This window comes from Oryzias latipes, chromosome 2 (assembly GCF_002234675.1).
Source record: "Oryzias latipes chromosome 2, ASM223467v1".
NCBI classification, from domain to species: Eukaryota; Metazoa; Chordata; class Actinopteri; order Beloniformes; family Adrianichthyidae; genus Oryzias; species Oryzias latipes.
Window position 1 is genome coordinate 9,663,450 of NC_019860.2, and position 72,089 is coordinate 9,735,538.

At 39.8% G+C, this 72,089-nt stretch overlaps 2 protein-coding genes, 1 long non-coding RNA gene and 2 other non-coding genes across 5 annotated transcripts in view; 3 read left to right on the forward strand and 2 right to left on the reverse strand.

The window, feature by feature from the left end:
* The first annotated feature begins 1,252 nt into the window (after window positions 1-1,252).
* Window positions 1,253-1,324, forward strand: trnah-gug. The gene has a single exon. It is a non-coding gene; the product is annotated as a tRNA-His (tRNA).
* Window positions 1,325-2,879: 1,555 nt separating this feature from the next.
* Window positions 2,880-2,951, forward strand: trnah-gug. Its single transcript has one exon. It is a non-coding gene; the product is annotated as a tRNA-His (tRNA).
* A 10,856-nt stretch (window positions 2,952-13,807) lies between these two features.
* Window positions 13,808-30,999, reverse strand: LOC101161026 (zinc finger protein 37). The gene is made up of 2 exons (XM_020700155.2): window positions 29,398-30,999; window positions 13,808-16,260 (listed from the first exon to the last, which is right to left on the reverse strand). The coding sequence occupies exons 1-2, from the start codon at window positions 30,746-30,748 to the stop codon at window positions 15,032-15,034; spliced, it is 2,580 nt and encodes an 859-aa protein (XP_020555814.1). The 5' UTR covers window positions 30,749-30,999; the 3' UTR covers window positions 13,808-15,031.
* A 10,933-nt stretch (window positions 31,000-41,932) lies between these two features.
* LOC110013685 lies at window positions 41,933-44,062 on the forward strand. The gene is made up of 3 exons (XR_002288831.2): window positions 41,933-42,086; window positions 43,528-43,634; window positions 43,716-44,062. It is a non-coding gene; the product is annotated as an uncharacterized LOC110013685 (long non-coding RNA).
* A 16,292-nt stretch (window positions 44,063-60,354) lies between these two features.
* LOC105358784 overlaps window positions 60,355-72,089 on the reverse strand; it is a 13,338-nt gene continuing 1,603 nt past the window's right edge. The window contains exons 3-6 of the mRNA XM_023961742.1: window positions 63,295-72,089; window positions 63,053-63,171; window positions 62,834-62,917; window positions 60,355-62,736 (exon numbers count right to left, since the gene is read on the reverse strand). The exon at window positions 63,295-72,089 is cut by the window's right edge and continues 226 nt beyond it. Coding sequence (XP_023817510.1) covers window positions 64,513-69,990 — 5,478 coding nt within the window. The 5' untranslated portion in view covers window positions 69,991-72,089 and the 3' untranslated portion in view covers window positions 60,355-62,736; window positions 62,834-62,917; window positions 63,053-63,171; window positions 63,295-64,512. The remainder of the gene's footprint in view (window positions 62,737-62,833; window positions 62,918-63,052; window positions 63,172-63,294) is intronic.

A 72,089-nucleotide genomic window follows, 5' to 3' on the forward strand; every position in this document is an offset into this window, starting at 1 on the left:
TCCCTGACGGCCTACGATGCTGCTGGAGTTGGACGGAAAGGCCATTGTGAGCCCTAACCCAACTGAAAAAAAGATAGTCTTAAGAGTATTTGTTTTGAAAGATGTAGGTAAGTCATACAGATTTTCAATGATTTTAATCCCTGCTATCCTGTTGACTGTTCAGGGGCTGTTCATGTGATCAGTGCATGTTCCTTGTGCTGACCGTCCAGGGTTGCGTATTTTTTTTGCTGCAAAGGCCTATGTAACTGAAGGTCAAAATTGTGCTATAATTAGAATATGGCTTAGGAGCTCCGTACAACAGCATCATCTGTACATCAACTTACAAGAGAATACTTCACAAAACACTTACCATACGCATAACAATCCTAGCTTCTGCTTTCAACAAGCCTAAAGGGAACTCTCAAACACACCTGTACTCTCCTTATGAATGCAGCCACTCCTCTCTACGACCATCCATGGGCATGGATAACCCAAAAAGCCACAGTAACCGTACAGGTGCACATGACTTTAGCTTTAAACATATATGGCCTTTAGTCACCAAGTTCCCATCCAAGTGTCACAGCAACACACAATTCTGTGCATTTGAATTGATCTCACTGTCAGATTCTTCTACCGGTGAAAATCTGAATAAATAGTTAGCAGCATATGCTACTTATGCAGTGCTTTACTACCTTCCTAGGAGGCTTGCTTTAAATTCCCAGTCCCATTCCCCAATAGACACACACATTCACACATTGCTAAATATTGGCGCCAACCTTAAACGACCAGGACAAAAACTGGATTTAATGTCTTGCCCAAGGACCCTTGGACACATGGGAAGGCATGGTGGAAATGAGCCTGTTATTTTTGTCTTCATTTTGGTGTCACTTTCAGACTCAGTAAAGACAGCTGTTGTGATAGAGTCTTCTTCTTGAAGGTTGGTTTTCTTGTCTCACACCTTGGTGTACCAAGATCTCTATGGTGTTTTCTGTATGGTTATTGAAGCCAGTTTCTACCCTTATGCCGCTGTTAGGCTGATATTAAGTAAAGAGAGAATGGAACAATGTTTTTGACTAAAAGGGGCAAAAGTATTGTGAATGAAAGACCAGAGTGGTCACCTGCTGTGATTGTGATGTGAAAATGTGTCTCTCCTACATGTGTGTACGAAGACAACAAACTTAGCATTTCTACTGTTCTTGAGGTCCAACTGTGTTCTGACAAAAAACACCTGGAGAGCAACAAAGACTAGAACTATGACCACTATCCCTTCTCAGCTGTGATCGTATAGTGGTTAGTACTCTGCGTTGTGGCCGCAGCAACCCCGGTTCGAATCCGGGTCACAGCAAGATGTTCAGAAATTCTGAATAATCCATTTCTGTAAACTTACAAGATTTTATCATGAACTCCTTCAAAGCTGTAAAACTTTACATCTTCTTAGAGCAAAAACACATCCAAGATGCCAGAACTTGGCTGTCTGGACTCCACATGCCCAACAGCTTCAGTCTGTTGGACAACACTTCCGCAACTTCAAAATGCTTTGGAACTTCAATTAAACTGTGATTATTTGGGGTTCATTCATGTACACTAAACAACGAGAATTTCAATGTCTATTACGTCACGCCTGTCCAAGGGCGGAGTGAGTCATTACTTGTCTCTGATGGCCTACGCTGCTGCTGGAGTTGGACGGAAAGGCCATTGTGAGCCCTAACCCAACTGAAAAAAAGATAGTCTTAAGAGTATTTGTTTTGAAAGATGTAGCTAAGTCATACAGATTTTCAATGGTTTTAATCCCTGCTATCCTGTTGACTGTTCAGGGGCTGTTCATGTGATCAGTGCATGTTCCTTGTGCTGACCGTCCAGGGTTGCGTATTTTTTTTGCTGCAAAGGCCTATGTAACTGAAGGTCAAAATTGTGCTATAATTAGAATATGGCTTAGGAGCTCCGTACAACAGCATCATCTGTACATCAACTTACAAGAGAATACTTCACAAAACACTTACCATACGCATAACAATCCTAGCTTCTGCTTTCAACAAGCCTAAAGGGAACTCTCAAACACACCTGTACTCTCCTTATGAATGCAGCCACTCCTCTCTATGACCATCCATGGGCATGGATAACCCAAAAAGCCACAGCAACCGTACAGGTGCACATGGCTTTAGCTTTAAACATCTATGGCCTTTAGTCACCAAGTTCCCATCCAAGTGTCGCAGCAACACATAATTCTGTGCATTTGAATTGATCTCACTGTCAGATTCTTCTACCGGTGAAAATCTGAATAAATAGTTAGCAGCATATGCTACTTATGCAGTGCTTTACTACCTTCCTAGGCTTGCTTTAAATTCACAGTCCCATTCCCCAATAGACACACACATTCACACATTGCTAAATATTGGCGCCAACCTTAAACGACCAGGACAAAAACTGGATTTAATGTCTTGCCCAAGGACCCTTGGACACATGGGAAGGCATGGTGGAAATGAGCCTGTTGTTTTTGTCTTCATTTTGGTGTCACTTTCAGACCCAGTAAAGACAGCGGCAATGATAGAGTCTTCTTCTTGAAGGTTGGTTTTCTTGTCTCACATCTTGGTGTACCAAGATCTCTATGGTGTTTTCTGTATGGTGATTAAAGCCAGTTTCTACCCTTATGCCGCTGTTAGGCTGATACTAAGTAAAGAGAGAATGGAACAATGTTTTTGACTAAAAGGGGCAAAAGTATTGTGAATGAAAGACCAGAGTGGTCACCTGCTGTGATTGTGATGTGAAAATATGTCTCTCCTACATGTGTGCACGAAGACAACAAACTTAGCATTTCTACTGTTCTTGAGGTCCAACTGTGTTCTGACAAAAAACACCTGGAGAGCAACAAAGACTAGAACTATGACCACTATCCCTTCTCAGCTGTGATCGTATAGTGGTTAGTACTCTGCGTTGTGGCCGCAGCAACCCCGGTTCGAATCCGGGTCACAGCAAGATGTTCAGAAATTCTGAATAATCCATTTCTGTAAACTTACAAGATTTTATCATGAACTCCTTCAAAGCTGTAAAACTTTACATCTTCTTGGAGCAAAAACACATCCAAGATGCCAGAACTTGGCTGTCTGGACTCCACATGCCCAACAGCTTCAGTCTGTTGGACAACACTTCCGCAACTTCAAAATGCTTTGGAACTTCAATTAAACTGTGATTATTTGGGGTTCATTCATGTACACTAAACAACGAGAATTTCAATGTCTATTACGTCACGCCTGTCCAAGGGCGGAGTGAGTTATTACTTGTCCCTGACTGCCTATGATGCTGCTGGAGTTGGACGGAAAGGCCATTGTTTCCCCTGTATTGGAATCAGCGTCAGTTCACTGCACTATACCATGGCTCCTATTAAAAACGTTCTGTGGCTCAGGATCATTTCAACTCGGTTTTTCCTAATAAAACACTACATCATGAATGCTGTGTATCAAAGAAAAAAAAACACTGCGATGAATATATGATGGCACACCGTTTTCTTGTGGTTAGAGATAGCTTAGTGGAATAGTCAATGGCATACACTTCCAGAGACTCCAGGATTAAATCTGGCAATATCCATATTGTTTTTGCGTGTATTTTGTTCTTCATGTGACATGTATTTTGCTGTGTCAAAACTTATCTTCTCATCACATGTACATTTTTCTTTTTTACGTTTTTTCATCATTATTTCCACATTGAAGTGTTACAAGGAGCTTTGTTGAAACATATTTCAATATACATCCAGTTAGCCACCAGATGCTGCTGTTCTGTGTGGTTTCGAAGCCCTGAATAGGTGGTTCATTTATCCGGCACAATTACATAAAACCCAATGAGGCTTCATGGGGCTTCTATTCCCATCCCTACCAGAACCTTTTTCTTTGCATCACGGACCTGGAAGAATGGTTAAGGTTAGATGTAAGTTTGCTGTGAGCCCTAACCCAACTGCTGTGTTTGTGATGTGAAAATGTGTCTCTCCTATATGTGTGTATAAAGACAACAAACTTAGCATTTCTGCTGTTCTTGAGCTCCAACTGTGTTCTGACAAAAAAAGCCCTAGAGAGCAACAAAGACAAGAACTGTGACCACCATCACTTCTCAGCTGTGATCGTATAGTGGTAAGTACTCTGCGTTGTGGCTGCAGCAACCCCGGTTCGAATCCGGGTCACAGCAGGATGTTCAGAAAATCTGAATGATCCCGTTCTGTAAACTTACAAGATTTTATCATGAACTCCTTCAAAGCTGTAAAACTTTACATCTTCTTGGAGCAAAAACACATCCAAGATGCCAGAACTTGGCTGTCTGGACTCCACATGCCCAACAGCTTCAGTCTGTTGGACAACACTTCCACAACTTCAAAATGCTTTGGAACTTCAATTAAACTGTGATTATTTGGGGTTTATTCATGTACACTAAACACCGAGAATTTCAATGTCTATTACGTCACGCCTGTCCAAGGGCGGAGTGAGTTATTACTTGTCCCTGACGGCCTACACAGGCTGCTGGAGCTGGACGGAAAGGCCATTGTGAGCCCTAACCCAACTGAAAAAAATATAGTCTTTGGAATATTTGTTTTGAAATATGCTTTGGTTTGTTTGTGAACAAATCCCACATAGACCAAAAGTTGGGCCTTATCTGCGACATCTGTGGACTCATCAATTTCTAATAAGATGCTTTCTACTCTCTGCAAAGCATCCTCAAGCTGTGACAACACATCAACTCCTAATATTTTTGATCTTCTGATAGTGGAGGTGGCTGACTTTGGGATTGGCTTAATTTTGTTAGTGAGTTCATATTTTTGTGTCTGCCTTCCAGGAAAATCTCTGCAGCGGCACTCAAGCACTCTTTTCTAAACGTCACATCACTGAAAGATTTTCTACATTGCCCTAAAATCCATCTAATCCGCAGTGCACACTCATGCACCCGTTGCTGCGCAGAAAAAGAGTGAAGAGTCAGGTTGATCTCTCGTATTGGACTCTTAGTTGGTTTTATTTTCTGCTCTCTCACCTCAGACTTTTGACATTTTATTTATTGGTCATCTGCCTTTGAGAAAAATCCAAAAAAAGAGAAACAAACATAAAATATATTTTTTTATTGTACAACTCTGAGGCTCCAGCTTGTCAAGATCTCCAAGATCCTTCTCACTTGATGTTCCCAATTCCCTGTAGGATAAAATCAAATATAAACAATTTCAGCAATCCAATCTGTTGAATTACCTTTAAAAAAAGTTTTATAATTGATAAAAACTGGCAAGGAAAAATATATTTGGATAACCTCACATAGTTGAAAGAACAAGTTATAACAACGTTATATTCTGTAATTGTGCAGAAATTTCTGTTTTCTCATCCAAAACAAATTTACTCCACACTTGGGTTCATGTTAAAAGTTATTTCTTTGGTTATGAATTCAGGGAGGATTTAGAAAACAACAACCAAATCTGCAGGTGATACACTGAGGAAGATTATCACGGAGAATAGATGTAACTATCATCCGGATGATTGAATGATGGATGAAACTGGCCACTTCTGGAAGAAGATAGCACTGGAAGTGGCGAATTGCCCGTCGCTCAAATCGCGATGTGGGACCTCTCATGCTCCTTGTTTTAAGGCACAGAATAGAACTCCTAATGTGTGTTATAAAGTACGATACGGTTCAATCTATTGCTTTGAGAGAAAAACCTTTATGTTGAGAAATCTTCCAATGCTCTTCAATGAATGTTTCAGAAAGCCTCAGAAATGTTCAGGAGGATTTTTGATGAGAAAGGATCAATGACGGACATTCTTCAACTGTGGCAGAGGTTTAGGTGGGTTGTGGTTCTCCGTCTTTGAAGATCCTGCATAGAAGACGGGGGGAAATTCTGAAAACAGTACTGTGATTCAGTGATGACATCATTCAGTGATGACATCATTCAATGACTACATCATCAAAGGATGACATTATATGATGTCATCCTTTGATAATATTACATCATATCATCAAATGATGACATGCAATGATGTCATTTTACATCATGGCATGATGGGATTTAAATGCATAAATACTCCCCAGAGATTAGTATTCCTTCAACTCAAGAAGACACAAAGAAAACAAATCAGCTATCAAGAATGAGAAAAATGAGGCAACAGGAAGAAAAAGTTAAAAAACTCTGGTCCGATATTGTTGAAAATGAGAGTGACATCGTCCTGGACGACGACTTTTATAACACGATTGTCTTCCCCGAGGAAAGTTCCAGAGAGGAGACCAGTCAGGACTCTCTCATCCCCCAACACAATTCATCTCAAATCTCTGATGGTGACAGGCAATGTAGTCAGAGTGACTTTGAAGCTAATCTGGAGGTCAACAATATGATGTCCCCTGACAATAGCTACACCCATGAGCACAGTCTGGACTCTCAAGACAATTCATCTCAAATCTCTGATGGCGACAGGAAATGTAGTCAGAGTGACTTTGAAGGTGATCTGGAGATTTACTACTCAATGTCCCCTGACAACAGCTACACTGATGAGCAGACCGATGAGCACAGTCTGGACTCTCCCACCCCCAGAGAATATCCATTTGGACCCTCTGATTCAGATAGTGAGGATGACAATTCAAGTGATTCTGATTCAGAAGACTCACTATCAGAGGAGTCTCAAGAAGAAACTGACGTCAACGATCTTAATGGATTGATCTCACAGCGCAATAAGCTAAAAAGCTGTTTAGCTAAGAGGGAAAGGAACATCGCAAAAAAACTGGACCTCCTCAAGAAATATGAGCAGGAGGCACTTAAGGCTGATGAAGACTGGTTGTTTTCTGAAAAAAGTATTGAGCAGGAGCGGCACATTAGACAAGAGAGGCGAAAGGAAATCAGAGAACTTGAGGAGAAGATCCAAAATGTGACAGAATTCCTCACGGTGGAAAAGAAACCAAGCTACTCAAAGGGTTACAAGACAGTTTTAGAAGAGACAGAAATGGTCACAAAACAACTGCTTGAAATCAACAATCTAAATTCACACATGGAAGATCAAATTGGAAAACAAAAGGAGAAAAGAGAAAATCTTGAAATTCAGGTGGTAGAGATGGTCTTTCTGTCCAACTTAGCGACCAATAGAATCAGCAACCAAGCAGAGACAATTGTGTGTGCACCTCAACAGAAGACCTCAATCCAGACGGAATTTGATAGACCTAAAAGTGCCTCTGGATTGAACCAAATAACAGCCTCAGCTTGTTTGGAATCACAAAAAAGTATTTTTACTATTGGAGCTGCACCTAAGAAAACGACCAATAGGAGAGGAAAAAATAAGACCATTAGCCCTAAAGCAAAGCCGGACGCGTCTTCTCAACTGCTAGACACACTGAAAGTGAATCCACCACATCAGTTCAGTTGGGTTCAGTCAGAAGAAGCAGCCGTTAAAGTCAGCAGCCAGGCTAAATCAAGTGGGTGTGCACCTCAGGAAAAGTCTTTTGAACAACAAAGTTCTTTTGCAAAGAAAGTCTCGACATCGGACAAAGTAAAAGCCTCCTTGTTGTTAGAACCTCAGAAGACTATCTTTACCATTGGAGCTGCACCTCAGAAAACCACGAAGAGAAGAAAAACTAAGAGCATTTGCCCTAAAGCAAAGCCGGACGCCTCTTCTCAACTGCTAGACACACTAAAAGTGAATCCACCACATCAGTTCAGTTGGGTTCAGTCAGAAGAAGCAGCCGTTAAAGTCAGCTCCAATGCAAGCAGCAATGCATAGGTGTAAATATTAGATAACATTAGCTAGTAGGAATATAAGTAATTTAGTAATAAAAAGGTGTGACAGGTTTTCTACATGTATTTATATTATTTTATTTAATATTACAAATTGTTAGTGTTTTTACTAAGATAAATATAAGTTGTCATATATTCATTTTAAGATTTATTTTTTATTTGGAAGTAGAGAAACATGTCTGAAGTTGATAAATATTTATAAGTCTTTGTTTTTATATATTATTCATATATTCATTTAGTTCGTTTATCTATGTTTGACCTGAAGTTTCTCTTGATCTTTGTTTTAAAAAGTATAAATATAACACTAACAAAATTAATTTATATACAAATATGCAAATATGTTAGGATATATTGTCGTAGACAACATAGATAGAAAGATAGACTTATGAATGTGCACTAATTGTGCATTAGTGGGTTCTCTCCGGGTGCTCCGGCTTTCCCTAGATTCTAAAAAAGACTTTTAAAAGTGAATTAGAGGCTAAGAGTGCCATCTGCCCTCGCTGTCTGCATCTACGCCTTCTCTCTCTGTTCTGTTCTCTCTGTTCAATTAGTAAGTAATTGATAACGAATAAATAAAAAAATACAAAATAAAATATAATAAAAAACAAATGAGTAAATAAATATATAAATAAATACATTCACACATGCACACATACACACATACACACATACACACATACACACATACATACATACATACATACATACATACATACATACATACATACATACATACATACATACATACATACATACATATATAAATAAATCAGTCACCAAGATATTTAGATTATGAACCAAATTAAAGCCGGGCAGTCTTGTGGGTTTTCTCCCAGCATTTCAGTTTCCCCACAGTAATTGTTAGTGATTGGCTAGCGACTGATAAATATCCCCTCCCTGAATCGCCACCTTATCGTGGTGGAGTGGTTTGCGAGCCCGAATGATCCAAGGAGCCGGTACCTGGGTGGTGTTCCACCTCAAACTGGTCCTGGGAGACGGGCCAAACTAAGGGCGATTCAAACAAGAACCTTTTCATTACTAGATCCACCTACTCCCCCCAATAAGAGTTACCAGTGCCCCCACCCTGGAGCCAGACTAGTCAGTAGTTAGCTTTTAATTGCTCTGAAGCAGTGGCCAGTGGGGCAGTGGACAGTGGGGCAGTGGATAGCAAGCATGTTGTCCTGAAGGCCCCCCAAAGCAAAGGAATTTTCCTGCACTTTTCTTGTTGGTGATAGATTTTGGGGCAGGACGAGCCACGGTGGGACACTGGCTTTATCCCCCTTTGGTTAGACACTTCACAGTGGGTCATTCAATCATCTATCTCCAATGAGTCCCCAATCCCCCCAAAACACAAACAAAAAAATCCTTCCCCGTGTCTTCGTGGCAGATGAGACATTCCCACTGCAGAGAAACCCGATGCAGTCATTCCCTGGGCGCCTCCTTTTTCAATAGAGGTCCATATTTAACTACGTCCTCTCACCAGCCCGGCTGCTAGTGAAGAAATCCTTCTGGATGCTCTCTCCACAGTGGGGTCTGTATTGACGCCTGACTGAAGATCCACAGCAGAGTGGGAAGTTATCGTGTTCTGCACAGCTTCATTTATCACAGGATAAATGAAAACGAGCCGCTGCACGAGATAAAAATAGGTTGGTGCCAACAGAGAGGCTACTTCATGATCCACTTTCCTGCAGAGGGAGCAGACCCATGGCACCTCCAGAATGGGGTTTTCTGTCCTCCAAGGACGGACAAACAACGGCTCTTTTGAGAGCCACCCACAAAAACTTTAAGAGTTTAATTCTCTCTTTTTCACAGTTCATATTCCAAACTTTTAAAGTACTACATTAGTTGACAAGGTAAGAGAGTAAAATAGGTTAAATAGTACATATGGACTGGAGCAGACCTGCCCCCTTCATAAAATCACAATACCATAGGTAAAAAATGCTGCTCAGTAACATGAAAGCAGTCACCATTGATGTATATTACTGGGTTGACGGTCACGTGACATACAACACGACACACATGTGCCATTACTATGCATTGAGTCTTTCCCGTCCTGCTGACTGAAGTAATGACAAGGTCCAAACAGGCATGAAAAGAATCACAAAAGGTGACACGATGTTTTACAAACAACTGCAAAAATTATGACAGCAAAATTTTACGATCAAGAGGAATTGTCTTGCGCAGGTTGGTAATAACATTTTCATAGAAAGAAATCAGGCTGGGAAGTGTGAAGTGGATGCTAGCATAACAGTTTGGGTCATCGATGTGGATTTTTATTAAGAAAGTGACTATTCGCAGATAATTTGTAAATACGAGAGGCCAGTGCTGAACCTTTTACTTGGCCACACGGACCTGGAGGAATGGTTAAGGTTAGAATTAAGTTCAGGTGTGATGGCGGCTTACGCTGCCACCCCATCAGGGCAGTAACCTCCCGCACCACACCCTAGTTGTTCACTTCACATTTTTCACATACTTTTAGATGACTTCTTTTTTTTCAAACATAACACAAACAAATGTTTGAACATAAATTTATTAACACATTTCAGTTTGCTTTATTATAATTTGCCTCATTAATTGAATGTTATGCTTTGAGGTACCAGGGCTGAGGGAACCATTGTTGTTGCTGCTGCCTCCATTTGCTGCTGGAACCATCAAGTCAGGCCTGACACAAGGAAGCATGCCAGTCAGCAGAGGCTTTGTATTTAGCAGGCAGATTCTTGGACTCAACCATCGCCAGGTAGACAAAAAATATTTTTATTTGGCTGTCCTTACCTTATACTCCTTGGTCCACCGCATAATGGTGTCAGAAGTGGGATCAGCAGTTTAAGGACAGGTTTTGTTTTCTTTCCTCCAGCAATCCCCTGATTTTTTTTTTTTTTGTGCCATGCAACGAGGAGGAAGAACCACAAGAACCCGCATTGAAAATACGGACCACAGCACAGCCAACATGGACAATGGAGAGGAGGAAAAGGCTGAGGCTTTGGGAGCTGGTGCAGGTACTGAGGGTGAAGAGCCAACATTGCAACGTCTCACTAGTATTCTCCAGGTCTTCATGGGACAACAGGAAGAAATGAGACTCCAGGAGGAAGCAAAGCAGCAGGAACACAGGCTAAAAGGCCTGCAGCACCAGTCCCAGCTTTTGCAGATGGAGGTGCAGGCCCGGACGTCACCTGTTCCTGATTACACCTCATCAGCCCCTGATCCAACGGAGGAGTCTGGTTCAGATGATCGGCTGCCACAGGCCGTACATCAGCCAGCAGGGGCACAGCAAGTAACTACTCAGCCTCACTTCTCTATGGATCCCAGGTTGGAAAAATTAGCAGAAAATTATGACATTGAACATTTTCTAATAACTGTTGAGTGTAGGGATGGGAATAGAAGCCCCATGAAGCTTCCATTGGGGTTCATGTAATTGTGCCGGAAAAATGAACCACCCATTCAGGGCTTTGAAACCACATAGAACAGCGGCATCTGGTGGCGGACTGGACGTATATTGACATATGTTTCAACTTAGCTCCTTGTAACACTTCAATGTGGAAATAATGATGAAAAATAGTAAAACAAAACAATGTTGTTAATGATGATTAGAAAAAAACAATGTAAAACAGCACCACGTGTCGTTTTTTGTGAGAGGTGCTTGACACAGCAAAATACACATCACATGAAGGAAAGAAACGCAAAGCAAAAAACAAAATTGTAAAACACTGGTCTTGAACTCAGGATGCAAATCCCACTGACTGTTCCACTGAGCTACCTTTATTGATAACAATTTAGCTTGCCATTATAAATTCAAGTATTTTTTATACACCATGTTCATAGCGTATTGTTTTATTCGGAGAAATCAAGTTAAAATTATCCTGAGCCACAGTGCGTTTTTTACAAGGAGCCATGGTAAAGTGCAATGAACTGACGCTGATTCCAATCTTGGGGAAACAATGAAACTGGTCGGGAAACATTAGGGATTCATTTTGTATTTCTGAAGAATAGCGCGCCCTACTTGTACAAAACACAAGTGACATCTGAAGCGTGGTTCAACCAAACGAAGCATTTGGCGCGTCATACGTCATCCAACACGCGATCTGCGCTAGTTGACACACGCCACGAAACATTGTGCCGTAACACTTTGCTTCATGAAGGTGAAACGTGCGCTGAAGCACCGTGTCAAACGGGCCTTCCCTACTTGAGCGCATAGCAACAGCATGCAAGTGGATGGAGTCAGACTGGGTTTTCCACCTCATCCCACTGCTCACAGGTAAGGCTAGAAGTGCTTATGTTGATGATTCTTTAAACTATGAAAAAGTAAAAACTGTAGTCTTGCATAAATATGACATCAGCCATGAGTCTTACCGACAGAGATTTTGTTCCCTGCAAGTGGACCTCGCCGAAAGTCCCAAGTACCTTTATGCCTGTCTCAAGAAACTCTATGATTAGTGGATTCAACCCAAAGATAAAACCGTAAAAGAAATTAGCAAAATAATCATCACGGAACAATCCTTAACAATGTCTCCTGAGTTTCAGGTCTGGATAAAAGAGCATGGGCCTAAAACAGCAGCTGAAGCCACAACACTGAGAGGTATGTACCCACCACAGAACAGCTCCAGGAGTACCTGTGCGTGATTTCATTCGTTTTTTTGTTTTTTTTTAATAATTCCGTTAATCAACAACTCAAAAGTAATGGCTGATTTTTATTATTTAATTTTCAATAAATTTTGATTTATGGTTACTTTTGAATGTTTCAAGTCATTTCAGTGAACATTGTGGACTTTCTTTCTTTCTCTAACTGATGGGTACCAACAGTTTTGTCCACCACTGTACATGGGGAATTTTTTGTGCAGAAGTTCCCCAGTAAACTCCTAAAAACTTTCACCTGTTTCAACTATTAAAATGTTCAGCTCCTTTAGCTTTTTCCAGCTATGACTTTTGGTCCTTCAAATCCTTGAACTTTTTGAGATATTCCAGGATTTTCGCTCCATTGGGCACACCTTTGTTTCTTTCAATGATTATAACTCCAACATACTTTTAGCTAGAGACACCGTTCGAACATTGAAATGATCCTAAGGCTTTGGACTACAAAATAAGTTTACAAATCATTATGGGATGGCGACACAACCTACTGTTAGGCAGCCACTTTGTGACAAAATCTGAGGCGAATATTGCATTTAACTTCATCCATGGCTGGAACTGAATACATTGAAATTTGCTGGCTATGGACATATAATGAATGTGGGCGTGGTTAGCAAACAAACGCCGTTGCAAAGGACGTCCAAGAGTTTACTTTTTCCGATTTGTCTGAAACATTGATTTGTTAGTTATCCCCAGGCGACCCAAACATAAAATGGTTGCTATGGGGATAAAATCAATAGAAAAGCCGCCATTTTGAAAAGAAGTGGATTTTCTGTCAACTTATCATATTAAGCTATTACCAATATGATACTCTTAAGCAATGTGTTTCTCTGAGTTGATGATCGCAATGCAAGCACTTTTAGCCACATTGACATAATTATCATAGTTAGCATCTTAAGCTGTGTTTCGAAAAATTCTAACATTTTTAGCCATTTTAGCAACATTTTCAAAGTTTCTGTGCTTCTGCCATTTCTTCAGCAAATTAAGCTTTCATTCAGTTTTTTCCAGCTATGACTTTTTGTTTTTCAAATCCTTGAACTTTTCAAGATATTCCAGGATTTCCAAGACTTTTTGCTGCATTGAAGTACCTGGGAAAACCTTAAGCTTAACTCATTCTACAATTTTTCAAGCAATGTGTTTTTCTGAGTCATTATAGGATGCTGATCGCAATGCTAGCACTTTTAGCCATTTTAGCAACATCTTCAAATTTTTAATAGTTCAGCCATTTCTTCAGCCAATTCATCTTTCATTCAGTAATACAGCATTCAACCCTGCATTTTATTCTGGAAATGCAGCTCCTTCTAGTTGTCCATGTATCACAAGTTATTTTGTCATCGCAATATTGATAATTAACATTGCAAATCTTGAGTTTTCCTCATATTCAGCATTCCTAGGTAAAACAAATACCTTGCTGTCTGGAACAACAAACAGCAGAAACCCACACTGTGGGAAAGACTCCACACTTCTGACTGATGTTCACGTCCACTTTATTCTTCACAGTAAAGATTGGGACAGAACACTGAGAACTAAAAAGAACAGATAAACAATTCTAATCTCTACTAGAAAACATGAATAACAGACAAAAGACAGAAATACCAGTCTGTTTCTTTATCTGCATCTTCCTTAATACATGTCTGGGAAACTTTTCCTCACTAAATGGTTACTTAATCACATGACCCAACAAAAAATAAACTGCAATTATCATTTTTTTATTTGAAACAAGAATGAAATGTTGACTAAAGACATAAGAAGTATTGGAAATAAAAATATATACAAAATATGTCTAGTGTTGTCATGGAAACACACACACTGTCTCAGCATAAACTACTATTACAATAAGGCCATTCAAGAGATAAAGAATAAACCAATACTTGAAAACAACACATTTCTATTTACAGGTACATCTAAAAGAAATTTTTGAAAAAGTTTTTGTCCATAAATTCAAAAAGTGAAACTCATATTCATTACACATAGGCTGAAATGCTTAATCCTTCATTATTTTGATATTTGTAGCTAATATATGATTAACCTACGTCTGCCGGGATAGGCTCCGGCAGCCCCGTGACCCCGAAAGTGAAAAACGGATGAGAAGATGAATAAATGAATGAATATATGATTAACCTATAAATAAGTTCCTTAGAAAAGTAAAGTATCTTACAAAACTCTTAAAAAGGATGTTTTCAGAAAACTGTTCATTTCCATTCATCAATGTGGTACGGAGGACATCAGCCTGCGGTTCTGTGTTCATGCAATGAAAGCTCAGGTTGCTTTGATAACGGACTTCAGGTCATCTTCATTGTTGGGTCTAGAGTGTCATCTTCCTCTGAAAAACTGATCATAGGTAGTGTTAGGAGTAAATTAGAAAATTGGAGTCGGACCTCTGGATTTTAAAATATTAAAAACTTTTTTGTAGTTTTTTAAATTTTCTGAGATCAAACTATTTTTTTTAACCTGTAAAATAAAGTCTGTAAAATAAAACGGCTTAAAATATTTCAATCTAAATGTAATAGTTTCATATAAAATTCCTATTTCTTGTCGAAAGGTGAACTTTTCTGTATGGAATAGAAATGTTATTTACAATCTTTCTTCCTTCTCCTATTGTCTTTTACTACACAAGTTCTTTGCTGACTTTACTTGAGTTTAGAGTTTACACTTGATCCTTTATTACATTGTTTGGCAACCAAAAGACTTCTCTCATGTATGAGTTTTTAGGTGTCTTTTGAGGTTAGATACGTCGCTGAAACTTGCATCGCATTCTTTGCACGAAAAAGGCTTCTCTCCCGTGTGAGTTCTCATGTGTGTTTTAAGACTAGATATTTGAGTAAAACTTTTATTACATTCTTTACAAGAAAAAGGCTTCTCTCCTGTGTGAGTTCTCATGTGTGTTCTGAGACTAGATACACAACTAAAATTTTTATTACATTCTGTACAAGGAAAGGGCTTTTCTCCTGTGTGAGTTCTCATGTGTTTTTTGAGATCAGATATTTGAGTAAAACCTTTATCACATTCTTTACAAGAAAAAGGCTTCTCACCTGTGTGAGTTTTCATGTGTGTGTTGAGACTAGATATTTGACTAAAACATTTTTCACATATTTTACAAGTAAAGGGCTTTTCTCCTGTATGAGTTCTCATGTGTCTTTTAAGTTGAGATACTACACTAAAACATCTACCACATTCTTTACAAGCAAAAGGCTTTTCTCCTGTGTGAGTTCTTATGTGTGCTTTAAGATGAGAATTTCGACTAAAACTTTTATCACATTCTTTGCAAGTGTAACGCTTCTCTCCTGAATGGATTTTCATGTGAAGTCTGAACTGAGCCCAGAAACCAAAACTTTTGCCGCATTCTGTGCAGATATAAAGTGTGTCATCTGAATCTGTTTTCACGTAGAGAAAGAGATCGCTAACAATTTTTGAGCTTTCACCAGACTTTACAGAGGGAGGCACCATTTCGTTTGGAGATTGTTTGCGTTCTTCAACTGATGTCGCCTTCTTGAATTTTTCTCCAACACCAGAGTCACACCGACTTTCTGACTTGTGAGAGCTGTCCACATTTTGGTCCGTCTCTCCATCCGTTGATGTTGATTCTTCATGTTGGTTTCCTTCTTCATTCTGACTATCACTCTGCTGATTGTTTAGATCTGCTTCACTGCTCTCATCTTCCTCAAAAGACGGAATCTCCATCGAGGCATCAGTCTCCTGCTTCACATCAAATAGCTCCTCATCCAGACTAATGCAAAACTCTTCTTGCTCCTCTTTAATCAGCGGAGGTTCTTGTTCTTCCTGCTCCCCTTTCATCTGTGGTGGTTCTGGTTCCTGCAGTTCCTTTTTAATATATGGAGGTTCTGGTTCTACCTGTTCCACTCTGTAGTTCCTCTGCTGGTTGCAGAGATCCTCCTCTTCGGTCACATAATCCTGGGGGACGACTGCAGGAACACACACACAAGAACAAGACCTTTTATAATTTAATAGACTGTGTCTTATCAAAGACCAATAAAAATCTTAATCATCACATTTAGAATCTACAAAAATTAATTAAAAGAACTCTTTATTTCTCAAAGTTACAACAGTAAGATTTGATGTTAGTGGGTTAAACACCGAATCGAAGAAACCATTTGTGTTCTTTTCCCACCTGTTTGTTTTACAGTATCTCCACAGCTGCTTATTACATTTGGTTCTCACACACAAATACACAAAGGGATTTCTCCTGCATTACAACCAAGATTTAAACCAAATTTAATCTAAGCTGGAGGAAACTAAAACGGTAGGGTGTTGGTTGAGAACTGCAGGCTAATCTTTCCAGAAGCTCAAAATTGTTGTAATGCTCCTCAAAAGTATTTTGGAATAAACTGCAGGTCAGAAATCTTCTATTGAGAGAACCCGGCCACAGACATCGTAGGCCTGAACCAAAACTCTTCAACTTCAACCGGAAGTCCCATTATAATTCAATTAAGTTCATAGTGTCTACAAGTTTAAACTGTGTTCTTAAATTTTTTCTTTTTTTTTATCTTTTCCTGAGACACTGTTTGTTTTTGTCAAACAAAAATACCTTCAGCAGAATACTTTCCGCCTTCGTCAGAGTCTGACGCTGACGGAGGCGGAAGGTATTCTGCCGAAACATGTAAGGTACGTTTGACAAAAACAAACGTTAATTTAAGAACACGGAAGTCCCGCTTTCGGCAAATGATGTCTGCCATCTTTGTCATCTGCAGCCAGGTCCCTCTCCATTTTATTAATAAACTGTATTCTTCAATCAGTACTTAAAAGGTGAATTACTGCCACCAAGTAGGTTAGACCAGTGTTTTTCAACTTTTTCTGAGCCACGGCACACTTTAACCTTAAAAAAAATCCTGCGGCACACCAGCATCCAAAAATTAAAAAAAAAAGGAAAAACTCAGTCTGTATTGATCTACAGCCCCTGCACAATCTCACATGCATTTTTGAGATAATTGTTACAGAAAAAGCTGGAAACTGCAGCTGTTTTTTTCTAAAAGATGCAATAAAAGTTAAGTTAGAAGATTTAAAAAAAGTTTGATGTGTGTTCGTTGGTTTCAAGACGTTTAACAACAGATCTCCTCGTGCTCTGTCACTCTCACAACCCAATGCATCGTGGGAGATGTAGTGCATAAAACGGCCGGAGATCGGTTTTCGGAGCTTTATTGTTTTGTTAACTTGTTCCACGGTCTGATACCAGATTCTGTGGATAGCTACACCGCTAAAGACGAGCTTTATCTGGTATTTTCGTTAGAACTGAGCGACTTTACGAGCTAAATCGGGACAAGGAAGTGAAGACTTTAACCACTTCTGATTGGTCAGACTGATGACATGTGATTAAGCCCCCCAAGAATGATTGGTGGAGACAGTTAAAGGGACGGGACTTTTCCAAAATACAGCCGAAGGTGCAGCTGAATCGCGGTACCGTCATTCTTATCAAAATGTCTTTAATAAAATAAAATAAACACAAAGAAAAAGTATTTTACGGTCTTTAATATTCCTAATTCCTCAGTGTTTTATCAGGGCCTGTTTGGATGAACAGAGAGCTGAAATCCTGGAGATGGGAAATATTTTTAGATCAGTTAATGAGGGCAATTTCCCATGGCACACTTGACCATCTCCCATGGCACACTAGTGTGCCGCGGCACACTGGTTGAAAAACACTGGGCTAGAGGGGTAACTCTCCAATTTCAATATGTCCCATAAACAACTTGCAAAGGTGAATTCCACTAAGTAAAATTACAGATGTTTTAAGGCTGTACTACACACTTTATGCACTTTACTCAGAAAGACTTTAACATTTTCACATGTTGCTTGCTGCTTGGGTAGCCGTCCTGCCATTTGCCCTGCTCCATGCATGTGGGTGTGCCTCTCCCATTTGAGGGAAGGGAAACGTTTGTTTTTAGATGTTCTGAGTCTTTGAAATGTGTGCATTAATGGTTTAAGTTACTTTTTGTCTCTTCATGATTTGCTGTGGACTGTTTGTTCGGTTATTTACTTCCTGTAATGTGCCGCTAAATGCCACTTTTTTGCACAGTAACATTAGCTTGGGATTGTAAGGGGCAGTAGGTTAGCAGGAGAGAGGGTAAACAAAGGTGTGCTAAGAGATCAATGTAGGGATACTTCCACTCCAACAGTCACAATCCAGGGAGAATTTTCTGATGAACTACTGCTGCCCTGCAGAAAATGTGTCTTAAACAACACAGGTTTGGGCTCAAAATTACATAATCATAAATAAAAGACCACTGGGAACAAATTCACAATAGGAAAATATATACAGTGAGGTCAATAAGTATTTCATGTCATGTAAGATGGCGGCGCGCAGGAGTGCAGCGGCTTCTCATGCTCCCGGTACCAACACCGTTTACAGGACTGCTTTCGATGACTGTGCTTTGTTAACAGACTCTATGGTCAGTCTCACCGATACTACCAGCGTTAAGAAGCACATAAAATACAGCCGGACCGAAATAACGACCATAAAGGACAGTTTGGACTCAGACACAACAACAGCGGGCCATGGACTCAAGGCCTTACTGGGCAGGCTGCATCTCCTGAGGACACCGAAGTGGCGCAAGGATGTTGGCCGAACAGAGAGCATGAGGAAGCGGTGTGCACAGACACGTAAGAGGGGCAAACGAGGCAGAGTGCTAGCCAGGCTAGAGGCCAACGCCGGCAGGCCGCCGATCCCGTCTCTGTTCCTGGCCAACGTCCGCTCCCTGGACAACAAGATGGACATGCTTCGACTGAGGCTGGGGGCTTCCAGTGAAATAAGGAACTCTGCAGTTATTTGTCTAACGCAAACGTGCCGGACCCAGCCTTTCAGCTCGACGGACGGCTTCTGTTCCGGGCGGACCGCAACCAGCAGTCGGGGAAAACCCGCGGAGGTGGACTGTGTATCTACATCCACAAAGGCTGGTGTACGGACTGCACAGTGGTGAACAGCCACTGCTCCGAGGCGATAGAGCATATGGCTGTTAAATGCCGGCCACACTATCTGCCTCGTGAGTTTACGGCGGCGTTTATCATGGCTGTTTACATCCCGCCGGGCGCTAATGCTAATGCTAACGAAGCGCTAACGGAGCTACACAACATCAGCTCGCTCCAGCACAAGCACCCGGAGGCTTTTTACGTGGTTGCAGGGGACTTCAACCATGTAAACCTGACAGACACTCTGCCCAAGTTCCACCAGCACATCAACTTTCCAACACGCGGAAATAATATTCTGGACTGTGTCTACACCAACAAAAAAGACGCATACAGAGCTGTCCCCCATCCTCATTTGGGTTTTTCAGACCACATAGCAATCATGCTGGTCCCTGTTTACCGCCCTCTCCTCAGACGACAGACACCAAGACAGCGGACCATCACAGTGTGGCCTAGTGAGGCTGCATCAGCTCTGCAAGACTGTTTCCAGCACACAGACTGGCAGATCTTCAGGGAGGCAGCTTCGCATGAGGAGGAGGTGGACCTGGAGGATTATGCATCAGGAGTACTCAGGTACATCAGTAAGTGCACGGAGGATGTCACCAGCACCAGGACTGTAACAACCAGAAACCCTGGCTGAACGCAGAGGTGCGAGCTCTGCTGAAACACAGGAATGCTGCGTTCCATTCAGGTGACAAGGTGGCACTCAGAGCAGCCAGAAGGGAGCTGCATGCTGGGGTGAGGAGGGCCAAGGCCGCCTATGCTCAGAGGATTCAGGGACACTTTACGTCGAATGACCCCCGGAGTATGTGGAAGGGCATTAAGTGCATCACAGACTACAACACCAGAGATGCACAATACCCTGAGGACCACTCTCTACAAGACACACTCAACCTCTTCTACTCCCGCTTTGAGGACTCCAACGCCGCCCCTCCCAGCACCAGACTCACCATCCCACCTGGCGAAGAGCCTTTCAGCGTGACGCCCGCTGAGGTAAGGAGGACCCTCCAGAGGATCAACCCTCACAAAGCTGCTGGACCCGACAACATCCCTTGACGGGTGCTGAAGGACTGCGCACACCAGCTCACAGAGGTGCTGACAGACATCTTCAACACCTCCCTGATGCAGGCAGTCGTCCCCACCTGCCTGAAAACCGCCACCATCATTCCAATACCCAAATCATCCACAGTGACAGGTCTGAATGACTATCGGCCGGTTGCCCTGACACCAATAGTCATGAAATGTTTCGAAAAACTGGTCATGACCCGCATCACAAAATCCATCGATATCACCAAGGACCTGCACCAATATGCATACAGGTCAAACCGATCCACAGAGGACGCCATCTCCTCTGTGGTCCACACAACCCTCACCCACCTAGAGAACAAGAACGCGTACGTTCGACTGCTCTTCATGGACTTCACATCAGCTTTTAACACCATCATCCCGCAGACCCTCACCCAAAAACTACACATACTTGGACTGAACCCCAATCTGTGCAACTGGGTCATGGACTTCCTGACAGACAGACCACAGTCTGTGAAAATCCGCAACGTCTCCTCCTCCCCGATCACCCTCAGCACGGGCCCCCCCCAACGCTGTGTGCTGAGCCCCCTCCTGTTCACCCTGCTCACGCACGACTGCACAGCGAGTCACCCCAGCTGTCTGATCGTGAAGTTTGCGGATGACACAGCTGTGGTTGGATGCATCAATGATGAGTCCGACTACAGGAAGGAGGTGGAACATCTGGAGAGCTGGTGCAGAGACAACAACCTCTGCATCAATGGGAAGAAGACCAAGGAGATGATCGTGGATTTCAGGAAGGACAGATGCCCCCCTCCCCCCATTCACATAGGAGGGGACATGGTGGAAGTGGTTTCCAGCTTCAGGTATCTGGGTGTGCACATTTCCAGCGACCTCACCTGGAGCACCAACACCTCCTGCCTTGTCAAAAAGGCACATCAGCACCTCTATTTCCAGAGGAGGCTCAAGCGAGCTGGGATGGGAATATCAGTCCTGACCTCCTTCTACAGGTGTGTGGTGGAGAGCGTCATGACCTCCTGCATCACGGTGTGGCACGGCAGCTGCTCTGCAGCAGAGAGGAAAACTCTGCAACGAGACAAAAGCTGCACAGAGGACTGTGGGCTGCAGCCTGCCGTCCACCACCGACATCTATACAACCAGATGCAGGAAACGAGCCTCCCGCATCCTGAAAGACCCCACTCACCCCTCACACCCTCTGTTCTCCCTGCTCCCCTCAGGCAGGAGACTGAGGAGCATGAAGAGCAGGACCACCAGACTGAGGAATAGTTTCTTTCCTGAAGAAGTCAGACTGCTGAACTCCGGTTGATCACTGCACCCCCCCCCCCCCCCATGGACAACAAGCTAATTCCCAAGTGCAATATCACAGGGCTGTGCAATACTTAACATAACATACTGTGCAATTTGAAAAATACTTCTGTGCAATACTCCGTAACAGACTGATATCACATTGATATTATTATTGATACTATATTTATTTATGTCTGAATGTAAATGGCTGGCCCGGGACCAGAGAGCCTAATTTTGTTTTATCATGATAAAATGACAATAAAGTTTCCTGATTCCTGATTTGATCACTCTGTGATTTAGCAAGTTCTCCCACTTAGAAAACATGGAGGGGTCTACAATTTTCATCATGGGTGCATTTCCACAGTGAGAGACAGAATCTGAAGAAACATTCAGAAAACACGTTGTACAATTTTTTTTAAACAATTTATGTAGCAGCAATAGCATTAACCTCAGCACAACGGAAATTAGGACTTTTATTTTCCTACCGGCGGAAAAAAAATAATTCAGTTTCAAACTATTCAGCGCTCCTGAGAGCTACGTGATATTTGGACTATTTGGATTAGGGTGTTTTCTTACTAGATAATGTAATTTCTTACAAATATACATTTGTCTAAAAATATACATTTACCCAGCTCTCCACATAGTTAATATTTACAAGTTTTTATCTCATAAATTTATGATTTAGTCAGAGACTAAAGGACGCACAGAAATAATAAAATAAATAATTAATATCTGGCAGCATTTTGAATCGATACCAGTATTGCCAAATGAAATATCGCAATATTTTGCCGAATCGATTTTTTCTTACACCCCTAATATATAGGCTCATGTATTTGCCCCCCCCCCCCCCCCCCCCCCACACACACACACACACACCACCACCACCACCAACTGGCTGCCTTTAAACGGTTATTTCCCACTTAACCACTAGAGAGTGCTGTAGGTGTGCAGATCAGTATTTTAATTTACAAAGGAAAACTATAAGTGTCATTTAAAAAATGATGATAAATGCAACCAGGAAGTCACAACATAATAAAAACAATAGTTTTTTGTATTGATTTCTAATCAATCTTATCTCTGTTTTTGGCGTTTTCACGCCGTCTTTCCCTCTGTCTATGAAATGTTTTATTCTCAGTCACAAATGAGTGCTGAGAGAAAAAACAACAGATTTACTAGAGTTGAGCAGGTTGACAGCACCCCGCCCCTTTATTTTGCCTCCAGATGACTTATTTTTTGATGATTTTTTAAAATTATTTCTTTATCATGACAAAAACAGCCTAAAAACATGATGTTTTGGATTCTTGCTATAAGCTCCGTTTACATGGACAAAGCAATCGGAGTGAACACCTGATCAGAAGAAAAAGGCCGTTAGGAATACTCTGCCCCGATCAGATTTGTTCTTCCCAATTGAGATAGGTGGGTTATGCCGATTGTTGATCCAATCTCGGTGTATGTTAACAGTTTATTCCGATCATGGGTCACTGCTGCTCTGATTTTACATAATGGGAAATTTTACATCCTGCGTTGACGGTGCCTTGCTCCAAAGGAGCTTTGGAGTGCAAACAGGGCCGACCGGCTGCCATCTCTGAGCAGAGCAGCTTTATTTTTAACGATCAATTGGCGCACATTTTATAATTCTTCCTTGCACTCAGTCAAGAAGATAAGAAGAAGAGAGAATTCAAACTGGTTAGAATATAATTTAAAAGTCATCTTGAGATGCCATTATCTGGATGTCAAAATTTTGCTATATTTTTTTATTATTGTTAGTTAACCTATGGTCAATGATGCTTGGAAATACCTAGCCTGGTAGCTAACAGTAGTCATCAATATTCAATCAGAGTTTCATAACCATCCAGGTTAAAAATTCACAATATATGCTGATTTGTGTTCTATTCTTTCTTGGAAATACATCTGACAAATGGGTTCATCTTAAATTTGGGGTCAATATTTTTACATGCCAAAGTAAAAAGCAGCCCATTCTTTTTTTGTTTTTGTTTGCACACATCCAGATGACGAATAGCAGTGACATTCAGTGATCCATTAATTCCTTCTTAGACTACCTAACAGTAGTGCTGACAGAACGAAGACGGTATCATTTTTGAAAACGCACTCATTTTGGAAGCTCTACATCAAAAGAATGAATTATCGCCCGGTCCCAATGGACCGACGGTTTCTTTTCATGTATTTTTGGAAAATTGTGCATGCCGTTTTAATTTGAACGTCTGAGCTGGAGTGATAGCGGGGTGTGAGCGCAAGGGAGGGGCGCAGAAGTAGGACAAGCACAGAGAAAAAAGAAGAACGTCGCCAGGGCTCCAGAGAGCGACTATTTTGGTCTCATGAATAACTGGATTTTCAATAACAGGTTATAAAAAAACATATATGGTCACACCGGCGCACCCAGCTGTTCTGTGAAAAAAGAAATCCTGTACAAAATAATAATAATATAATATCAATATTATAAGTTATTCATGATATTCCCTTGAATTGAAGCTCTGGATATCAGACAGCAAAGAGTGAGACAGGATGCTATCTAAGGGAGTGAATGACATCATCGGCCTTGCTTAATGCGCATGACTGTGCCGCTGCACCAATTTAGAGAAGGAGAAGGTTTTCTCTTTGATGTTTGGGTCTTTGAAGTGCATGCATTGAAAGATTGAATGAGTTTATTTCAATGCAAGTTCTTTCTTGGACTGTTTGTTCGGGTTACTTCGTGTTACGTTATTAATGTCCTGCTAGATGAGCGGAAATCAAACCATAGGCAGCATAGAGCGCACATGTGCATGCGTGACTTCAGTCTGTTTAATGACAGTTCTTTTGTGATTATTTCTCCAAAGCCTAAATTTTCCTATGTGATCTGAGTTACTCAGTCTAGGAGTTGCAATGGTAAGCCAGTTTACCTTTCTTGAGTAATAGATATTTGACTTGTATGTGTTCAGGAAGGTGTCTTTGCTTGCTGCGTGTTGGGACATATTTAAGAGAGGGGTGGATAAGGATGAACTTGTAAAATTCTGAACCTTAAACATCAGGCCAACCAGCTTTTGAAGGGATCTCCATTAGGTTTACCAATTTTCATGAAGGTTTGTTGTCTTTTTCATCATTTAACCAAAATAAACATACAATCAAAGACAAGAGAGAAAGAATGGGCAGATGTTGGCAATAATTTTATATTAAAAGAAATCCGTCTAAACATTTTTATGTGTGGGACAAAATTCAGCTCAGAGTCAAAAAGTATGTCCAGAATTCTCATGCAGTGAGAATGTTTAAATCAAGGGTCTTAAACTCACGGCCCACGGGCTATTTGCGGCCCCCCCAAGATGATAGTTTGCGGTCCCTGCCTTAATGTGAAAGTTTAATGTTAATGCGTCCCGCCAGTTGGTCATAATTGACACTTTCTTAGTGTTGTGTGCGGAGCTGACGAACCAACCAATCACAGTGGGGTATATGACTCTTGAAGGCGTGACATTGACCGGGCTTGAAGGAGGAAAACCTTTAAGGCAGGTAACCTGACAGCCCCCTCCCCAGAACACATTAAGGAGTGCCTTACTTTCCTTTTTAGAAAGTGTCTATCAAGTCATTTTCTAAATACATGCAGTCAGTGCTGAGCTATTTTTTGGGGGCTGCACGGACCTTCCAGAGGAAGGTTAAGGTTATGGTTATGGTTACGTGCGGCGCCGTATTAACCCCAACCAAACGCCTCCCGAGCGCGGCTGTGACTGCAGCTCTCCGCTCCCGCAGGTGATGGTCAGCTGACCACACCTGCATGCGCGACGGCAAACAGGACTTTAACATTAAACACGTCTGCACAAACAGCAAGATTTTGTCTGAGACACACTTAAATTACGTGGGGAAAATGCAACGATAGACGTGTTTAAGATGAACCAGCGGATCACTGGGGGAGACCAGGGGCTGCAGACCGGGAAAGGTGTTGAGGTGAAGGCGAAGCTGCAGCGAGACTGAAGGAGAACAGGAAGTTGGAGTTGTTCTTAATATTCAATTTAGTTTTAAAATGCCCCTCCCCCTAAGTGTGATCTGTGTTATAATATCTATTATAATTATTTTAATGTTTTGTAATGTTTTATCAATAGGTATTTTAAATAATTTTAACTGATCGTTCAACTACAAAAACCGTCAGGACACGTTTCCCATAATGCATTGTTTTGCAGTCAGCCCATTGCTAAATTTCCAGCTGTGTTCGCTTTGGTTGGCGCCTTGCTCCCGCCCCTTTCTCGTGATATTTTTGTGATGATTGACAGTTGAGATTCGTTAGAGCTGCTCTAAATAACTTGTGACCAAGGTTTAAATGTGCAAAAAGTCATAGGAAAGAAAATCCAAAAATGTTTACTGTATTTTTTCTCCTTTAGTGATTTGTGTTTTTAAAGTAAACTTCAAAAAAAAAAAAATTTCAACACAGACTCAAAATTGAGAGCACATACTCTCTGACAGTCCAACAGCTCGCTCATGCTTAAAACGGCAAATTGACTGTCCAGTTCTTTCTATATAATAGACAATAAAATAAAATAGAAAAAATGATGAATATGAATTTGTAAATAATAATAAAAATCTTGGGATTAATTACCTCTAAAGATGAAAAAACTCAGTTAATAAGACAAATCTGTTGTAAACACTGCCAGTTTTAATAAAAGGACTGTGTTTTTCTTGAGGTGTTGCTGTGTCTTCATTTACTATCTTGTGTTTTACTGTGGTCAGCAAAACTTTTGAGTATGGAAAGAAAAAAAGTGTTGAGAACTTTTTCAGGATTTGTTCTAAAATCATCCACAGCAACAGAGACCTTAATGCGTTATTTACTGCTGAAATTGACAAACATTTTTAAGGGTGACAAATATTGTTTCTTTCTAAATCTGTTTTTTTTATCTGTTATGTTCCGTTGATTCTGATCTCCTGTTCCAAATAAAGATAAAACTGATGGTGATGAAATACATATTTTCTTTATCGTTCATCCAGTTCAAAAACAAACATACAGCAACCATTAAACATAGGATCTCAAATAGTAAGATATAGTAAGAATATTGGTCCGTTTTGTGAATCTTTTTTCTTGATTCATGAATCTAATCAGAACGGCAGCTAAGAAACAATCCACATCCCCACTGGAGGACAATGTGAGACTGCTGGGATCTTTTGCGGACAGTCAGCCCGTGCAGCAAGCGACAAAGGCGGAGAGGAGAGAGGAAGCAGAACGGAGGCTGCAGATCAGGCCCAGATGCTAAGCTACTAAAACAACTGTACAACTACCAAGCCTCCTCCTCTCAAGCGCCAGATCCAGTACACACAAAGTAGATGAATTGGAATTACAAACTGCCAAAAACAGCTTTGTGTGGAACTAAAGTGTTGTTTTCATCACGAAGACGTGACTTCTTACACTTATGCCCAACGCCACAGTCTAGCTATCGGGCCGCATGCTACACCAACAGGACAGAGACAAAGGCTTGGGTAAAAGCAGAGGAGGGGGGTTATTGCCCACTGAAGTTCCTTCAGCGACAGACTCAGACACCCAGAGAGTAGAAACAAGAGTTAGCGCAGTTCATTCATTCCTACTGCCATCAGACTGCACAACTCCTCTGTTTGACCAGGTCATTAAGATTTGCTAAATTGTTTATGTACCTATTTACTAAATTGTCTGAACTGATATTTGGGGAGCTGTAATTGCATTATCACTTGGTTTTTTTTTCCTTTCTTTTTGCTGCCATGACGTGTGAAACACCACATTAGCTGCGTTTCCATTAGGGCTGCACGATATGAGGAAAACTCGCAATATTAGTGATCATATGCGATGACGATACAACTTGTGATACATGAATATATTGCAAAACAACCAAGAACAATTTCCATTTCACAACAACAGCTTAATTTTAATAAGAGTTCACCCTAATCCACATAGGAGGCGAAAATCTAACATAAAACAGCTCCATCCGATTGGTGAACAACATCTAACCGCTCAAATGCATTAAGGGGTTTATTTGATTCGTTAAGTACTTCAAGCTGGCATAAGATTATTTTACCACACATATTTAAGGTAACCATTTATTGCAATTTCTGCCATCTTTTACCGTCTTAATATCGCGATAAATTTGCAATAAGCCTGCATAATTATTCGCAAATTTATTGTTATCCCGATTTCAACCTGTGCAATATCCATATCGCAAAAGTCAGCAAAAATCGCAATAAATGGTAAACCTTATGTGCTAAAACAATCTTATGGCAACTTGAACTATTTAATGAATTGAATAAATCCCTTAATTCATATGACCAATCAGATGGAGCCCTTCACATTGTTGACCAATCAGATGGAGCCTATATGTTAGATGGTGCCCTCCTAATTAGACGAGGGTCATAAGAATAATTTAAGGTATTTTGACTCTTAATTAAATCAAATTTTTGTAGTGAAATGGAAATGTTTTTGTTGTTTTTGCCATTTGTTCATGTATCGTAAGTCATATCGTCGTCGCAATATTGATCACTGATAGTCTTCCTCACACCGTGCAGCCCTAATTTGCGATATATTGTGCCGACCTAGTTTCCATTGACTATTTAATTGCACAAATTGGATTTGCAATCATACATTTTTTTGATGGAAACACCACAATTTCGAAAAAATGTGCATTTAAAACACAAAATGTTGTGCTTGAAGGAGATGGTTTTTAAGGGGCATTGAAATTGACATCTTGCAACACTGCAATGGAAACCTTTTTTTTTTCCTTTTTTTAATTAAATGTGCTTCTTTAAAGGAACTGGCTGCCTTGGGTGCTGCACGACGGACACCACAAGAGGTCCCACAACGTCACACAGCTCATCAAAAGTTTAGAGTGTCGTGCGGAACTGTTGGATCCACAGCTCCTCTTTTTTAACTAACCAACCACAATTTCCAAAAATGGCTTCATCTGTAGCCGCTCCCAGGTGTAAGGAGCTTGCCGCTCCATGACCGGAATAAGACGCCGACGTATCCTTTGATAGTTAATGATGAGCATTAATGTCATGGCAGAAATTTGAATGTATCTTGTTGTCTCATCAAAAAATAAAAATAAAGGTTCTAACTGCCTACTTACCCCTGAACAGGATTCTTACATGTGCCTGTCATCCAAATTCACCCTTATAGTTCTTGAACAGAATAAACTATAAGCAATACCATAGTACCACATATCTGCTGTAAATCAAAGTATTGTTCAAATCCGTTGCCATGTTTTTGAAAGACTTATTGCGTGAGTTGGTTTGTGTTTCTTCGACATTTAGTGGAAACAACTATTGACAGTGGAAAATGCCAATTTAGTAGAGAAAAACACAATATCATTAAGACTTATTTAGAACATTTAAAAAAAATTATATTTTACGACTTTTTCTCTGTTTGCATTCAACATATTTTATAAAATAAAACACCTTAGCTTTTTCTTTTTAAAATAATATAATAATTTGGATGGCAAGTCAAAAATTAAACTTCAGTGATTTCCTTTTTTATAATGTTTATTGAAATGGTGACATCTTTGTACGATTCTTCACAACCTTTGGTTAAATTGCTGCATAAATTACAATAGGTCGCCGGACTGAAAAACTGAAAACAAATTACTGTGTGATGTGTATACCCTATGAAAACATTTAGCTTTGTTTTGTCTTCCAACACATTCATTCAAAAGAAGTCTTGTTAATTACTTAGGTAGCTTTACTAAAAATAAAGTAAATTATTGTGATTACATAGTGTGGAAGTGACAGACATTTAAGTCACGATGAAAAAAACTGGGCAACTTGGAAAGAGGATTTTTGCCCACTTTCGATGTGGAAAGTACACTGCTTTGTAAAGTACTTACCATCGTCGTCTGAGTCGGAAATCGGTGCTTCGTCATTCGCCAGCTCTTCTTCATCTTCCTCTTCTTGTAATGGAGGCACGAGTGCTCCCGTTGCTCGCCGCACAGTTTGCAGTTTCGCCATCCCGGCGTGGCATGGCTGGCCGTCCTTAAAGCAGTGGATGAGATGATCCTCGGATCCATCGCATGCATTCGTGATTCCACAATCCTTGAAGGATTTTCTTATCGTCTCTGGGGGGATGTCTTGCCAAGCCGATATTATCCATGTAACCAACAAACGCAGTGCGGGCGCTTTCAAATTCCCGCCAGATGTCCACTCCTTATCTTCGTCCCCGACCATCCACTTGGCGTACAATTCTCTGAGCTTATCTTTAAAGGGCTTGCCCCAGATATCAGCAGGTTGGACGTACTTGGTGCAGCCATTGGGGATAACCGTCATTGACACGTTGTACTTCTTCAGCTCTTCTTTTGTTTCCTTACTGATGTGACAGTGGTCAGCATCCCAGACTAGAAGACTCTTCCGGAGACCAAAACCGCTGCAAACTTTCTGACACCACATTTCTGTTAGCTCCTGATTCATCCATCCGTTGATTGAGGTCGCCACCGCAGCTTCTTGGACATCTTGCAGTCTTGCCACTTCTCGCTTTGCGTCCCGAAACACAATCAACGGCTTCAATTTTGCGCCATTCGCTTTCGCCGCCAAGGTCACGGTGAAATGCGACTTCTCGTGACCGGATGCGTTCATGACATCACTCCTGCTGCCGGCGGGCTCGGCTGTTGTGGGTCCAGGCATGTCGAACCAAGCAGATGTCTCGTCCATTGCAATGATTTCGCCGTCCTCGATGCCATCTGCAGTTCGCTTATTGGCAACCGACGTGACAAAAGAGACAAGCCGGTGAACAACTTGGTCTGGATCCTTCTGAGCCGGCGCCGTCTTCCGACGGAGCAATAACTGGTGGCGTTTCATAAATTTATCAAGCCAACCAGAACTGGCTGTGAACGTTTCTTTCCTCTTTGAGGCCTCATCAATCTCCTTATCAAAAATCTTCTTGGCTTTCATGCGGATCATCTTCCTGGAGACACGCCCACCTTTCCGCCTTTGCTCAGTAATCCACGTTAAAACCAGGTTTTCCAATTCGTCGCTGGCTTTCTTTGCACCTCCACCCCGCAATCGTTTGCTTGTTGCTCCTTTTTCTGCGATAGTTTTCTCCATATCCCCCATCTGCTTGCGCCATTCTCGGATCCGTTTAGAATCCACCCCAAAATGTCGAGCGGATTCCTCGCCTGAATGTTCTTTGGCGTACGCCACCGCACGAAGTTTAAACGCTAAATCGAATGAGCGTTTCTTGGCCATCGCGACCCTGGCTCACAATACAAACTGGTACAAAAAATAAAAATAAAAAACAACACCCGTCCGCTCCGCCTGACCGAGGAAAGGATGGCAGATCTTATTCTTAAGGAGCCCGGCCACTATTAGACACCGGCGTCGATTAGAGACCGGCCACATTTGGAAAATATACACAGTTTCTAAAAATAGCTCATTAGACATCGTTCCACTTGAACTTTGATCAGAATATTCTGGAAGCTGGTGGGCTTATCTCCGAGGTTCAAGCGAACATACCTATAGTGCGGAGCTGAAGTTGTTTTTTCCCGATTTCCAGCAGTCTGCGCTGACGACAGAGCCCCTCCTCGTTCTGGACGATGGTGCCTTCTTCACGGTGTGGGTGTCTGGAGCCTTTTTTGGCGGCGGCAGCAGCCGATAGTTCCTCGATGACGGACTCCCACCGAGGTTCTGAAGACATCTTTACTGCAGCTGCTCTGATCTAATAGCCTCCAACTCCCACAGACACCGCCGTCCTCTTCACTGCAGCTCCGATCATCTGCTAGTCTCACAATCACAGCCACGTTTTCTTTCCGTTCAACACTTCTTAACTCATTTACGACACTTTGGAAAATAGTGAGAGTTCCCACACGAACCACGTATCGTCCTTTTTTGTCCAGAAACCTCAAAAACGTCCCAACAAAACACCACCGTCCTCTAAACACAAGCTAACACCGCTAGCCTGCTAGCGCCTCGCGCCGTTCTTCTTCTTTGGTTTTATTTGCGGTTGCCGAACGTCACGGTGCATTAGCGCCACCACGTGGTCCGGAGCCGCAAAAACTGTGATACAGTACACAGCAACAAATCTGAAGTGAGGTTTGCTAGTTTGGTTCCACATGAGCACCAGTGACGTGAGGTGAGGTTGATGAATGGACTGAATATTTCACCATTCATCAACGGCAGCTAACAGCTTATAAAATAAACACAAGAACATATCTGTCCTACAGAAAATATTTCTTTTATAGAAATCAATAAAACACGTGTTTAAATTATTCATATATAGTGTAAACAAATTAAAGTATACAGATGTGTTCAGCACGCATTTGACCCACAGTAACTATTTCTAGTATTTTTCCAACTTCGAATTCTGGTGCTTTAATCAGTTATCAAATGTTGTCGGTGAAAATGATCATAAAATAAATTAAATGAATTTACTTACATTTTTATCCACTTACTCCCATGGTATTTAAAAAAACATTGAAAAACATTTTGTCCTCCACAAAAAGCTCTATCTGTGATCTGTTGGAAAAGTCTTCCTTATTTTCCCTTATTTTATGAGTTTTTTTGTGAACAGCTTACATTAATTTGTTCAAATGCATTTATCCAATAACAGTACACACAGTTGACTAGCGTTAACTAAACACATTATGAACAATCTTACCTGAAGGTGGGTGTGTCACGTAGTTGTGATCCATCTTTACTGCGTTAGCCTTAGCCACCATGTCGCTATCTTCACAGCATAGCTGCATAGAAGGATCAGTAAAGTAGTTCCAAGGGAATCGGCTCGGGACAACGCCACTCTTCAGGCGACGAACGACGCAGCCGCCACTGTAATCTTCCGGAGCGAAGTGCCGGCTGCAGACATAGGTGCTACCTGTTTTGACTTTGAAACGATGCCCTTCCTCTCTTCGGATCGCCTGTATCCATTTGGTTTTCAGGTTTGGATCCACAGGAAAAGAATGAAATGAAAGGTAGGGTTGTTTTTGTTTGGAAGACGAACAGCCTGGAACACAACAGAAACTCCGATTCTTTGACTCTGCCATTTTTCGGATCTGCCGCTATGCTAACAGGAAGTTCGTATACACTTCATTGACGTATTTCCGTTGGAAAACAGCTGAGCCAGGTGATGTGTTTTAATAGCTTTTTACACATTTCAATCCCCCCTGAGACGTTCACATCGTTATTGTATTATGTTGTTTGTCAATAAAGTATATAAAAAAGGTCTACGGAGAGAGACGGTCTTTTTCTACGGCACCAATGTAGCTTCAAAGCAGAGGTCAGCTCATGACTGCCCCCTGCTGGTGAGGCATGCCTCACCTGAAACCCTTTCTGCAGGGCTTCCACCGCACGTCTCTGTTCACATTGAGCCCTGCCGTCAGACATGAGGCACAGCGCTTCAGAAATCTCAGAAACGGTGGAAAACGGGTTGAGTTGACTGAAAATGTATATTTAACACAGATCAGTGGAAAATAATATCTACTTCATTTACCTTTTTCTATTTTATCACAATTATGACAGGTGAGGCTCTGCCTCACTTGCTTCACCTGACCAAACGTCACTAATGATCACGGTCACTACTAAATCCCAAGTAAGTATCACAGTTAAACACTGATCAGGAAACCTGCAGATCAGATCTCCATTTCTACTGAAATCTCAAACGTTATTTGAGTTTCTACAGATTCTAGTTGAATTCATCAAACTTGATAGTGAAAATTAAATTAGAATGAATTAAATCAATCCTGGCAAATCTTGTATGATGTCCTCAGTGACCCTGCGACAGACTGGCGACCTGTCCAGGGTGTCCCCTGCCTTCGCCCATCAGTGGCCAGGATAGGTTCCAGCAGCCCCGTGACCCAGATAGGGACAAACGGAAGAAGATGAATGAATGAATGAATGACTGTCCTCAGTGTTTGTTCAACGTTCTAAATCTGAATCTGACTATCATACAGTAGTTTTATTTCTCAGGCGTTCAGATCGCAAGGAGGAGAAAAATCAGTTTAAACAAATGAAAACACAAACAGGGTCTTGAAGGCAGCAAATGCAGCTCGCTAAACTTTACATTTGACAGCTTCTGCGTTTTCTGTAAATGTTGGAGTTTGTTTGTTTCTCAGTCCCTGCCGTCCTCGGGGCCAAAACCTCCTTAAAGGTCAGGGGGTCTGGAGTTTTGGAAGATCCTGATTCTGTCAGGAGGAGCTGCTCTGAACTTTCTTTGCAACATCAGCTGAAAATCTGGTTCTTGAAGATGTAATTTTTTGGTTGTCTTGATTGATCATGATGACATGCTGATCTGCAGATGACGTCAATGGGGCAGCAGTTGTCTTTGGGGCGTGGCTGCTCTCAGATCATTATTTATCTAAATTTAAAGTTGTCTGAAACACCAGCTGTTCTTTCTGCCAGAAGCAACCTGAAACATGCTCTCATTTATGCTCATCTTTTCACTTACAAATTATGGAAAAACCTCCACCAATTCATCACCGACTGTATTTTTGCTGATTTTCCACTTTATCATAAAATCGTAACATCTGGTTTTCATAGTTTTGAGCACAAAGATGCCGTGATGCCTTCTTCTTTTATACATTTGCTATCATTTATGGCTATGGTTAAATCTCATATTCACAAAAGTAAATTTGCTAATAAAAACCTGAATTCGTCCGTCTGAAATTTGAACTGCAGCAATATGTAAAATTAACTTCTGCTTCAAAAAATGCAAAGGCTCAACAAACGATTAACATCTGTAAATCATTTTGATTTGAGACATAAGTTAACTCTCGCATTTCTATTTTTATTGATTTATTTGCTTTATTAATTTACTTATGTATTTTTAGTTATTTATTTCCTTCTGTGATTGCTTTATTTGGTTATTATTTAGAAGAAATTTGTTTAAAAAAACTATATTACTTATAATTTTGTTCTGATTAGTTAAGATTTTCAAAAGGTCAAAACAATGTTGTTTTTTATTCAGAGCTGTGTTTTATTATTATATTGTACTGTTACCACTATTTAATTTTTGTATTGTATTTTGCAAATTTAAAAAAAAAATGTGGCTGCCTTCTTCTACGGAGACCCTAAAGTGCCATTGTAGAAAAACAGAAAAAAACAATTGATATAAAAAAACTAAAAAACTAATTGTAACCAGTTATTTTTTCATTTTATTTATTTATTTATTTTTTTACATCAATTGTTGTTTTCTTCAGTGGCCCTCTAGGGGCTCTGTTCTCTGCTGCCCTCCTCTGGTGAAAAATAAAACAGCTTTTGTTTTGAAAGGGTTCAAATCTTCTAGAATGATCTGCTGGTCTTCCTCCACCGTGTGGATCAGGACTTTGAAAATCCAGATCACTGCAACAGAAAAATAGAGACTTCAAACATTGAAATTTGTCAAATAATTGATTGTATTCTCATCATTTGAGATGAAGTAAAACAGTCCAAACATACAAGTCACATTAGCATAACAAAATAAAATAATAGAAATAAGTCCTTCAGAGAGGGTAACAAAATGTTTTTTAAGACCTTTTAGGTAAAATCCTTTTTCTATAAATCTTTCATTGGATTTGTCCAGTGTTTTCCTTATCAAGAAAATACGGTTTGGGAAGGTACAGACCTTTTAGGGACTTTAGGTCACACTGGGACCTTCTACCATCAAAAGTAAAGGTCAAACAACTTCATTCAATCTCCAAATAGGTTGTTTTTTTTTCTTGCCTTGGAAGGTCTGAATCTTCCTCATTAGTGGCCTCACAGTTCTTCGTTAATCCCTATGGTTTTAGAAATTAAAATGTTTCGAAGTCATTGTTGCGTGGTACACCCTGTTGCTGAAGAGCAAGCGTCCTTCAGGAATGTGGTTCTTCTGCTGCAGAACAATCTTCTGAAAAAAGCTGCACTTCCTTCAACGGCAGAGAAAAAGTCCCAAAGATGACCTGGGGCCTGTTTCAGAAAGGAGGTTAAGTGTAAACTCTGAGTGCATTAACCCTGAAATCAGGGAAACCCTGGTTTTTCCGTTTCAGAATGGGAGGTTTGTTAAACCAGAGAAAGCAGAGTAAGTCAAACCCGTTTCTGAAAGAGAGGTAACTTCTACTCGGAGTCCGTATCCATGGTTACTTATGCTGTGAACCTAACCTGGTCGGGAGCAGGTTTTATTCTCCAAACTCGAAGTTTCTGCTGGTCCCCTCCCCTTTTTAAAGACGAACGACGTATTTTTCGCTTTAACCTTCATTGCCCACATTTCCGTCACACAGAGACGGTCTAAGTGACAAGAATGGCTTGTCCTTTTTTGGAGGACCCAATAGACGAGGAGGCTGCATTAATTCATAGAGAATTATATTTACCTCTTACGAGGATTTTGAGAAGACTCGATTTCTTTTTCACTTTTAACTGCTGCCATGTTCTTTTAATTCCTGCAGGATTGCATCTATGTGAAAATGAAATCAGGGACATTGAATTAGATTAATGTAACAATTATTTTATGGAAACACAATTTGCTAGCACTGCTTACTTTCTTAATCCCGTATATACCACTTGATCAATACAAGGGTAGTGTTGCAGTGTGTGTGTGCTGAGCGGGGTGCGAGCCACGAGAGACAAGGGGAGGGGCGATTGCAGGTGCAGATGGGGGGGGGGGGTGAGCACGGAGCAGAGGTGTGTGCTTGGTATATATTGTGTGTTCGGAGGACGGAGCACTTAGTTAAATAAAGAGAAGGTGTCATTCCCAGAATAACTGTTTTGGAGTCATTCTTAATCCGCTCTGGAGGTTGAGGGTTTCCAACGGGAAGTGAACCCCGAAGGAGAATTCCCTTCGGCCCTGAAGGAAATCTCCCCTGCGCTTCTGACCACGGTCGGAAAGACGAGAGAAAAGAAAGGAGAAGTCTTCGCGCAGCGAAAGGTTCAACAGTAGACAAAAGTTCACTTTTAAAAACACAATTGCATGTATTAATATTAAACTGACCAACGTTTGCAAGAGAGGAATGTTAACAAGAAAGTCCTTTAAACATTACCGACGTTAAATGCATGTTCCCCCAGATTGGTTCTGTACACTATGCAGCATTTCATGCATTTACACCAGGAAAAACACTTCAAAAGTACTCCTAAATATCACCATTTTTTATTTCACACCGTACGCTATTTAAAAAGTAATTACAGCCAATATTTTATAACAATGATTTAAATGCAAACTTAGGCATTAACTTGAGCAGCTATGTTTTCCACGCTAACTGTCTCTGTTTTGCAGATGCAGCGGTGTTGCTTGTCTTCCGGAATATGTGCTCATATTCACTGTAAGTCTGCAGCAGCACGTCAAGTTCAGCTGGCGAAAAATATGCAGACCTCTTTTTTTCACGGTTGCCATGGTGACTCGTGATATCTGCGCTCCATTGATAATGGCTTCTTATAGTCGCGGTGCTCACGCTCACCTCCGAATCAGTCCACTCAGAGTTGATTGACCTAACTCCGATCAGCTTCTCTGAAACAGAAAACTCAGAGTTGTTAATCTCCCGATTGACCAACTCAGAGTTCAAGTTCAACCTCAGAGTTGGTCGAACCTCCTTTCTGAAACAGGCCCCTGGGTGACTGTCAGCAATAATAAAAACAAAAACAAACAAACAAACGGAAGTCTTAGGAAACTTTTCAGTCAACAACGTGCTCAGGTGTATTGTTTTGGAGTTACAGATCTTTCAGGCCGATGAGTCAGAAGATAAATGATGAATCTGTATATGATCTAACCAGCAGAAACATGTTTGCTCATCAAGTACCAAAGTGTCTCAATTCAATTTGTTACTGTAAAAATGCCAAAAAAGACACGAGTCTGAATTACAAACATGTGAAATTAGACAAACGCATTTCTGCAAAGTTTCATACCCAATAGAATTTACACCTGAAGTCTGAAGGTTTTGTCATCTTGGGTTTACTTCACTCTTGTCAACAGCATTCCTAACATGCCATTAAGGTGTGATAAAATAAAGTTTGGTGCTGTTTTGACCCACCAACATGCCAAAAAAAATATGTAAAAAGATCTTGATTCTTTTAATCAAATCAGCTATTTTGATTTATTAGAGCTTACATTTCAGCTATATTACAGGCCTGTCTTTTTTATCGGCAGATCCCATTGAGCTTCAAACTTTACCCAGTAGCTGTTTAGCTGGTGGAGTGAAGACATTTTGCCAAGCAACCCAATGGGTGACATTGGAGATCATCTATCCAGTTCTACGTGTCCATGCTTATTAAATGAACCTACTTGACCACTTAAAAAAAAAAAAAAAAAAAATCACATTTTATAAAGTACATAAAAGAGTAGAGTGCCTGCAACCTTTGAACTTGTGCAGAAAATGGATGACAACTTGGAGCGACTTTCTTGCCAAATTGAAGGGAGACTGGCCTAGATTACCCACAATCCGGTCCACCAAAAATTATCTCAGAAACTATGCTGCTCATCCCCTCTTGACCTCGGGATTCCTGCTACCTCTTCCCCCTCCCAGGCATTGTATGGATGAGTGCTCTATAGATGCACCTCATTATATTAATGCAAAGGTAACTCATCCCCATGTCAGAAGGGGGAAGGGGGGACAACCCAAGGAGGAGCACACTGAGGATAAGATAAATGCAGTTTGTTGAAGCTCAGGTGGTAATCGAATGATGATCCTGCCAGATGCACAGGGGAGTCTGTAACAGAAGCACAAGAGAGTTAGTGTTTGTCCGGTCCCTAAGAATACTCAGGCGGAAGTACTCCACCTCCAGGATACAGCCTCTTGTGTAGAGATGCACACTAGAGACATCAACATGGGGAGTTGGGAGCACCAGAAAGTCCATGAAAATTCCAGTCCAGGGTCATGCATATGCAATTCTATCCAAAACCCAACCTAAGGCAACACAGACACACTAAAAACGGGCAGATTCGACTCGACTCGACTCCCAAGAACAGCAATCAGAAACATCAACTTAATATGGTTAACTCCAGGGTAGAGAACACAACAAACTGGCAGAGTGTAGGTGAAGGTATGGAGCTTAAATACACCAGGATCCAGCTGCACTGAATGATCAATCAATGGAGTCTGAAGGCTGACTAGGTATGGCAAGCCATTATGGCCGCATTTACACTGCATGGTTCAAGTGACCCAATTCCGATTTTTTCCTATCATGTGGCACAGATTGGATATGACCGGTGAACGTGTAAGCAGGGAAAAAACGCATGGATTTTCCGATTTTCTCAGATCGGATACAGGCCTCATTCATATGTGGAAATAAATCGGATACGTATCGGATACGTGCATTTACGTGTTCCATGTAAGCAGACAAATCAGATTTTCCCCAGTAAATGCGAGTCGTACGTCAGTGACGTCAACTCAGGAGACCACCAACTGAGATCACATGACTTATTGAGGTGCTTTTGTGCGCTGATTTTGCTGTCAGCGTGTTATCTTTCAGCCTCAGGCTTCAGACCGTAGTTGGAAACCGCTGTTATGTCCGGTCCGGTCCCGGTCGGGACGCAAACGGTAACTAATCAAGCGGGACACCGTTGCTCTGGAACAGGCTAGAAGCCGTTTATTTCTTTGCTTGTGTTGCGGAGTGGGGGCGTGTATGACGGGGACCGCGCATGCTGTGTGTGGGTTTGTTTGTGTGTGTAAGGAGAGGTGAGTGTGCGTTCATATATTATGTGTTCGGAGGACGGAGAACCGTAATAAAAAGAAGGTGTCTCCCCCAAAAGGACTGTTTTGGAGTCTTTCTTAACCCACTCTGGAGGCTGAGGGTTCCGAACGGGAAAGTGAACCCTGAAGGAGAATCCGCCTTCGGCCCTGGAGAAAATCTCCCGTGCGTGTCTGACGACGGTCAGAAAAAGAGAAGTCATCGCGCAGGAAAAGTTTAACACTTGGATCAAACTTTTAGCACAACGTCTGCAAACACTTCCTCATTCAAAACTCAGGGAAAGCACATAAGCCGGCAGAGCAGCCCCCTTTTTTCCCCATCCTCTCTCGTTCGCCTGCTTCATCCAGGAACGCCCAAGGCTACGCCTCCTTCCGTCGCTGCGTTGCCTCCATGACAACCGAAGTCACATAAAAGTCTGAAGGATGTCCGCGGCAGGCAGAAATGCTGCTACGTGGTCCTCAGAACGTCTACGTTTGATACTTTCAGCATTTTATAGTGTAAATGCAAAAATCGGATACAGGTCACTTTTAAAAGATGATGTAAGTGGGTCGTCAAAAAAATCGGATATAGTCAGAAAATCGGATATGGGCATCAAGACCTGCAGTGTAAATGCGGCCAAAAAGACCCTAGAGCCTGACGCCCCATCATCCTACCAACCATTGCATCTCATGCACCATGTCTTTGAATGTATTGTACTTCTGTGTTTAAATGATGTATTATTTATGGTACCTGAATATTGTACGCTGTGTTATGAAACAATGCTTTTGTCACCAATGACCTTACCCTCCTTTCATAACCCATCTACCCCCACGTTAAAGTAAAGAGTGCCTCAAAAACTTGGGCTGCTCCCCAGTCAACCTTGAACTGTATGTGTGGATTTCTCTTGTCTGTTCTGTCTGGGTTGTACTGAAAGTAATCTAATTTCCCCTAGTGGGATCACTTAAGTACTATTCCATTCCCTTCTGCGAATAACCAGCAGCACTTCTTCATTCCTGCAGCAGATCATCAAAGTTACAAGAAAGCTTTATCTTCTGAAGAATCTGCAACCATTCAACCATGCTCATAACTGAAAAACAAATATGTCCTTCAGGAATGTTTCTTCTGCAGGACATTCTTCCTAAAAAAGCAGAGAAAAAGTCCCAACATTTGGAAGATCCACAACCTTTCAGTTAGAACTCCTCTCAGGCTCAACTTTGGTACAGACTCTGATCTGCTTCTGTCCCAGAGATCAGAGCAGAGCTTTCAGTCAACAATGTTCTCAGATATGATGTGTTCAGAGTTTCCGGTGTCTGGTTTCTGAGTTAAAGATCTTTTAGGCTGTGCAGCCAGACGTGAAACGGAAGAAACACGTTTTTTCATGACCTTTGCTCCTTGAAATGAAGGATATAGATTACAATCAGGTCAGGACAGTGGCCTTGACTTATCTTTTTTAGAAAAACAAACAGAGATGTTGTCAAACCACTTCTATTGGTTGGCACTTCCGTGAGTTAAAGGGGATTTCATCCGTATGTCACTGCCAGGTCAGAGTCCCTGATCGGCAGGTCAAAGTTCGACCTGGTTCAACTTGCGATCAGTGTGGCTGTTAATGGTCAGCGTTAATGTTAATGAAAATGGTCATAAAACCTTACGCGGGAAACAGTGTTGAAAGCAGAAGCCTAAAACAAGCGTTTATTTGGAATTTTCATTGGAAGTGACCGCTTGAGAGTGTACCTTGACTCTGCTACTGCTCCTACATTTGGCTGTGGACCTCGCCCCTGGCTCGTCTGGCGCCCCCAGCCGTCCCCCAACTCCATCTGGATGAAGTCCATCTGCTGGACTATTTAAATATGTAGTTGTAGAGTTGTAGAGTTAGATAAGTTAATTTTTCTCTACGAGTTCTGGTATATCGCCTGTCCTAGGGGAGGATCCCTCATTCATGTGGACACCCCCGAGTTTACTTCTTCTTTTCCGGAATCTATTTTTTTTAGGAGTTTTTCCTTACCGGAAGGAAGGTCCAAGTGCAGGGATGCCCAGTTTAGTTTAGCCTGTTTAGTTAGTTCAGTTTAGAATTTTCCTGTTAAATTCTGAGTATTCATGATCCTTGTGATTTTTATGTTTACTTTACAATTACCGGTGCAAAGCCCATTGAGATGACTGTTGTTCTGATTTTGGGCCATATAAATAAAATTAAATTGTATTGGCATTGCAGAGGGCAGTGTGAAGGAGAACCACCAACACGAAGATAGAGACTGTCCTTCACTCCTTCATCATCACAATGACTGCACACATTAAATTCAGAATGGCACTAAACCTCTCCTCCAGACTGCACAACAGACCCACTGATTCCAGAGAAGGTCTTTCCTGGATTTTCCCAGGTAACATATTCATGTTTGATTTTCCAACTCAGCACCTTTTTTATTTGCAATTTTATTTACAACTTTACAAGCACACAAATTCTGATTTCTCTCAGTTCCTTTGCTTTTGTGGAGTTTTTCTAAACTCCCTGCATTAATAAATCTGTCAAACAAGTGTTTTTCTGCTCCCTCATATTTTTTCTTTACTGTTTGAATCTTTCATATATCGCGTGTTAGCATTAGCCGTCCTATGGGAAATTCCATGATGCGTTAGCATCAAGTTAGCCAACTAGTGTTACTGCTGTTATGCGTTATGTCACCGGAAAAGGAAAGGCATAAAAGATCGATCTCTACTTTTTTGGATCTATTGGTTTATAACACTTGGATTGATTCAGATCAATTAATCGATTTTATCAACCCAATCCCACCATGTTGGTACTGATACCATATAAAAATGCAGATTTCAGTGCTTCGTGGTGGACTCGAAGCACTGAGTGAGGGCGTTCTTAAGCTACATTCTCAAGCTGCAGGTCCTGCTCCATCCTCTGTCCCCGCCCACCTGTACTACCCTGAGTTCACAGGTGGACTCTTCCTAGTTCAGTCATGATCTGTGTTTCAGCTGCAATCGCCCGGTGAGTGGAGACTCTTCTTCTTCATCAGCTATTTGAAGAAACTGAAGCTTATTTGTTTCTTGAACTTTGTCTTCACTAACTTGACTGTTTCTGAATGTTTGGAGAAGATCTTCTTTCTCTTCAAACTCTCATCACTCTGCTGTTTCCAAAGCTTCATCATTGGTTATTACTGATCAACAACATAGATGAGTCTTCTTCATCAAGTCAACAACAATCAGCTGATGCTTATTGGGGTTTTCCTAAACATTTCCTGGAATCAAACTGATTGCTGCTTCCTGTCAGAACTTTCCAGAACACAGACAGAAGAAAGAGTTTCTGTCAGAAACACAAACCATCAGCTCTGGAGTTTAAAGGTTTCATTTCTGACTTCCAAACCTTCCTGTTCTCCTCCATCCAAATCCATGTCATTTTTGTGTGAACAATGCTGGACAGAAGTCATTTAAGAAATAATGGATTACAGTTACTGATGAGTGTTCAAGAAGCTACACTTTGCATGTTCTTGAATACGCATTTAGCCCGTGCTGTTCACACCAGACAAGCAGGGAGTTGCTTGCTATTCTTTTTTATTCCCCTACTGGGCTAACGCACGTCCACCCCCAACGGTTGGAAGAGGTTTGGTGAGATATGTTGAAGAGTTGCAAATCTTGCGAATCTTACTCCAGGCTTTTTCTTTCTCGGCTCTATTCCTACATATTAAAGACTCCACCATATCTCCACCATGCTCAATTCTTAAACGGTTGGGACTTCCATGAATGAATACACCATCAGTACATCACTAGTAAAAGCGAGTACCTGATTGATCAAAGTTCAACATAGTTTACCTTGCAACGCATATTCAATAGCTAAGTGTTTATGTATGTAGAGCCCAAAATTGGTTGTAAAAACTTGCATAGCTAAGCGCCAATGCAAGAGTTTTGAACGCAGACAGAGACTTTTTATTGAAAGTTATCGCTTGAACGCATCACTTAATTCACTTCAGAAACCCGGCTGAACCAGTTAAGGACACAACACACAGGACAAACAACTACTGGTGGCCAAAAGATTATTATCTAATCTGACTTCCCTGAGTTGAGGGTGCTGCCCTTGGCTCTCACAAAATATTTCCTCTTCTACTGAGTATAAAAGAGCAGCTGTGTTTGGAGGACGAAACCTGCTGCTCATCCCCTCTTGACCTCAGCCTTTCAGCTACTTCCCTTCCTTCTCAGGCATTGTCAGGATGAGTGCACTTCATAGATGCCCCCCGTTCCCACCATCCTACCAACCATTGGTCCTCATAAACTGTTTTTTATTGTATTGTCTTTCTGTGTTTAAATGTGCGTTGAGATGCAAAAAAACTTTTTCCACCAATAAACTTACCCTCATCTACACCCATGCTAAGTAAGGAGCGGCTGATCTGTTTGTGAAGGAGGATCAGAGCTGATGATGCGTGTTTCTTCCGCAGATGAAGATAGAATTGAGCTGATGTGGCTCCAGTGAATCCAGCAGCATGGATCCTTGTGAGGACAAAAAGGACGGAGTGGAAGATGACAACCAGAGCAAAACTCTGAGGTCAGATGAACATCTCTAATTGCCCAGAACTCTTCTCCATGTCAGAGCTCAGCACTCACACCAGCAACCTTCATTCTTCAGGTGGAAGAACAAACCTGGATCTAAATTGGAACCAGGCACGGTGTCCTCCAAGAGCAAAAAAAGAGGTTTGATTCCTAACTTCAAAGACAACAGTTCAGGACCGGAACAGTAAGTGTTTGTCAGAGTTAAAGGAGGCTGGATTCTAGTTCAGATGATCAACAGTTTTCAGATGAAGGACTTGAGGTCTGGTTCAGTTCTGGATCTCTCTGATCAGACTCACTTGGAGCATCATGTGTGTGATGAGATCTTTTCTGTTGAGTCTTCTGACAGTCTCTGAGAGCAGAGATGTTGGAGAAGAAAACATGTTGACTCAGATCTTTTCAGGAGTGTCATGATTTAAAATACTGCTTTATTATGATTTCAACTGCTACTTTTTCTCAAATGGACACCTCCGATCTGAATCCTAGGAGTCTCCAGTGATTCTTCTCATTAGGCTGGAGCTGCTGTCAGTCAGAGTCAGCACGCTGGAATATTAAGTTCATGTGCTCCTCAGAGTCTTCTATTTCTGTGAGTTTAGTGCTTCGTTAAATCCGGGCATGTGACACAGATCCAAGAATGCGCTAAACACCCATTCTTAGACGCGCTTTCAGGATATGGTGATTGTGTTGAGAAAAATATTTATCTTAAAGGAGGGTAGTAGATTGAAGTACAGTCCACTCAAATCCAATTATTTATTAAAGTACAAAACAATGAAGAACTAGAAGGAGCTGCATTTCCAGAAGAAAATGCAGGGTTGAATGCTGTATTGCTGAAAGAAAGCTTAATGTGTAAAATAAATGGCTGAACTGAGCTGAAAGAGATCAACATTTTAAAAGTAAAATGGTTAAAAAAAGTAAAAACCTGTAAAAGAGGTTAAGCACAAGAATTCCCTATGCATTTTAATGGAGCAAAAATCCTGGAAAATCTTGGAATATCTTGAAAAGTTCAAAGATTTGAAAGACTAAAAGTCGTAGCTGATAGGAATAAGCTGAAAGGGTTGAACATTGTAATAGTAGAAGGATTAAACTACGTGAAAGTTTGAAGAAGTTTAAAATTGCCTCAAATTTTGGCACAAAATGGCCGCCAAACTGTAGGTGGTGTTGCCATCCCATAATAATCTTGAACCTTATGTTGAAGTCCAAAACCTTGTGAACATTTCAATATTTGAACGGTGTCTCTAGCCAAAAGAATGTTAAAGTTACAATTGTTTAAAGAAGCAAAGGTGTGGCCAATGGAGCAAAAAGATTGGAAAATCTGGCAATATCCGGGAATATCTGGAAAAGTTCAAAGATGTGAAGGACCAAAAGTCATAGCTGAAAGGAATAAGCTGAAAGGGTTGAACATTGTAATAGTAGAATGGTAAAAATAGGTGAAAGTTTGAAGAAGTTTAAAATTGCCTCACATTTTGGCACAAAATGGCCGCCAAACTGTAGGTGGTGTTGCCATCCCATAATAATTTTGAACCTTATGTTGAAGTCCAAAACCTTGTGAACATTTCAATATTTGAACGGTGTCTCTAGCCAAAAGAATGTTAAAGTTACAATTGTTTAAAGAAGCAAAGGTGTGGCCAATGGAGCAAAAAGATTGGAAAATCTGGGAATATCCGGGAATATCTGGAAAAGTTCAAAGATGTGAAGGACCAAAAGTCATAGCTGAAAGGAATAAGCTGAAAGGGTTGAACATTGTAATAGTAGAATGGTAAAAATAGGTGAAAGTTTGAAGAAGTTTAAAATTGCCTCACATTTTGGCACAAAATGGCCGCCAAACTGTAGGTGGTGTTGCCATCCCATAATAATTTTGAGCCTTATGTTGAAGTCCAAAGCCTTGTGAACATTTAAATGTTTGAACGGTGTCTCTAGCCAAAAGAATGTTAAAGTTACAATTGTTTAAAGAAGCAAAGGTGTGGCCAATGGAGCAAAATAATTGGAAAATCCGGGAATATCCGGGAATATCTGGAAAAGTTCAGGGATTTGAAGGACAAAATGTCATAGCTAGAATAAGATGAAAGAGCTGAACATTTTCATAGTCGAACGGTTAAAATAGGTGAAAAATTGTAGAAGGAGTTTAGCTGTGAACTTCTGCACGAAAAATTCTCCATGTATTTCAATGGAGCAAAAATTCCCGGAAAACCTGGAATATCTTAAAAAGTAAAAGGATTTGAAAAACCAAAAGTCATAGCACAAATAAGCAGAAAGAGCTGAACATTTTAAAAGTTGAATGGTTAAAATCGGTTAAAAATTGTAGGAGGAGTTAAGCGGCGAAAAACGGCGGAAGATAGGTGTAAAGAATAAAAAAAATAATAATAAACTAGAAGGAGCTGCATTTCCAGAAGAAAATGCAGGGTTGAATGCTGTACTGCTGAATGAAAGCTTAATGTGTAAAATAAATGGCTGAACTGAGCTGAAAGAGATCAACATTTGAAAAGTAAAATGGTTAAAAAAAGTAAAAACCTGTAAAAGAGGTTAAGCACAAGAATTCCCTATGCATTTTAATGGAGCAAAAATCCTGGAAAATCTTGGAATATCTTGAAAAGTTCAAAGATTTGAAAGACTAAAAGTCGTAGCTGATAGGAATAAGCTGAAAGGGTTGAACATTGTAATAGTAGAAGGATTAAACTACGTGAAAGTTTGAAGAAGTTTAAAATTGACTCAAATTTTGGCACAAAATGGCCGCCAAACTGTAGGTGGTGTTGCCATCCCATAATAATCTTGAACCTTATGTTGAAGTCCAAAACCTTGTGAACATTTCAATATTTGAACGGTGTCTCTAGCCAAAAGAATGTTAAAGTTACAATTGTTTAAAGAAGCAAAGGTGTGGCCAATGGAGCAAAAAGATTGGAAAATCTGGCAATATCCGGGAATATCTGGAAAAGTTCAAGGATTTGAAGGACCAAAAGTCATAGCTGAAAGGAATAAGCTGAAAGGATTGAACATTGTAATAGTAGAATGGTAAAAATAGGTGAAAGTTTGAAGAAGTTTAAAATTGCCTCACATTTTGGCACAAAATGGCCGCCAAACTGTAGGTGGTGTTGCCATCCCATAATAATTTTGAGCCTTATGTTGAAGTCCAAAACCTTGTGAACATTTCAATATTTGAACGGTGTCTCTAGCCAAAAGAATGTTAAAGTTACAATTGTTTAAAGAAGCAAAGGTGTGGCCAATGGAGCAAAAAGATTGGAAAATCTGGGAATATCCGGGAATATCTGGAAAAGTTCAAAGATGTGAAGGACCAAAAGTCATAGCTGAAAGGAATAAGCTGAAAGGGTTGAACATTGTAATAGTAGAATGGTAAAAATAGGTGAAAGTTTGAAGAAGTTTAAAATTGCCTCACATTTTGGCACAAAATGGCCGCCAAACTGTAGGTGGTGTTGCCATCCCATAATAATTTTGAACCTTATGTTGAAGTCCAAAACCTTGTGAACATTTCAATATTTGAACGGTGTCTCTAGCCAAAAGAATGTTAAAGTTACAATTGTTTAAAGAAGCAAAGGTGTGGCCAATGGAGCAAAAAGATTGGAAAATCCGGGAATATCCGGGAATATCTGGAAAAGTTCACGGATTTGAAGGACAAAATGTCATAGCTAGAATAAGATGAAAGAGCTGAACATTTTTATAGTCAAACGGTTAAAATAGGTGAAAAATTGTAGAAGGAGTTTAGCTGTGAACTTCTGCACGAAAAATTCTCCATGTATTTCAATGGAGCAAAAATTCCCGGAAAACCTGGAATATCTTAAAAAGTAAAAGGATTTGAAAAACCAAAAGTCATAGCACAAATAAGCAGAAAGAGCTGAACATTTTAAAAGTTGAATGGTTACAATCGGTTAAAAATTGTAGAAGGAGTTAAGCGGCGAAAAACGGCGGAAGATAGGTGTAAAGAATAAAAAAAATAAACTAGAAGGAGCTGCATTTCCAGAAGAAAATGCAAGGTTGAATGCTGTACTGCTGAATGAAAGCTGAATTAGCTGAAGAAATGGCTGAACTGTACTGGAAGAACCATGAAAAGTTAAAGGTGCAAAAGTCGTAGCAGGAATAAGCTGAAAAAGTTGAACATTGTAATAGTAGAATGGCTGAAATAGGTCAAAATTTGTAGGACTTAAGCATGCAAGCTGAAATTGTTGAAAAAATGGCTGAATTGTTGAAAATTTGAAGATATTGCTAAAATGGCTAAAAGTACTAGCATTGGAATCAGCATCATCAACTGACTCCAAAAAACACGTTGTTTGAGAGTATTATATTGGTAAAAGCTACATGTTCTAAGTTGATAGAAAATCCACTCTTTTCAAAATGGCGGCTTTTCTATTGATTTTATCTCCATAGCAACCATTTTATGTTTGGGTCGCCTGGAGATGAGGAACAAATCAACGTCGGTTTCAGACGAATCGGAAAAAGTAAACTTTTGGACGTCCTTAGCAACGAGCTTTGTTTGCTAACCACGCCCACATTCCTTATATGTCCAGATCCAGTGAATTTCAATATGTTCAGTTCCAGCCATGGATGAAGTTTATTGCAACATTTGCTTCAGATTTTGTCAAAAAATGCCCACCAAACAGTAGGTTGGGTTGCCATCCCATACTAATTTCAAAACGTATGTTGAAGTCCAAAGCCTTGTGAGCATTTCAATGTTCGAACGGTGCCTCTAGCTGAAAGCTTGTTAAAGTTATAATGCTTGAAAGCAACAAAGGTTTTCAAGGATTCTCCATGTATTTAAATTAAGCAAAAGTCTTGGAAAATCCTGGAAAATCTTGGAATATCTTGAAAAGTTCAAAGATTTGAAAGACTAAAAGTCGTAGCTGAAAGGAATAAGCTGAAAGGGTTGAACATTGTAATAGTAGAATGGTAAAAATAGGTGAAAGTTTGAAGAAGTTTAAAATTGCCTCACATTTTGGCACAAAATGGCCGCCAAACTGTAGGTGGTGTTGCCATCCCATAATAATTTTGAACTTTATGTTGAAGTCCAAAACCTTGTGAACATTTCAATATTTGAACGGTGTCTCTAGCCAAAAGAATGTTAAAGTTACAATTGTTTAAAGAAGCAAAGGTGTGGCCAATGGAGCAAAAACATTGGAAAATCTGGGAATATCCGGGAATATCTGGAAAAGTTCAAAGATTTGAAGGACCAAAGGTCATAGCTGAAAGGAATAAGATGAAAGGGTTGAACATTGTAATAGTAGAATGGTAAAAATAGGTGAAAGTTTGAAGAAGTTTAAAATTGCCTCACATTTTGGCACAAAATGGCCGCCAAACTGTAGGTGGTGTTGCCATCCCATAATAATTTTGAACCTTATGTTGAAGTCCAAAACCTTGTGAACATTTCAATATTTGAACGGTGTCTCTAGCCAAAAGAATGTTAAAGTTACAATTGTTTAAAGAAGCAAAGGTGTGGCCAATGGAGCAAAAACATTGGAAAATCTGGGAATATCCGGGAATATCTGGAAAAGTTCAAAGATTTGAAGGACCAAAGGTCATAGCTGAAAGGAATAAGATGAAAGGGTTGAACATTGTAATAGTAGAATGGTAAAAATAGGTGAAAGTTTGAAGAAGTTTAAAATTGCCTCACATTTTGGCACAAAATGGCCGCCAAACTGTAGGTGGTGTTGCCATCCCATAATAATTTTGAGCCTTATGTTGAAGTCCAAAGCCTTGTGAACATTTAAATGTTTGAACGGTGTCTCTAGCCAAAAGAATGTTAAAGTTACAATTGTTTAAAGAAGCAAAGGTGTGGCCAATGGAGCAAAATAATTGGAAAATCCGGGAATATCCGGGAATATCTGGAAAAGTTCAGGGATTTGAAGGACAAAATGTCATAGCTAGAATAAGATGAAAGAGCTGAACATTTTCATAGTCGAACGGTTAAAATAGGTGAAAAATTGTAGAAGGAGTTTAGCTGTGAACTTCTGCACGAAAAATTCTCCATGTATTTCAATGGAGCAAAAATTCCCGGAAAACCTGGAATATCTTAAAAAGTAAAAGGATTTGAAAAACCAAAAGTCATAGCACAAATAAGCAGAAAGAGCTGAACATTTTAAAAGTTGAATGGTTACAATCGGTTAAAAATTGTAGAAGGAGTTAAGCGGCGAAAAACGGCGGAAGATAGGTGTAAAGAATAAAAAAAATAACTAGAAGGAGCTGCATTTCCAGAAGAAAATGCAGGGTTGAATGCTGTATTGCTGAAAGAAAGCTTAATTTGTAAAACAAATGGCTGAACTGAGCTGAAAGAGCTCAACATTTTAAAAGTAAAATGGTTAAAAAAGGTGAAAACCTGTAAAAAAGGTTAAGCACAAGAATTCCCTATGTATTTAAAGGAGCAAAAATCCTGCAAAATCTTGGAATATCTTAAAAATTTTAATGATTTGAATGACCAAAAGTAATATCTGTAATAAGTTGAAAGAGTTGAACATTTAAAAAGGTGAATGGTAGAAAAATTTCAAGTGTCCGAACCGGGTGTCGATCCGGGAACCTCTTGCACCATAACTTTCCAATGCATTTTAATAGGGCAAAAATTCCCGGAAAAACTGGAATATCTTAAAAAGTACAAGGATTAGAAGTACCAAGAGTCATAGCAATAATAAGCTGAAAGAGCTGAACATTTTAAAAGTTGAATGGTTACAATCGGTTAAAAATTGTAGAAGGAGTTAAGCGGCGAAAAACGGCGGAAGATAGGTGTAAAGAATAAAAAAAATAATAATAAATAAAGAGAAACAGGAAAACAAAGGGTTGAATGCTTTACAGCATTCAACCAACTAGAAGGAGCTGCATTTCCAGAAGAAAATGCAGGGTTGAATGCTGTATTGCTGAAAGAAAGCTTAATGTGTAAAATAAATGGCTGAACTGAGCTGAAAGAGATCAACATTTTAAAAGTAAAATGGTTAAAAAAAGTAAAAACCTGTAAAAGAGGTTAAGCACAAGAATTCCCTATGCATTTTAATGGAGCAAAAATCCTGGAAAATCTTGGAATATCTTGAAAAGTTCAAAGATTTGAAAGACTAAAAGTCGTAGCTGATAGGAATAAGCTGAAAGGGTTGAACATTGTAATAGTAGAAGGATTAAACTACGTGAAAGTTTGAAGAAGTTTAAAATTGCCTCAAATTTTGGCACAAAATGGCCGCCAAACTGTAGGTGGTGTTGCCATCCCATAATAATCTTGAACCTTATGTTGAAGTCCAAAACCTTGTGAACATTTCAATATTTGAACGGTGTCTCTAGCCAAAAGAATGTTAAAGTTACAATTGTTTAAAGAAGCAAAGGTGTGGCCAATGGAGCAAAATAATTGGAAAATCCGGGAATATCCGGGAATATCTGGAAAAGTTCAGGGATTTGAAGGACAAAATGTCATAGCTAGAATAAGATGAAAGAGCTGAACATTTTCATAGTCGAACGGTTAAAATAGGTGAAAAATTGTAGAAGGAGTTTAGCTGTGAACTTCTGCACGAAAAATTCTCCATGTATTTCAATGGAGCAAAAATTCCCGGAAAACCTGGAATATCTTAAAAAGTAAAAGGATTTGAAAAACCAAAAGTCATAGCACAAATAAGCAGAAAGAGCTGAACATTTTAAAAGTTGAATGGTTACAATCGGTTAAAAATTGTAGAAGGAGTTAAGCGGCGAAAAACGGCGGAAGATAGGTGTAAAGAATAAAAAAAATAACTAGAAGGAGCTGCATTTCCAGAAGAAAATGCAGGGTTGAATGCTGTATTGCTGAAAGAAAGCTTAATGTGTAAAATAAATGGCTGAACTGAGCTGAAAGAGATCAACATTTTAAAAGTAAAATGGTTAAAAAAAGTAAAAACCTGTAAAAGAGGTTAAGCACAAGAATTCCCTATGCATTTTAATGGAGCAAAAATCCTGGAAAATCTTGGAATATCTTGAAAAGTTCAAAGATTTGAAAGACTAAAAGTCGTAGCTGATAGGAATAAGCTGAAAGGGTTGAACATTGTAATAGTAGAAGGATTAAACTACGTGAAAGTTTGAAGAAGTTTAAAATTGCCTCAAATTTTGGCACAAAATGGCCGCCAAACTGTAGGTGGTGTTGCCATCCCATAATAATCTTGAACCTTATGTTGAAGTCCAAAACCTTGTGAACATTTCAATATTTGAACGGTGTCTCTAGCCAAAAGAATGTTAAAGTTACAATTGTTTAAAGAAGCAAAGGTGTGGCCAATGGAGCAAAAAGATTGGAAAATCTGGCAATATCCGGGAATATCTGGAAAAGTTCAAAGATGTGAAGGACCAAAAGTCATAGCTGAAAGGAATAAGCTGAAAGGGTTGAACATTGTAATAGTAGAATGGTAAAAATAGGTGAAAGTTTGAAGAAGTTTAAAATTGCCTCACATTTTGGCACAAAATGGCCGCCAAACTGTAGGTGGTGTTGCCATCCCATAATAATTTTGAACCTTATGTTGAAGTCCAAAACCTTGTGAACATTTCAATATTTGAACGGTGTCTCTAGCCAAAAGAATGTTAAAGTTACAATTGTTTAAAGAAGCAAAGGTGTGGCCAATGGAGCAAAAAGATTGGAAAATCCGGGAATATCCGGGAATATCTGGAAAAGTTCACGGATTTGAAGGACAAAATGTCATAGCTAGAATAAGATGAAAGAGCTGAACATTTTTATAGTCAAACGGTTAAAATAGGTGAAAAATTGTAGAAGGAGTTTAGCTGTGAACTTCTGCACGAAAAATTCTCCATGTATTTCAATGGAGCAAAAATTCCCGGAAAACCTGGAATATCTTAAAAAGTAAAAGGATTTGAAAAACCAAAAGTCATAGCACAAATAAGCAGAAAGAGCTGAACATTTTAAAAGTTGAATGGTTACAATCGGTTAAAAATTGTAGAAGGAGTTAAGCGGCGAAAAACGGCGGAAGATAGGTGTAAAGAATAAAAAAAATAACTAGAAGGAGCTGCATTTCCAGAAGAAAATGCAGGGTTGAATGCTGTATTGCTGAAAGAAAGCTTAATGTGTAAAATAAATGGCTGAACTGAGCTGAAAGAGATCAACATTTTAAAAGTAAAATGGTTAAAAAAAGTAAAAACCTGTAAAAGAAGTTAAGCACAAGAATTCCCTATGCATTTTAATGGAGCGAAAATCTTGGAATATCTTGAAAAGTTCAAAGATTTGAAAGACTAAAAGTCGTAGCTGAAAGGAATAAGCTGAAAGGGTTGAACATTGTAATAGTAGAAGGATTAAACTACGTGAAAGTTTGAAGAAGTTTAAAATTGCCTCACATTTTGGCACAAAATGGCCGCCAAACTGTAGGTGGTGTTGCCATCCCATAATAATCTTGAGCCTTATGTTGAAATCCAAAACCTTGTGAACATTTCAATATTTGAACGGTGTCTCTAGCCAAAAGAATGTTAAAGTTACAATTGTTTAAAGAAGCAAAGGTGTGGCCAATGGAGCAAAAAGATTGGAAAATCTGGGAATATCCGGGAATATCTGGAAAAGTTCAAGGATTTGAAGGACCAAAAGTCATAGCTGAAAGGAATAAGCTGAAAGGGTTGAACATTGTAATAGTAGAATGGTAAAAATAGGTGAAAGTTTGAAGAAGTTTAAAATTGCCTCACATTTTGGCACAAAATGGCCGCCAAACTGTAGGTGGTGTTGCCATCCCATAATAATTTTGAACTTTATGTTGAAGTCCAAAACCTTGTGAACATTTCAATATTTGAACGGTGTCTCTAGCCAAAAGAATGTTAAAGTTACAATTGTTTAAAGAAGCAAAGGTGTGGCCAATGGAGCAAAAAGATTGGAAAATCTGGGAATATCCGGGAATATCTGGAAAAGTTCAAAGATTTGAAGGACCAAAAGTCATAGCTGAAAGGAATAAGATGAAAGGGTTGAACATTGTAATAGTAGAATGGTAGAAATAGGTGAAAGTTTGAAGAAGTTTAAAATTGCCTCACATTTTGGCACAAAATGGCCGCCAAACTGTAGGTGGTGTTGCCATCCCATAATAATTTTGAACCTTATGTTGAAGTCCAAAACCTTGTGAACATTTCAATATTTGAACGGTGTCTCTAGCCAAAAGAATGTTAAAGTTACAATATTTTAAAGAAGCAAAGGTGTGGCCAATGAAGCAAAAAGATTGGAAAATCTGGGAATATCCGGGAATATCTGGAAAAGTTCAAAGATTTGAAGGACCAAAAGTCATAGCTGAAAGGAATAAGATGAAAGGGTTGAACATTGTAATAGTAGAATGGTAAAAATAGGTGAAAGTTTGAAGAAGTTTAAAATTGCCTCACATTTTGGCACAAAATGGCCGCCAAACTGTAGGTGGTGTTGCCATCCCATAATAATTTTGAGCCTTATGTTGAAGTCCAAAACCTTGTGAACATTTCAATATTTGAACGGTGTCTCTAGCCAAAAGAATGTTAAAGTTACAATATTTTAAAGAAGCAAAGGTGTGGCCAATGGAGCAAAAAGATTGGAAAATCTGGGAATATCCGGGAATATCTGGAAAAGTTCAAGGATTTGAAGGACCAAAAGTCATAGCTGAAAGGAATAAGATGAAAGGGTTGAACATTGTAATAGTAGAATGGTAAAAATAGGTGAAAGTTTGAAGAAGTTTAAAATTGCCTCACATTTTGGCACAAAATGGCCGCCAAACTGTAGGTGGTGTTGCCATCCCATAATAATTTTGAACCTTATGTTGAAGTCCAAAACCTTGTGAACATTTCAATATTTGAACGGTGTCTCTAGCCAAAAGAATGTTAAAGTTACAATATTTTAAAGAAGCAAAGGTGTGGCCAATGAAGCAAAAAGATTGGAAAATCTGGGAATATCCGGGAATATCTGGAAAAGTTCAAAGATTTGAAGGACCAAAAGTCATAGCTGAAAGGAATAAGATGAAAGGGTTGAACATTGTAATAGTAGAATGGTAAAAATAGGTGAAAGTTTGAAGAAGTTTAAAATTGCCTCACATTTTGGCACAAAATGGCCGCCAAACTGTAGGTGGTGTTGCCATCCCATAATAATTTTGAGCCTTATGTTGAAGTCCAAAACCTTGTGAACATTTCAATATTTGAACGGTGTCTCTAGCCAAAAGAATGTTAAAGTTACAATATTTTAAAGAAGCAAAGGTGTGGCCAATGGAGCAAAAAGATTGGAAAATCTGGGAATATCCGGGAATATCTGGAAAAGTTCAAGGATTTGAAGGACCAAAAGTCATAGCTGAAAGGAATAAGATGAAAGGGTTGAACATTGTAATAGTAGAATGGTAAAAATAGGTGAAAGTTTGAAGAAGTTTAAAATTGCCTCACATTTTGGCACAAAATGGCCGCCAAACTGTAGGTGGTGTTGCCATCCCATAATAATTTTGAGCCTTATGTTGAAGTCCAAAACCTTGTGAACATTTCAATATTTGAACGGTGTCTCTAGCCAAAAGAATGTTAAAGTTACAATATTTTAAAGAAGCAAAGGTGTGGCCAATGAAGCAAAAAGATTGGAAAATCTGGGAATATCCGGGAATATCTGGAAAAGTTCAAAGATTTGAAGGACCAAAAGTCATAGCTGAAAGGAATAAGATGAAAGGGTTGAACATTGTAATAGTAGAATGGTAAAAATAGGTGAAAGTTTGAAGAAGTTTAAAATTGCCTCACATTTTGGCACAAAATGGCCGCCAAACTGTAGGTGGTGTTGCCATCCCATAATAATTTTGAGCCTTATGTTGAAGTCCAAAACCTTGTGAACATTTCAATATTTGAACGGTGTCTCTAGCCAAAAGAATGTTAAAGTTACAATATTTTAAAGAAGCAAAGGTGTGGCCAATGGAGCAAAAAGATTGGAAAATCTGGGAATATCCGGGAATATCTGGAAAAGTTCAAGGATTTGAAGGACCAAAAGTCATAGCTGAAAGGAATAAGATGAAAGGGTTGAACATTGTAATAGTAGAATGGTAAAAATAGGTGAAAGTTTGAAGAAGTTTAAAATTGCCTCACATTTTGGCACAAAATGGCCGCCAAACTGTAGGTGGTGTTGCCATCCCATAATAATTTTGAGCCTTATGTTGAAGTCCAAAACCTTGTGAACATTTCAATATTTGAACGGTGTCTCTAGCCAAAAGAATGTTAAAGTTACAATTGTTTAAAAAAGCAGAGGTGTGGCCAATGGAGCAAAAAGATTGGAAAATTCAGGAATATCCGGGAATATCTGGAAAAGTTCAAGGATTTGAAGGACCAGAATGTCATAGCTAGAATAAGATGAAAGAGCTGAACATTTTCATAGTCGAACGGTTAAAATAGGTGAAAAATTGTAGAAGGAGTTTAACTGTGAACTTCTGCACGAAAAATTCTCCATGTATTTCAATGGAGCAAAAATTCCCGGAAAACCTGGAATATCTTAAAAAGTAAAAGGATTTGAAAAACCAAAAGTCATAGCACAAATAAGCAGAAAGAGCTGAACATTTTAAAAGTTGAATGGTTACAATCGGTTAAAAATTGTAGAAGGAGTTAAGCTGCGAAAAACGGCGGAAGATAGGTGTAAAGAATAAAAAAAATAATAACTAGAAGGAGCTGCATTTCCAGAAGAAAATGCAGGGTTGAATGCTGTATTGCTGAAAGAAAGCTTAATGTGTAAAATAAATGGCTGAACTGAGCTGAAAGAGATCAACATTTTAAAAGTAAAATGGTTAAAAAAAGTAAAAACCTGTAAAAGAGGTTAAGCACAAGAATTCCCTATGCATTTTAATGGAGCAAAAATCCTGAAAAATCTTGGAATATCTTGAAAAGTTCAAAGATTTGAAAGACTAAAAGTCGTAGCTGAAAGGAATAAGCTGAAAAGATTGAACATTGTAATAGTAGAAGGATTAAACTACGTGAAAGTTTGAAGAAGTTTAAAATTGCCTCACATTTTGGCACAAAATGGCCGCCAAACTGTAGGTGGTGTTGCCATCCCATAATAATCTTGAACCTTATGTTGAAGTCCAAAACCTTGTGAACATTTCAATATTTGAACGGTGTCTCTAGCCAAAAGAATGTTAAAGTTACAATTGTTTAAAGAAGCAAAGGTGTGGCCAATGGAGCAAAAACATTGGAAAATCTGGGAATATCCGGGAATATCCGGAAAAGTTCAAAGATTTGAAGGACCAAAAGTCATAGCTGAAAGGAATAAGCTGAAAAGGTTGAACATTGTAATAGTAGAATGGTAAAAATAGGTGAAAGTTTGAAGAAGTTTAAAATTGCCTCACATTTTGGCACAAAATGGCCGCCAAACTGTAGGTGGTGTTGCCATCCCATAATAATTTTGAGCCTTATGTTGAAGTCCAAAACCTTGTGAACATTTCAATATTTGAACGGTGTCTCTAGCCAAAAGAATGTTAAAGTTACAATTGTTTAATGAAGCAAAGGTGTGGCCAATGGAGCAAAATAATTGGAAAATCCGGGAATATCCGGGAATTTCTGGAAAAGTTCAAGGATTTGAAGTACAAAATGTCATAGCTAGAATGAGATGAAAGAGCTGAACATTTTCATAGTCAAACGGTTAAAATAGGTGAAAAATTGTAGAAGGAGTTTAGCTGTGAACTTCTGCACGAAAAATTCTCCATGTATTTCAATGGAGCAAAAATTCCCGGAAAACCTGGAATATCTTAAAAAGTAAAAGGATTTGAAAAACCAAAAGTCATAGCACAAATAAGCAGAAAGAACTGAACATTTTAAAAGTTGAATGGTTAAAATCGGTTAAAAATTGTAGAACGAGTTAAGCGGCGAAAAACGGCGGAAGATAGGCGTAAAGAATAAATAAAGAGAAACAGGAAAACAAAGGGTTGAATGCTTTAAAGCATTCAACCAACTAGAAGACGCTGCATTTCCAGAAGAAAATGCAGGGTTGAATGCTGTATTGCTGAATGAAAGCTGAATTTGCTAAAGAAATGGCTGAACAAAGCTGGAAGAGCTCAAAATTTTAAACGTAGAATGGTCAAAGTGGGTAAAAAACTGTATAAGAAGTTAAGCTATAAGATTTCCCATGTATTTTAATGAAGCAAAAATCCTCGAATATCTTTAAAAGTTCAAAGATTTGAGAAAAAAAGTCATAGCGGGAATAAGCTAAAAAAGTTGGACATTGTAATAATAGAATGGCTAAAATAGGTCAAAATTTGTAGAAGGAGTTAAGCATGAAAGCTGAAATTGTTGAAAAAATGGCTGAACTTTTGAAAATTTGAAGATGTTGCTAAAATGGCTAAAAGTGCTAGCATTGGAATCAGCATCATCAACTGACTCCAAAAAACACATTGTTTGAGAGTATCATATTGGTCAAAGCTACATGTTCTAAGTTGATAGAAAATCCAGTCTTTTCAAAATGGCGGCTTTTCTATTGATTTTATCTCCATAGCAACCATTTTATGTTTGGGTCGCCTGGAGATGAGGAACAAATCAACGTCGGTTTCAGATGAATCGGAAAAAGTAAACTTTTGGACGTCCTTAGCAACGAAGTTTGTTTGCTAACCACGCCCACATTCCTTATATGTCCAGATCCAGTGAATTTCAATATGTTCCGTTCCAGCCATGGATGAAGTTTATTGCAATATTTGCTTCAGATTTTGTCAAAAAATGCCCACCAAACAGTAGGTTGTGTTGCCATCCCATAATAATTTCAAAACGTATGTTGAAGTCCAAAGCCTTGTGAGCATTTCAATGTTTGAACGGTGCCTCTAGCTGAAAGCATGTTAAAGTTATAATGCTTGAAAGCAACAAAGGTTTTCAAGGATTCTCCATGTATTTAAATGAAGCAAAAATCTTGGAAAATCCTGGAAAATCTTGGAATATCTTGAAAAGTTCAACATTTGAAAGACTAAAAGTCGTAGCTGAATGGAATAAGCTGAAAGGGTTGAACATTGTAATAGTAGAATGGTAAAAATAGGTGAAAGTTTGAAGAAATTTAAAATTGCCTCACATTTTGGCACAAAATGGCCGCCAAACTGTAGGTGGTGTTGCCATCCCATAATAATTTTGAACCTTATGTTGACGTCCAAAACCTTGTGAACATTTCAATATTTGAACGGTGTCTCTAGCCAAAAGAATGTTAAAGTTACAATTGTTTAAAGAAGCAAAGGTGTGGCCAATGGAGCAAAAAGATTGGAAAATCTGGGAATATCCGGGAATATCTGGAAAAGTTCAAGGATTTGAAGGACCAAAAGTCATAGCTGAAAGGAATAAGCTGAAAGGGTTGAACATTGTAATAGTAGAATGGTAAAATTAGGTGAAAGTTTGAAGAAGTTTAAAATTGCCTCACATTTTGGCACAAAATGGCCGCCAAACTGTAGGTGGTGTTGCCATCCCATAATAATTTTGAGCCTTATGTTGAAGTCCAAAGCCTTGTGAACATTTCAATGTTTGAACGGTGTCTCTAGCCAAAAGAATGTTAAAGTTACAATTGTTTAAAGAAGCAAAGGTGTGGTCAATGGAGCAAAATAATTGGAAAATCCGGGAATATCCGGGAATATCTGGAAAAGTTCACGGATTTGAAGGACAAAATGTCATAGCTAGAATAAGATGAAAGAGCTGAACATTTTCATAGTCAAACGGTTAAAATAGGTGAAAAATTGTAGAAGGAGTTTAACTGTGAACTTCTGCACGAAAAATTCTCCATGTATTTCAATGGAGCAAAAATTCCCGGAAAACCTGGAATATCTTAAAAAGTAAAATGATTTGAAAAACCAAAAGTCATAGCACAAATAAGCAGAAAGAGCTGAACATTTTAAAAGTTGAATGGTTACAATCGGTTAAAAATTGTAGAAGGAGTTAAGCGGCGAAAAACGGCGGAAGATAGGTGTAAAGAATAACTAGAAGGAGCTGCATTTCCAGAAGAAAATGCAGGGTTGAATGCTGTATTGCTGAAAGAAAGCTTAATGTGTAAAATAAATGGCTGAACTGAGCTGAAAGAGCTCAAAATTTTAAAAGTAGAAAGGTCAAAGTGGGCAAAAAACTGTAAAAGAAGTTAAGCGATAAGATGTCCTATGTATTTTAATGAAGCAAAAACCCTGGAATATCTTTAAAAGTTAAAAGATTTGAAAAAAAAAATCATAGCAGGAATAATCTGAAAAAGTTGAACATTAGAATGGCTAAAATAGGTCAACAATTGTAGGAGTTAAGCATGAAAGCTGAGATTTTCGAAGAAATGGCTGAACTTGAAAATTTGAAGATGTTGCAAAGTTAAATATTATAACTTGCGGAAATAGTTCACTTTTTTAAAAAGGTAAAAAAGTAGCTAAATTTCTTAGTTTTTTTCTTTAGAAAACTGATCTTAAAATGTGAAATAGTAGAAATTTAATACTATATTTAAAATAATTTTATGACTGCAAAGTTCAGAATTTTATGAAAAGTAAATATACTTTAAATGTTTCACTTGCAGAAAGAGAATCTTAACAGTTAATAGTAAAAGGGTTAATGAAGCATCAGACAAAGTTTAGAAGACAATTCAAAATGAATTTTATTTTTACACAAATCTTAAAGCATGTTTCAGACACAATTTCATTATGCATAAAAAAATGTTTATTTGTAACAGAAAAACAAATTGACAGTAAAAATTATGAATCAGTTAAAACAATGCAAACAATAATATACAGTAGCACATTTTACAAATAATTTTGCCTGTTATAAAAATGTAATTGCAGGAATTACATTTCTTATGGTATCTACACAAAACAACTTCTAAATAAAGAAACAAAAGAAACATTAAGCATTTTTTTATTTATTGTGTGTATGCACGTGTGTGTGTGTAATGAGCAATTATACATAGAAATAGATTCATGCTTTACTGAAATTATTCAGACTTAATTTTCTAATGCCAAGAATAAAACATCAATCAGGTTGTTTTGTCTCTTGTTTCAGCAGAACTTTAACATTTTACTGAAAAAGAAAATATAAACCTAAGTAGAAAAATAGAAAAAGGTTATAGACAAAGTTATAGATATTTAACTCCATGACAACAAGTTGATCATTCTTAATGCATTCATTTCAAAGACCTTACAACATTCCAATAAAGAAAGACTTTAGTAAAAGTGAAAAACATGAATGAAATTTGAAATTGTTAACACAAACATTACAAGTACCTTTGACCTTAGTAAAGTAAAAAAAAAAAAACCTAAATAACAATTCTAAATACTTCTATCTAAATAAATAAAGAAGCAAACCAACCAAAAATATTAAAGTGCTTTTTCAGTGACCTGAACATAAATGACATGACAATAAAGTGAAAGATATCAAAAATAAAAGTGTAAACAATTTCTAAGACCTTACAACATCCCAATAAAAAATAGACTTTAGTAAAAAGTGAAAAACGTGAATAAAATTTGAAATTGTTAACACAAACATTACCATTGCCCTTATTCTAATACATACTGACAATCTAAAGATAAAAAAAAAATCATAAATAACAATTCTAAATACAAACCAACCCAAAAAATATTAAAGTGCTTTTTCAGTGACCTGAACATAAATGACATGACAATAAAATAAAAAGATACCAAAAAAAGTAATCAACAATTTCTAGCCCTTTGCAATGATTTAAGGATAATTTAATTTAATTTAGGTTCATTTATATATTAATATTTAAAAACTTCAGTTATCTAAAGTGCTGTGCAGACAAAACAAAGACAGTAGAATAGCATCATAAAAGCACTAAAGAAACAAATATATATGAAATAAAATAAATAATGCATGACTTACTGGTTCTTTGGTTATCAGACGTGATATGTTAAAATATTATTCTACAATGTAAATATGTATGTGTCTATATGATTATCACATTCAGTGATTACTTTGATAGTTTTATCGCGTGAAAAACACAACTTTTTAAAATCCTGTCCAAAGAACAGATTTGTAAAAACATAAATACTGAGGACAGAAAACGTCTGATAGAATATTCACAAGAATGGAGAATGGCAGACTTTTGATCTTATGTTCATACATACTGAACACTTTAAAGTAAAAAAGGATTTTATCCTAAAAACACAATTTTAAATACTTGTATCTAAATAAATAAACAAGTTAACAATCAAAAAAAATATTAAAGTGCTTTTTCAGTGACCTGAACATAAATCACACGGAAAATTAAAAAAAAAAAGAAAGATACCAAAAAATAAGTGTAAGCAACAATTTCTAACCCTTTGTAATGATTTAAGGATGAATCAATTCAGTTCATGTTCATTTCTATATTAATATTTAAAAACCTCAGTTATCTAAAGTGCTGTGCAGCATAAAACAAGAGAAATTCACATTTGACTAATAAAAACAAGAAAATCTATCTTAGAATAAAAATAAACATTTAAACTACAGCAGAGTCATAACTAAAAGAACAGACAAAACAAAAGACAGTAGAATAGCATCATATAAGCACTAAAGAAATATATATATATATATATATATATATATATATATAAATAAAATAAATAATGCATGACTTACTGGTTCTTTGGTTATCAGGCGTGATGTTGAAATATTATTCTACAAAGTAAATATGTATCTGTCTATATATTCACAAGAATGGAGAATGGCAGATATATACATAACTGACTGAAAGTAAGTGAGTTGTGTTTCCCATAGTACCCAGACTAACTAACTCTGCAGTTGAATCTGTGACTAACGTCTCTACTGGCTTTAGACGGTCCAGCATTAGAGCACAAATGTAAACCTGTGATCTCTAGGTACCAGCTGACAGCCACAGTGAGGCAGGATTCCTGTGCTTCACTCTAGAGTCTCAGACACATTCAGATTTTGTCTTTCCAATTCACTTTTGGATGTCTGACTTTGCAGACTTTTGAATGGTGCACAGTTTTTTTTTAAACTTTTCTAAAAGTAGGAGAGTGATATTGAGAAGTTCCCAAACATCCACAATGTGATCAAGTATGATAACAAACATGTGAATCCAGTTTCTACAATTTCCAACAGTCTTCAAAGAAAAAAAACTCTGAAATATCCATAACTGTTTAGTTTTCTGTTCATGATTTTGTCTGTAGAGGCTCAAATCAAAGATCCAAAGTATGTTCACCATGTGACCGCTTCCACTTTCAGATGATGAGCTGATGCCTCCTTGAACTTGTTTGAATGAAGATCTACAAATAGAAGATCAAGAGTGTTGAGAAAGTGCTTCAGTGTGTTGGTCATTGAAGGTAGATGTTTTATGAAGGAATTGAAATAGTCAAAGTTTACCTTTCAGCCTTGTTTGGAGGTTCTGATCCAGAACAGAGACGACTAGAACAGTGTGAAGACGATGGTTTCCCTGCAGCACCATGTCTGAAATCAGAGCAGACCACTTAGTCTCTACCAGGGTGGACAGATGGGATGTCCAGGAACAAATGTGGAGCTGCTCCTCACAAAACTACACAAACTCTGAAAGGAGGAAGGTCATGTGATGAAGACCATGAATACCTTCAACAGTGCTGCAGGACACATCTGCTGTCCAGAGAATCTTCACTCCCATTTGGTTAGGAAGACTTGAGAAGAGTTACCGGTTCAGGACTGAAGGTCTCAGCAGTGCTGTGAAGAACCTGAAGAAAGAACACATGGATGATTCTTTAGTCCTCCAACATGTGATCTAGGAGATGCTCCAGCTGAAATAAAAGCAGACTGGAGGAGAACGATATTCTCTGAAAGTGAAACTAGTTCAGAACCTTCTGACACTGTTGGAGGAGCTCATGTGGTCCAGCAGTGATGTTCTTCTCTGTTCTTGTTAGGCTGTGTTGTGTCTCTGCTCCCAGGTGAAGGCTGGAGGGTTCCAGCTCATCTTCTGCTTTGAAGGAGGACTGAGAGGGCAGGACCTAGAGCCTTTCTCTGTGGTCCAACAACTGTGGTCTAGTTTGGATCTGATCTTGATCAAGATGGTGGAAAGTGTGCAGTCGCTGCTGCAGCTGCACTTAGTGAAGCTAGACGTTCTCACAGGAGAACATGTCAACAACCCAGATATTTCAGATAGTTGAAGAAAAAAAAACAAAAAAAAACATCCAAGGAAATACATCTATATAGTATGCCCCCCCCCCCACTCCCCTCCCGGATAACCCCCCCACTGCTCTTCCCTAGTGGGGGCTGCTGTCAGCTGGTCTGTGTTGGTGGGACATCAGAAGTCTGGAGAGCACATGGACACCAGACTTCTGATGTTGTCCTGCTGCAGTAAATGTCATCTAGCTTTTCTTCAACCGTTGGTTCTGTGCATTTATCCTCCCTGACCCAGACCCACCCGGATAAATGCACAGAACCAACGAGCTCACAGTTCTGTATCAACATGATTATCTGGAAAAGATGTTCACCTGATTGTTTTGATTCTCTATTAAAACATTATTAAAATTAAACGGATTTGATTGTAGTCTAATATTAAAATCAAGTATGTTTAACATTATCTGCTCAAAGAAACATTATTAATTATAATGTTTGATTATCTAATAAAACATAATTATCAGTAAAAAATATTAATCTGAGTATGTTTGTCTATTAAAAAATACATATTTAGTTGGCTTCAATTCATAATTATCCTTATATTATTACTTCTTATGTTTTGTCATTATGGATAACATCTAAAAAAATTAAATAGAATGTTGGATTATCTAATAAAACAATGATCTGCAATAAAAATCAGAATATATTTGATACTCTTAAAAAACAATCTGTAAAATTTATTCTATTAAATTGACTTGTAAAAATATATTTATGACTGAGCAGAATAAATCTTTTGTTCCCTTTGAGTCTTTTGTTAAAGTATTTTACAAACATGATACCAGCAGTTCAAACAAGTTCAGCGTTTAGATCCCAAATACTCACATTTACGGTCTTCCTTCCTGCAGCACTAACACAGTTTGGTCTCATATTTCAGCACATTTAAAGCTCACCTGGCTTGTTCACGTCTGGCTGAAGGACAGGACACAGAAAACAGGGTTGTGGTAGCTGTGGTAGGTCCTCAGGACACCAGAACTGAGACATGGCTGTGGCTGAGAAATGAAAATGAGGTCGAGCAGCGTGTTCTTCTCTGTGGTGGCAGAAGTGATCAGTTGTTTGTACCCTCTAGACTGAAACATCTCCACAATGGGCTTTCGTACAATGAGCAGCTGATTCTCATTGAAGTCACCTGACACAATGATTGGATGACAGTCCATCACCTCCAGAGAGTCCAGAAGACTTACCAGGTTCTGCAGGAATACTGAGACACTGTAGTCTGGAGGTCTGTAAACAGCTGCTATCAGAGCCTGGAACGGAGCCTGAAGCTTCAAAACCACAAACTCAAGATCAGTCACATTGTGTAAATACTGTTTGTGTTGGACCTGGATGTAGTTTCTGACATAAACAGCAACTCCTCCTCCACCTCTGCTGGCCATGTGAGGAAGGTTAGTGTAGGACACGTGTCTGTTACGTCTGAACATGGCGTAGCCGTCCAGCTGGAGACTTTCTGCAACAAAAGAGCCTTGCAGGTGGGTTTCAGTGAGACACAAAACATCTGCTAGACACATTTCATGATGACTCCTGATGTCGCTGATGTGAGATGGAAGTCCCTCTGTGTTGTGGTGGACAATAGTCAGAGTGTGGGGTCTGCTCACTGCTTCTCTCACCTGCAGAAGAGGCATTGTGTGGTCTACCTGTGCTGGTCTCATTGTGTGCAGAGCTGCAGTGATTTCTGGGTTGGCATAGATCTTCCTCTCATCCATGTCCAGTAGATACAGACCACTGAGAGCCGTCACCCTGCTGAGAGCTACATAAGCCATACCTGGTTCAAAGATGTTCTTCAGTGACACCACAGCAGCACTGGTCGTGAGGCCCTGAGTCTTGTGCACGGTGCAGGCAAAGGCTAGTCTTACAGGAAACTGTCTTCGGACCACCCTCCTCTGTTTCAGGTTCTCCTCTGCTCTCTCGATGTAGACCAGGTCATCTGCAGCTCCAGTCTGGTTGTTTCTCACCTGGTTGTCCATTCTGAGACCAAGTTTGATGATGTGTTGGTCGTTACCAGAACTTACCACTCTCAGCAGCTTACCAAATGCACCGTTGACCAGTCCGTTCTGGATGTCGATATTTCTGGTGAGCATGACTCGAACTCCCTCAGCGACCTTCAGAGTGTCTGCCAACTCGTTTCTGCCTCCTTTACCTGGTTTGTCCTGTCGGGTCATTCTGCCTGTTTGTGGGTCTTTCTGGAAGTCGTCTGCATCGATGCTGATCACGTCTGGGTGGAGCAGAGTGAGTGTTGCACAGTTGTGTTCATCGACCTGCTTGTTGGTGGCAAAAATGTGCAGAACATCAGTGGGACAACGAGAAGCATCAGTGATGGTCTGAGACAACAAATCTCTGTCTTCCTGAGACAACTCCTCCGTCTTTTCCTTCACCCGAAGTCTGTTCAGCAGCTCTGCAAAGGCAACGTCGTCTTTCTGCCGCATGATGTCCGTCAGAGTGACCACCTGGAAATGTTGCCACCACAGGTCAATGTCTGACGGCTGAAACACACACAGGGGTTTAGACTGTCGCACTGGTGGCAGCTGATAGAAATCTCCAACGGCTAAAACTGACATTCCTCCAAAGGGTTTCTGACTGCCTTTGATCTGTTTCAGCCTTGCATCTACATAAGCAAACAGAGGCCTTGACACCATGGAAATCTCATCAATAATCAGGATTTCAGCGTTGAAAAGCTCAGCTCTGACCTCATCCAGCTGGTTACCAAGTCCACAGATAGGAGGTTTCAGGCTTCTAGGCAGCTTCAGGAGAGAGTGGAGGGTTGTTCCTGAGATGTTGAAGGCAGCGGTACCAGTAAAAGCAGTGAGCAAGACAGTTGGGTTTGAGATGTCGGCCTCCTCTGCACGTGCTGGTAGTTTCCTCAGGATCTTAGAGGCTTCTGAGTAAATGCATTTGATCAGATGAGATTTACCTGTTCCTGCACCACCGTTAACAAAAAGGAAGAACGGCTCTGGATCCAGTTGACACACACGTTTGATGCACCAGTCTCTGACTGCATAGAACACACAGGCCTGCTTCTGGTTCAGGGTCTGATACATACCACGTAGAACTGCTGGGTCAATGGAGGAAGGCTCTCTGAAGGCTCTGACTTCTGTTCCAGCGTTAGACTGAGGGTTGTAGTCTGGGACATTTTCCTGTTCGTTGTCAGCCTCATCTGCCTGCAAGTCATCATCACACTGCACCCTCACAACATCAGATTCAGGAGCAAGATTACACCACTCATCAACCGCCTGGTCTCCGTTGTCTTCAAACTCCTGCAGAGCGTTCTCAATCTCCTCACTGTTCTTCTCATACCTCTTTCTGTTTCGTTTGACGATGTCAATCACATACTCATAGTCTTCGGATCCCGGCAGATACGACACGCCAGACTGGTAGAAGGACTGATAGGTTGGGAAGTGCTCTGACTTCAGCTCTGAGTCTGAGCGATGAGGAACATACAGTTTCAGAAGTCTACCGTAAAACTGCTCTGGGTGTTTCTCCTGTGAACAGTGGTAATATCTGATGACAGCTGCTTTGTCATTTCGCCGTCTCTGCACAAACCCTAAGTCATTGAGGAGTGGTAAAACATTCTTACTCTTTGACTTGTTAGCACTGACAAACCTGCATGTTGAAGCAAAATCAGCCAAACACATGCCCTCGTACTCCGCTGTCTCCGGTCTGGCCTTGTATTTGTCACTCAGACTGGTCATCCAGATGTTGCAGCAGTCGTCTGTGGTGTTCTCCAGGAACGAGAGAGGTCGACTCATGCGGACTGGGTTGTCATCTGTAGGTACAAACACAACTGCACGAGAACCTTTTTTCATGTGTAAACCACAAGCACGCGTGACACACTCCTGAGCACTAATCTCTCTCTTTTTTGAATAAGCCTGCATGACCGCTCTCATCTCATCACACTCGTTCACCCGGTCCATGTGAGCATTATCCATCACAGTTTTCAGATAGTCAGACAGGCCGCTCTCCTTCTTAGTGATGTACTTGGTCAGATACTCGATGCAGGAGTAAGCGTTGAGGATGTAGGACACGTCGATGTTGCTGTCCCAGGCTTCAAGCAGATGTGGATTGTAATTGTTTATCCACGAGTCTTTAGGCTGACGTTTCAGGACCAAAGCCGTTTTTCTGGTCATGCTGTGGAGGTAGCCTTCATACTCTGCCATCGTCAGGTTGCATTGAGCCAGGAGCTGGTCCAAGGACAAAGAAGCAGTTTGAGGGTCGATCAGGAGCTGGTACAGAGGTCTGAGTTTCTCCTTGGCAGCACTGGTGTGGTCATCTTCATCAGGTCTTGTTATCATGGTTTGTCTACATGGTGGTTTAGGAAAACCAAACCTGCACCCAGAGTTCACGCTCTTGAAACAAGTTCTAGTGTGGTTCTTGCTGTGTTTCTGCACCTCTGTCACCTTCTTGTAAAGTTCTGGTTGTGTGCTTGGGTCAGGAAGTTGGGCTGAGATGTACCTGTCAACAAAATCACACACAGTCTGATCACTGTTTACTTCCACCTGTGGGGCCTGATCAATCCAGAGCATCATGTGTATGTGGGGACTCCCTCTGTGCTGAAACTCTACTCTGTAAAAGAAGTCAATGACCTTTCCTAAAGGCTGAGCATCTGAACACAACAAGTCCCTGAAAAGACATTCAACCCGTTTGTCAAAAAGCCTCATCACACACACTGGATTGGATCTGAGGATCTCACACTTTTCTGACCAGTCTAGAGCTTCAAAGTCAACCTGTTCACCCTGTTGTCTCTTAACAGCTGTAATGACTTCAGGCCACCTCATCTCTGCTGCTGAAAATGTACAGAAGAAAGTTGGCGTTCCTAACTGTCGAATCATGGCATACAGGTCTCTGGTGGTTTTGTGCCAGTAGGCTGGAGTTCCTCTCAGGGGCTGCATGAACCTGATGGCATCTTTATTCCTCACAAGTCTCTCAACCTCTTGTTTGTCCTGCAACATAGCTGAGGTTATCCTACGTCCATCTCTAGTCAGAGTTTTACCTTTTCTCAGCTGTACCATCATGCTGGAGTTGGCTAGGTGGATCTCAGTCACAAACTGGGCAAAAAACAGATATGTTGGGTCTCTGGCAAAGCGATCATCTGTGTTAAAAAGTCTAGCCTTGAAATAACCACTGGGTGTGACTTTAATACGTCTGTGTTCGTCCAGCGTGTTCTGACCAGTAGGAAACTGCACCGGGAACGCCATGGCCTCCAGTTTGGGGGTTCTGAAGAAGCTGACAGGACTGTTTCTTTCTGCGGGAGCAACACAATAGGTGTTATCAGAGAAACACATGATCTCTTCTGAAATGTCTGGCACCTGCAAACAGGATTCCAAAGCAAAGCCTCCGTTTGGCAGCTCATTCTCTTCATCATCATCATTTCTCTGCTGCTGTGCTGGTTCATCATCATCACTTAACCTCTCAACTTCACGTTCAGACTCACACATAGCACTTTTCTCACACATGTCTATCTCCATTAAATCTGCTTCATCATAATCACCGTCATCCATCCTATCATCCTCATCATCCTCCTCCTCATCAGGAAGTGTGGGGTCACAGAGTTCAGCTTCATCTCTGATAGTTATGTCCTGGTATTGTGGGTGTACAAGTTTTAGTTTGAGCAGCGCTCGTACAAGTTTAGACCAGGTTACCGTCTGGAACAGCTGATGACCTTTGTAACACAAGCGTCTCTTCAGTTTCACTCTCATCACCTGAGACTCGTTTCTTAGTCTGGGTAAAGCTTCCACTGTTTCCTGCACCTGTGAGGGAACACACACTACATTGCCACGAATCAGTCTTTGTCTGCCTTTAGGAAGAGGAATTATTTTAGCAAAAGGAATACACCTAGAGATCAGATGTCTCTCCAGGATGTTCAGGTCTTTCAGTTCATCAGGAATCTCTGTCAGTTCTAGGTTGTTGACAGCAGCTAGAGCTGGTACAGCACCTTTTTTTACATAACTGTGACACGTGTGACAAATCCACTCCTTACGTCTCTCACTAGGAACTAAACATGGTTGGTCTCTGCAGGAACCTTCACACACGTGGACATATTTACCTGTCAGGCACGGTTCAATGACTGCTGTGTTGGTTACATAACTGGACCTTCTGCAGACTAGGACCTGGTTTGGAAACGAGGCTTTATGACACACAGTGCAAACATAAGAAGGTCCGGCTTGAATGTTGGACCTGAAGACAGAAATGGCATTTTTAATCAAACTGTTGTCCGTCTCTGTTTCTACAGTCTGTGTAGGTCTCTTCATCTGTCTGTACTTTTTTCTTATTATCATGGCACATCTGAGGTTGTGCATCCGTCTAAATGCACAGTTACTTCTGTATCTGTCTCTCATCATCCGTTTCATAAACTGTCTGTGTCTCAAACGGAAAACTGTCATTTTCATAACGTTGATGAGATTTCTGCTTCATGTAAGATTTCTGTTTCTGTCTGAACTTTTCATTTAGCCTGTAACGGTTTCTTAAATACATTTTCTGTCTTTGTCTGAACTCTTCATTTAGCCTGTAACGATTTCTTAAATACATTTTTTTTTTCAGTCTGAACGGTTCGTTTTGTCTGTAATGTTGATGAGATCTCTCCTTCATGCAAGATCTCCGACTTTGTCTGAACTCTTCATTTTGTCTGTAACGATCTCTAATGTACAGTATTCTTTTTTGTTGAAAGTCTACATTTTTAATAGTACAATTCTTAAAATATGTCTTCATATTCAGTTTCTTTTTTTCTCGAAGTTGGCTGTTCTCAGAATAATTCTTTTGACTCTGCAGAGTTTTCTTTTCTCTGAAAGTAGGATTGTTTTTATATTTTTCTCTTTCTTTACTATTTTTATCCTCCTGTTTCTGGCCTTTTTTCATGGAGTTTATCAATCTTCTCCTCATTTTTCGTCTTTCTGACTTACTAAGCCTTGAAAAATTAATGGAGGTTTCTGTAAGTCCAGGATCAGGATGATCTTTGACAGTGGTCTGGATTACCTTAGTGTCTAGATTTCTGTCAGTGACAGAAACATCATGTGATGAAGTAGATTCACCTGAAGGTTCATGTTCAGTTGTAGTCTCAGACATCATGAGTCCTACCTGCTGCACAGTTGAGGTGACATTACCAGCAGATAACTCTTCCGAGATGATAGCAGATGTGGACATGGGTGGAGAGATGTTCAGAGGCTGGTCAGCAGCTGGATGTGAGGTTGACCCATCAGCAGCTCCATGTGACTCAGCAACAGTTGGTCTGCAGTCCAACACGTTTCTCCTGCCGTCTGTGTTCACACTGGAAAACTCGACAGGCTTCAGCTCATACAGGGTGGAAGGTTGTGAGTCAAACTTGGTGTGGCAGAGTTTGATCCTGTCAATCATGTCAGTTAGATATGTGAATTTCAACATCACAGCGGTACCAAGAGCAGATGGTAACCCTTCAGCAGTACGGGAATGAGGATCAAAGAAGCCGTAGTTGTAGTTATCATGTGATCTACATCGGAAAACTGCAACAGTCAAACCTGACATGATCAGCAGAGCATACTGGACATCAGAAGACAGGTGGCTGAGTCCTTCTTCAAGGCTGGGAAGGTTGGTTCCTCCTAGAAATGATCCATAAATGGCAGGTAGAGTCATGTTCACATACAATGTAGATCTACGTGCAGGTACTACCTCTGGTAACTCATCGGTGGCCAGAAAAACACTGGTTGGAAACCTTAGTCTGACCTGTCTGTACACCGCATCACCTTTATCTAAAACATGGTCAAGATCTGCTCTAGTAATGTTCTCATTTTCATACAGAAATGCCAAAAACACCTGACTGTTAGCTGTACACTGTGTATTCCTAAATGTACCATATTTAAGAGAACTTTGGCTGTAAGATGCAGAAACATGTTTGACAGATGGTTGCAGTTTCAGCTTCATCTTGTCCACATGAGATGGTCCAGCACTCGGTTCTTCTGGTTCAGTCTGGTGTACCTGCTGTCTCCGAGCAAATGGAGGTTTGTGAGTAGCATCATGGTGAACTACAGCTGAGAAAGTATCTCCATCAGAAATGTGTTCTACTTCACTGAAACTATCAGGGTGACATCCTTTCTTCACAGCATCAGCATATGAACCTTTCTGTAATTGTTGACCACCATGTAGGACCTCTGGACTCTCAGCAGACACGTTTACCAGGTTCACGATCTGAGGAGCTTCTTTTTCACCGGCAGCTGCACCTTCTCTCACGTTCTTCCATCGGGCCTTCTGGGACTGGGAACGCTGGTTCTTCCTAGGCATTCTTCAGACTTCAGATTTAGACACAATACAAAATCTGGTATCTTTGGAATCAAGCAAGATTGTTGGCACGTATTTGCCTCAGGCACTTTTAACCTGACAGAAGTTTGGTCAAACAATCAGTTGGATCTTATATATTTGAAATCTGGTATCTTTCACAGGTCTTATAGTTGGGTTTCGTATATAGTTTTCCGAACAAAGACCAGGCACTTTTCACCTGCAGCACTTATTCGCTGAGAAA

Bases quoted from the DNA above. Each gene is read 5' to 3' on its own strand.
- LOC101161026 (XM_020700155.2), bottom strand. From the start codon at position 30,748: ATGGCCAAGAAACGCTCATTCGATTTAGCGTTTAAACTTCGTGCGGTG. The intron at 16,261-29,397 runs GTAAGTACTTTA...GTGTTCCTGCAG, and splicing joins TTCCGACTCAGACGACGATG to TCGTCCCCCAGGATTATGTG.